Raw genomic sequence first — 68,476 nt, 5'->3', positions numbered from 1 at the left:
GAGACCGTGTTGTCACCGAAGCTGCAGACCAGGCGTGATCTGAAAATCAGGCGCAAAACTTCGCTGCCACGAATCCCCCTCGCGATCCCTACCTCACGCCCAGCACAGGGACCCCGAGGTTCCCCCCACTTCCTGCAGTGGCTCCTTCATGAGTGTCTTTTAGCTGCGCTGTCCTGGCTGCTTCAACGGCCTGGACGAATTTAAAACATTCACCTTCTCGGTCACTTTAATGTGGGCGAGACCCAGAAGTCGCATGGTACCAGGTGGGGGACCACCGTGGGGGAGGACGCCGGCCTGTGTCTCCTCCCCAGCTTTGACCCCCACTCAGGAAGCCACGCAGGAAAGAGCACCCCGACCTGTTGCAGAAGGAGGCGGGACCCCAGGTGAGCCTCGTGAGGACTGAGGCTTCGGGCCGACGCCCCCTTCACCGGGACACAGTGTTTAGTTTAACCAGCCACTGCCATGTCCGTCCGACCGCCAGCTCCGACACCCGCTCAGCTCTCCTTGGTGACACAGCGGCCTGGCTGGAGGCTCCAGGGAACCTGGCTGGATTTCTTCGGTGAATCTTAGAGCCTGGTTAATTACAGGGCTGCTTCCTGCCGTTCACGCTTGCATCCAGCTGAAGGTGGCACCTGGGCTCCGGGAGGCTGAGGCAGGAAGGTTCCAAGTTCAGGCCTGACCCGGGCAACTGTCGCAGAGACCGCGTCTTAAAGTAAAAACTAAAAAGGACTGCAGTATAGCTCTGTGTGAAGGCCTTGGGTTCAGTCCCCAGTACAGGAAAAAAAAAAAAAATCACGTACCTTGTAAATACAGCATTCAGAGGCATTGAAGGGTGGTGGGGACCACCGTGACTGGCTGGGAAGGGCTAGGGTCTGAGGACAGCTCGGGTGGCAAAAGCCCATGCCCCATCTGCGGGTCGGGGTACACTTCTGGTTTCCTAAGTCAGTACAGGCAGGTTCCTTTCTGGAATAGATTAATTCTCCTTATTTGCATTTTGTGCCCAGATGCATCTTGGGAATGGCACAGTTTGGGTGGAGGAGGGAATCTTGCACCCCGAGAGAGTAGGTGAAGAGGAATAGGCTTATCATGGGGTCAGAATGAGACAAGCTCAAGCCAGAGGGCAGAGAGTGGGCACAAGGCACTGATCGCCCTAACTGTGTTAGATCAGTCACACTTACATCTACGCAGAGCACGCTGGTTATGGCCCCAGTCAGTTTCCCTGTTCATATCATCCTGAGGGCTGAGCAGGGGGAATAGCCTGCTGTCACCCACTGTGTGTCAGTCTGCACGTCAATCAACAAACATCCCCACCAGCAGCTTTTAACTTGGCTTAGACTCACATAGTTCTTAGGGAAGTGCCAGGCATGTAGTGGGCCTTCCTAAGTACTTGACACATAGTAGGTGTGTTTCTTATATGCAAGTTCTCCAGAAGAACAGACCGGAGCCTAGGCAGAGGATGTGCTTGGCTAAGGACAGAGCCTCCCTCTGCAGGCAAGTTGGGTACTGAGGGCTGAGTACCCCAGCCAGTCAAGGCAGAGTGATGCTAGATAAGCCTGCGGTAACTCCAGGCAGGAAAAGGGACGCATTGGGGATGCAATTCTAGATAGCTGGTCAGGGATGCAGGTGGAGGGGCAGCCGTACAAAGGTCCTGGGGCAGCAGGGAGCCCTGGGAGGTGCAGAGCGCGAGGAGGCCATGTGACTGGAGCAGAGAGAGAAGGGGCGGAGAGGGAGCAGGGGAGGCAGAGAGGGGCCGTGGGAAGTGGCCAGGCGGGCCGTGCAGGGCCATGTGGGCTGCAGGCGGACCTGGGCTTTGGCCCAGGGAGGTGGGAGCCCTGGAGGGCTGAAGGTAGAGGGAGGTGCTGTGCTCCCTGGCGCCCCCTGGCGGCCATGGAGTGCACAAGGGGAGCCGGAGCAAAGCCGAGGGCCCTGGGGACACGGAGCCCCGGGACCTGGAGCTCCTGACCCAGTGCCTCACCCTGCTTCCCCGCAGCTGCAGGGTACTGGACCCGGTCCCCTGGCGCTCTCCCTCCTGCAACAGGCAAGGCCCAGAGAAGCCGAGGCCCTGCCCTGGCCACACAGCACAGCCCGGACGGGGGTGGGAGGGGAGGAGCCCGCGGGCCTGCGAGGCTCAGGGTGGAGCCCGGCCGGGTGCAGCCTGACCTTGCACACTTCCCGCGGCGGGCGCCCCACTGCCCACCTGGGAGGCCGCGTGCATTGCTGGCCTCCATCTCCTTTTGCACCTGGCACCCTGCTCAAAAAAGCCCCCAGCCCTCCTGCCTCAGCCTCCTGAATGCTGGGCTTCACACACGTGCCACTATGCCCGGCTTGGTGCTTCTTTCTGAGGCTGCAGCTGGCCAGTTTGCCTGAACTGCACACCCTCCTCTTAGTGAGGTGCCAAGCGGAGAAAGTGGCCCGTCACCTCCCCTCTTGTGCTCTCTCGACCCCTGTTGATTTGATCAAATCCCCTCCCCCTCCTCTTTCCGACTGTTCCCTTTGGGGAGAGGAAGGCGGTGAAATGTGTCGATGTAGTCAGAAATGCTTTGAGCCGAGAGAGAATCCAACTGGGGATCAAGTGATGGCAAAAGCGCTAAAAAAAAGAGAGAAAAAAATCTCATTTATTAGGAAGAGAAAAAAAAGTCACCATTTCAATAAGGCCCAGCGATGCAAAGATAGCGCCTTCCGGTCCCGAGATGCGGGCGTGGCCTGCAGCTGTGAGCAGGCCCCGGGCCGGCGACACAAAGCGCCCGTGATTGCACCCAAGTGGGGCTTTGCCCGGACTGCCGTGGAGGTCAGGCTGGCTCCGGAGGGCGGGCGCAGGGATCCAGGCTCCGGGGACTCTTCGGGGACTCAGCCACCAGCTCCTCGAGCCTGACCCTGGCCGAGTCCCCCAGCCCGGCCTCTGTACAGTTGTATTTTATTTCCAGCCACATCCTCGGGCCGTTTTATTTTTTATTCCAAGTCACCATGTGGTTCCGCAGGGTGGGCTTGACCATGGCGCGTTCCTGCCTCGGCCTCCCAGCGCGTGGGGATCGCAGGCTGGCCGCTGCCCGGCTGGGGCTGGAGCTCTCTGCAAAGGGTCCAGTTGCTAGTTCTGGAGGAGGAGGGAGGATTCTGGGCCTTGTTTCAGGTCTGCAGGGCAAAGGGAGCTGCACTCCATTAGTGATGGGCTCTTGCTGGAGTTGAGTCCTCTTACTGATTAGTGATGTCTGTCCGGGTGGCTGATGGAGGTTGGGGTGTGTGTGTTGCACATTTGCCTGCTATGGGTTTCGGGGCAGCTGCTGTGCCAAGAAAACCCTCTACCTCATCCTAGAGAGGCGGGAGGGAGGGACTGAGGGTTCCTGGACCCAGACAGACAGGGCCCTGAGGGCAGCTGCTCCGCATCTCCCTGTGTGACTTGGGGTGGTCACTGACCCTGTGGCTTGGGTGACACAGCTGTCCTGCAGGGCCTCTGCTGGGCTCCAGGCTCTGTAAAGCCGGATCCCAGCAGCCCAGTCTTGAAGCAGAGCCTTTGATTACCTCTGCGGCCTGTGCCTGTTTCTGTGCCCCCCCCAGCACAGACCTAAGCCAGCAGCATCAAGGCCCCCAGTCCCCAGTCCCCAGCCCCTGGGATGGATGGCCTGGCAGGAGCCTTGGGCCGCGGCAGGGCACCCCACACCTGGGCTCCCCCTGCAGCCGAGGGCTTCTGGCCAGCGCAGGGGATGGGCCTGGCTGTCCACGCTGTTCCCGATGGCCAGCGTCTGTGCCTGCAGGTGGCTGGGACCACGATGCCTTCTCCCTTCCTTGGCATAGGCGCCAGGACCCGGCAGCCAGGGGGACGGTGGAGCCTTGGTGCCCAGCGCGGCTCAGCGCCCTGCCGTCCTCCTTCCGTGTGCCCCGCCAGGCTCTCACGCTGCCTTCGCATGGGCTGTTGCCCACCCTGCTCCCAGGAGCCCCCCTCCAGCCTCGCCTGGCTCCTCCTGCGGCCACCTCCCGCCCTGGAGTTCCCGAGGTGGATAGCTGGGTGCTGAGATGTATGCCCGCCCTCCCGGCTATCTGGGAAGCTGAGGCGGGAGGATCACAGACCGGAGGCCAACCTGGGCAGCGTGGCGAGCCCGTGTCAAAATGCAAAAGAGGACGAGAAAGAGAGGGAGAGACAGAGGCAGAGAGAAGGGAAACGCGTCCATCTGGGGGGAGACGGGCGGCATTTAATCATCGCGTGCAAATTCTCGGGGGAACTCGGGCAGCCGCGCCATTCACAGTGACAGGGCTGCGAACGCCCGTGCCCAGGCCCGAGGCATGCACCGCACCCAGCTCAAATTGTGCATTTTAAAAAGTGTCCCAAATGATAAATTTTATAGCATGTGGATTTTATCATAATTTAAAACAATATCAGGTTTTCCGGGTGCGGTGCCGCACACCTGTGATCCGAGCACTCGGGAGGCTGAGACAGGAGGGTCGCTGTGAGTTCCAGAGCAGCCTGGGCTGCAAAGTGAGCTCAAGGCCGGCCTGGACTGCAAAGCACGACCCTGCCTCAAAAGGAGAAAAGAAGAATAAGAATAACAAGAATAACAAGGAGAGGAGGAGGACGAGGAGGAGGTGGAGGAAGCAGCAGCCCAGCTCTGCCAGGCTGTGTGACCCCGGGCCGGCCCTTGCCCTCTCTGTGCCCTGGCCGGCTCCTCTCTGAAGCAGGCACGGTGGTGCCCAGCTCGGGACGGTTACGAGGCTGCGATGACGAGGGAACGCGAATGCCCTGCAGGGGGAGAGGCCGGAGGCCCGGTGCCCGAAGCAGCCCCGGCCCCGCACCCGCCATCCCCAGGCTGGTGAGGTCACCCTGGCCCTGCCCCCCGGGACCCGGGCTCAGAGCAATGACGCAACCCGGGAAACCGAGTCCCGGGGGCCGCGGGCGCGCTACCAGGCTGCGCCGGAGGGTTTGGGGCGAGAGCGCCCCCTGGCGGCGGGTCCTCGGGGCGGGGCGGGGCTGCGGAGTCTGGCCGTTGCCCTAATTAGCATAGAGGCCGCGGTTGCCATGGCAGCGGGAGGGCGCCCCCTGCGGTGGGCGGAGCCTGCCCTTGCCCCGCCCCCTCCCTCGTCCCGAAGCCCCGGCCGCCAGCCCCGAGGGCGGCTTTACGGGTCACGGCGTCGGTCACGGTGACGCCCGGGCCCCCGCGGACAGGGATAATCCTGTGCAGCCGGGCAGCCCGCACTCCGGGAGGCTGAGGCAGGAGGATCGCTATCGAGGCCAGCCCAGGCAGCTTAGCGACCTAGCGAGACGCTGCCCAAGATAAGAAATGAAAACGGGTGTCATCTCTGCGCCTGGCCGTGGACCCCTCTGCGACCACTGCCCGCCCAGCTGCATGGACGCCAGGCCACCCGGCCTGGGCCTCACCCCGCAGCCTGTCCTTCCCGCATCGGCCACCAGGAGGCGCGGTGAGCACCGAGTCACGTCCTCCGTCCTCGGCCCTCCCCGGGCCAAACCCCGTTCCTCCTGCACCCCGCGAGGCCCTGCATGGCCCGCCCGCCCCCTCCCAGCCTCCCCTGCTCCCTCTCTCCCTCTGCTCCAGCTGCTTTTGCTCCTGCTCCGCAAGACTCCATGCTGCCCCAGGGCCTTTGCACAACTGTGCCCTCCTCCTCCCTTTCCCCAGCCCCTTTAGTGTCTCCCAGGACACCCGAACTGCTGGCCGCCCTGCTCCCGATCTCCTTGGCTGCTTGGCAGCTACCCGTGGTTCTCCTCTTTGTTAGGTCCAGAGGGCAGAGGAGCAGCATGGTCTAGAGGGTAGATTCTCCCGGAACCCAGAACAGCGCGGACACACAGTGACATTTCCAGGCCAGGCCCTTAAATCTCTGCGGGATTCCAGGCCATTCATGAACCCCAGTTCTGCGGAATTCTGGGAGATTTACCTAGAAGAAGAGAACCTGCAGACAGAGCCTGGCGGGCAGGCCGTGCAGAGGGCGCATGCGCAGCAGGCCCACTGGGCCTCCGGGCCGGGAAAGGCGGGCGTGGGACGGGACAGCTGCTCCGGAGGCCGAGGCAGGAGGGTCTCCGGATGGAACCCGGCCTCTGCAATTTGCCCGGACTCTGCCTCAAAATTAAAAATAAGATGCCAGGCGTGGTGGCGCATGTTCGTACTCCCAGCACTCGGGAGGCTGAGGCAGGAGGGTCACCGTGGGTTCCAGACCAGCCCGGGCCACGAAGTGAGCTCAGAGTAAGACCATGTGTAAAAAAACAAAAACCAACAGCAGAGCCCCGCCCCCGCCCCCTGGACTGGGGTGTGAGCCGGGCCCTCGGGGGCGCCGTCTGCAGGGCGCTCACCCCCTTTTCGCACCGCGCGCCTCACGTGAGCTGGTGGAGAAAAAACCTCCTTAAAGGTCAGTGTCTATAATTGAATTTTCCTCCAGATAAAAATAGCATCTTTGTAATCATTTAAATGGTGCCGAAGGCGGAGGAGGGCGGGAGGGGGAGGGGAGGGCTGGGTGTGGGAGGCGCGTGCACATGCGCGTGTTCCCGTGTGCCCGAGTGCCTGCGGGCGGCGGGAACGTGCGTGTGCACAGAGACGCTCGCGTGCGTGCGTGGACACACGTGTGTGCGCAAACGCTCACTGTGCGTCACGTGTCTGTGCGTGTGTTTATGTGCTCGCGTGCACGGGCCTGCGTCTGCACGTGCGTGTGCATGCGTGTGCCCGCCTGGTGTCCGTGCACCCGCCCGGAGCTGGTTGTGCAGGTGAAGTGCCAGCTCCGCCGCCCTCCCCGGCCACCGCGCTGCCCCCTCCCGGGGAAGCCAGGCTGCATCCCAGGCACAAGGCCTGCAGCGTGCACGGCGCCTGCGTGCGGCCCCCTGCAGGCCTCAGTCTCCCATCCGTCCAGTACTTCCGGAGACCCATATGGGTAGCCAGAGGCCTGAGACCTGTGCAGAGCCAGCACCCAGGCTCGGGGCTTGGTTATCTCTGCGGCCCCTTTGGGAGTTCGTGAGCTGCGGCACCCTCCACAGCTTCCTTCTAGCCACATCTTGCAAGAATCACTTCCAGTCTCAGGGCCTCAATTTTCCCCCTCTGTGAGATGGGCACAGTAATCATAGCCCCATGCACTTCTTTGAGAATGGTAGTTCAGGGCTGGGGATTTAGCTCAGCGGCATAAGCGCCTGCCTTGCAAGCAGGCAGTCGTGAGTTCGATCCCTGGTACCGGTAAAAAGGAAAAAGACAAAAAAAAAAAAAAAAAGAGAATGGCAGTTCAGATGTTTCCAGAGGGCCCTGGCCCTGAAAGCCTTGGTGATACTGTGCCTGCCCACCAGGCTATAGCCTGAAAGGAAGAGAGACTTTTATTTTGGTGGGGGTGTAGATCTTCCTTGGAGCCAGAGGCACATCACCTTTCTTTACAGGAGGGTCAGATCATCATGCTGCGTAGAAGTCTGCATATGTTGCTCAGGAGTTAATCATCACCCGCCCTCCATGCTCCTTCCGTGTCAATTTGTCCTCAGCACGAGACGCCATGATGGCTTCAGCAAATGCAAACCTTTGTCCTAACATCTGTGATTCACTGAACAAAAGATTCCAAGAAGGGCCAACTGAGCAGATTTAGAGGGCAGATGCTAAGACATGCAGAGAAAGAACCAGGAAGGGAACAGGCGAAACATGGTGGTGCTTCTACTTGCTGGCCCAGTGCCTGGGTGGTGCGTGGTGGTGTACACCTGCCCCAGCACCGGGGAGGCTGAGGCAGGAGGGTCGCTGTGCGTTCCAGGCCAGCCCGGGCTGCATAGTGAGACCCCGTCTCAAAAGAACCAAAACAAGAGAGGAGGAAGGAAAGCTTATGATTTTGAGGCGCCGTGGCCATGCCTGGAGACCGGGGTCCTTGGGAGGCTGAGGCAGGGGAGTCTCTCGAGCCTAAGAGTTGCAGCCCAGCCCGGGCAACACGGCAAGATGGTATCTTAAAAGCAAATAACAAAAGAGAAGGAAAATAAAGTGACAGAGCAGCCCAGGTACAAAGGACAACGTTGAAACTGACAGGACGTGAATGCTGCTTCCCCGAGCGCCGGCTTCCGTGGTTTTGGTTGCTCGTGGTCAGCCAAGGTCCAAAAATAGGAAGAGGAGAATTCCAGAAATAAATAATTCACGAGCTTGAAATGGAGCCCTGTCAGTGAGGAATGGAAGACTCTGGAGCCAAGAGTCTCAAGGGCACAGACCTGCACCTCGTCTGGAGTTTCCACCATGTATGCACTACCCTCCTGAGATTCACCCGGGATACAGTGCGGCCCCATCAGCTCCTGGGGTGTCACCACCTACTTCTGCTTGGGGGTCTTTTAGTATGCTGATAACCCAAGTGCACTAAGGAGCGCTCATCAATCACTTCCTTTAAGTGAACATCTCAGCTGGGTGTGGTGGGGCGCAGCTGTGATCCCAGCACACAGAGGCTGAGGCAGGAGGATCGCTGTGAGCTCAAGGCAGCCTGAATGTGTCGGGATAAACCTCAGCGGCACAGTGTCTACCTGGCAAGTACGAGGCTGTGAGTTCCATCCCCGGTGCCAAAAAAATCATATGTTGGGTGAAAATTCAATATTTTGATAGAGATAGTGAGAAATCACATTCATGTGAGGGTTCAGATGGCCGCAGCCCCTGGGCACTGCCTTCCGCTCAGTGGGGCAGGAAAAATCACTCAGGTCCAGGAAACAGGAACTCAAACCAGAACAAGGTCTCACATCTCCGTGATGAGATCAGAAAGTGTCAGGAGGGAAGGGGTGAAGTCAGGCATGGATGAAGGGATTCGAGCTCCTCTTGTTGAGCTTGTATACAGCCAGTGAAAGCCCCAGGGCAGGGTAGTGGCATTAAATATCACAATTCCTGCCTTCCATCCAAAGCCTAGAGATGGCATTGCACAAGGCTATGAGTTCATGAGCAGGCACTGCGGAGTTGTCCACTGTGACTTGTGACTTGTGCCCAGCTGGTGGGGACATGGCAGGTAACTGCAACATGCCCCCTTGGGAAACCTACACAGCTGTGAAAAAGGGAAGAGACCCGGCTGTGTGTCCTGGCACCTGGTGAGACCTCCAGGTGGAGGATACCTGTGTCTCCTGGTGTTAGCAGCTCACTTAGTGAGAGCTTGTTCCCTGTCACATGCTGTGTGTGCCACGCTACCTGGATTACCTCAGCTGAGTCTCTCACCTTACCTCGGGAGACAGAGGCACAGAGAACCTAAGTAACCAGGCAAACACCACACAGTCAGTGTGTGGCAGAGCTGGAGATGAAATGCTAGTTCCTTGGTGCCCCTATCTGCACTCATATTGTCTTGAACTCTATTTGTGCATTTATTCACTCAACAAACACCAATGGCTGTTATATGCCTGGGTGTGTTCCAGAATTGGAGACCCAGCAGAGAACCAAAGAGCCAATATCCCCTGCCCTTCCATGCTGATGGATGCTGGAGAGACAGCAAATCCACAAGCAAACAAAAATCATCATTTCAGATGGGGAGACGCAATAGGCAGAATTGAAACAGGGGGATGTAGGAAAACGGCATTCCGTGCAAAGGCCCAGGGGCAGGACAGAGCAGGTGTGTTGCCGCGGCATGAAGGAGGCCTCTTGGCTGGAGCAGAGAGAGAAGTGGGCAGGGAGGAGGAGAGGCGGAGAGGGCACAGCAGGCCGTGCAGGGCGCTGCGGGCTGCAGAACGCGGGCTTTGGCCCGGGAAGGGGGCGCTGTGGAGGGCGGAGGAGGGAGGAGCGGACTCGCGGCTCACAGCGCCCTCTGGTGGCCGCCGCGGGGAGGACAGGCCGGACTCTCTCTGAACCTCTGCCCGGGTTCAGAGCTGTGTCCCCCCATTGCTGCCTCAGGGGTGAAGATGAGCAGTTTGTTTGCTGATGTCATTTGCGTTGATGTTTTTAAACGAGGACTCGGCGGGCCGGCTGCTCTGTGAGAGCCCGAGTCCCGGTGAGCGCCTGGGCCTGGGGCGGAACGGCAGGGGGGCTCTTGGGGTGTTTATTCCCACTTATTACTTAGTCTTTATTCCTCTCACGGTGCCGATCGCGGCCCCAGGGCCTTGGCGCTGAGCTCCGCCATCAGCCTCTCGCTCATCTGGATCCCGAGGCAGGGTGACCCTCCTGCCTCAGCCTCCGGCAGTGCAGAGGGCAAGGCGGGCACGCGGGAAGCCCCGGGAGGCCACACTGGGGCGCATTCTAACTCCTGGGAACTCACGGGCCGGGGACAGAGAGAGACTTCATCCAGCAAATGCTGCCTCTGCTCCTGGGTGTGGGCAGCAGCTCGGGGTTTGGGGGTCACAGACATGGGAGCCACCCCTGAGTGCTGAAAGGGATCAGACAGACAGACAGACAGACAGACAGAGACAGAATCGGAGATCCTCAGCAAGAAGCCCACTCATGCCACGCTCAGCCAGTGAGATGGGGAAGCCACTTGTTATGCAGCATTATCACAGCCGGCGCTGACTGCTACACATCCCTGTAAAGGGACCACAGGTGCCTGGAGGTCAGGCTCCTCCTGAGACACAGAAACAGATGCCGGGGCCACACCCGCTTCTCTCTGTACGTCCCAGGAGCCTCTGATGAGGGCGAGAATCCAGCTCCCCGGTGCCACTTCCTGGGTGCTGAGGGATGTGTAGGAGTCTGTGAGACAGAAGAGCGTTTTAAGCAGAGGCAGCAGCTTACAGTGAAGACACTCGGGGGGCTTCCGAGGATTCCGCGGTGAAATTGCCCGTGAAAGTAGCCGAGCGCAGCTGCCGGCGGGAGATGATAGATCTCGGGGAGGAGCAGGGGATCGGGGCGCCGGCAGCCGCGCGAACCTTTTAAGAGCAGACGCGGGAGACGCGAGCAGTTTTAAAGTGACAGGCGATACAAGGGGCAGATAATATATTTAAAGCCCGTATCAGCTGTTAACAGACCATAAAAACGCGGCTCCATTAATCTGGGCTGTCCGTCAGCGCCCGCGGAGCTGCGGCTTTCTAGCCCGAGCTCTTGACACCTTCGCAAGTACGTCTCAATTTATTTGGACAATAGAAATACTGTCTTTCCCCCACTTCTCCTTTTTCTTCTCCCTCCCACCCCGAGCAGCTGAGATCTGACGACGGAGTCCCAGCCCGTGTGCCCTAAAATCTCTTCCCTCCCGGGAGAAGAGTTTGTGCTGCCACACGGCCTCCTCTCTGCTCCTTCCTGCACGCTGCCTGCCGGGATCCGTGCCGCCCCAGGACCTTTGCACGGCCGTGCCCACTGCCTCTGCCCATTGTTCCCATGGCCGCCTCTGATTCCAAGGTCCTCCTTCCCAGGGGTGCACCTTCTGTGCACCCCACCCTGCCCAGTTCTGACCACCATTTGCAAATAGTTCATTGACCTATTGCTTTTTTATTTGGTTTTGTTTTTTGAGATAGCGTCTCCCTGTGTAGCCCAGGCTGGCCTGGAACTCAGTGCAACCCTCCTGCCTCAGCCTCCTGGTGCTGGGATGACAGGTGTGCACCACCACACCCAGATGACTGCTGGCTAATTTACTGCCTGTCACACTGGACTGAGGCCAGGAGATCAGGAGTTTTGGGGGATCTATTTTGTTCAGGGCTATGGAGGGCTAGATCAGGGTCTGGTACACGCTAGGTGCTCGGTACGTGCTTGGGGAGGAAGGTGAACTGGGTACAGCGCTCCACCCCTGTCACCCCAGCACAGGAGGCTGAGGCAGGAGGGAGCTGGGCAGCCCGGGACAGAGCAGCGGGAGGCGTGAGCTTTTGGGGTGCAGCTTTGTGAACCCCACCTCCGCCCTCACTGGGGCTTCGGCTCTGGCCACGGCTGATCTGGGCGCAGCTGCTGGCACCCACATTCACCCCCCAGGAGTGTTGGGGCAGCCGCCAGGCCCCGCCCTGCACCCCAAGTCCCCGGCATCCCCCGAGCTGCAGCTCCAGCTGCAGGGACTCGGGCACAGATGCTGCCGGGTGCAACAGCTGGGCAGCAGCTGGCGAGGGCTGGGAAGCCGCGCAGGCCGCCTTCTCCGGGGCCGGGCCGTCCTGGGGTCCCTGAGCACACGGGCTCCCCGGTTTCCTGCCCCGCCCGGCACAGCCTGGGCTTCGGGGAGGCCGAGACAGGAGGGTCTCAGGCCCCAAACCAGCCAGGGCGACACAGCACGGCCCCAGCTAGATGGAAAAAGCCACAGGGCCGGGCTGGAGCCAGTGCAAAGGCCCTGGTGCATCTAGGCCCCGGGAGAAGAAAGGCTGCATGGCCAGTGCCGGGGTGACTGGCTCCCGGTGGCGCCCCGTCCCCTCTGGCCTCCTCCTGTCCGTCCCAGGCCTCCCTGGGCCTCAGCTTCCCCCTCCGTGAGATGGGATCAGGGTGCCACTTGCCCTGGCCCACGGCACTCTGCCTGCAGGGACTTACACCGGGCTTGGAGTCACCCACAAGCGTCAGCAGCCCTCAGCGCTGGGCCAGTTTGCAAAGTGAGTAATTTGTTTTTCCTCTGTCCTGTTGCACCGGGCTGCACACCGAGCTCCCATCCCGCCTCCTTTTTTATTTTGAGACAGGACTTGCTAAGTCACCTATCAGCCCAGGTTGCAGCTTAACTTTGAGATCCTCCTGCCTCAGCCTCCCAGAGTGCTGGGGTTGTAGGCATGCGTGCTCGCTGCTGTTATTTCGGTTTTTCCAGGCTCCAGGGCTCAGTCCTAGCCTTGCTGTTCTCTGTTTCTGGGGACAGGGTTCCAGCCCTCACAGGAACCCAGCACCTGCACAGTGATGGCGGTCAGAGGAGCTTCTAGAAGTTTCCAGAAGGTTCCAGAAGGTTCTAGAAGAAGGGATGGTGCTTCTCGGAGACCCATATTAAAGCCAGTGCATGTGGGTTAGAGTATCTGTTTCTGTGGAGGATTTGGGGTGGGGGTTGGGGGAGTGACTGAAGTCCCCCGTGACCAGCTCCAGGATTCTCAGGCTTCCCCAGGGGCAAACGAGTTAAGAATCCGGCTTGCCTCCCAGATATCCTCTTCACGGTGGCCGCGAGGCCCCGAAGAGCCCAGCTCTGGCCCCTACAGCTGACCCTGGGAGTGACCTTTGCCTGCTGCCGGCTCAGCCAATGAGGAAGTGCCCTGCGGGTGCCTGGAAACCATTTCCATGACGCCAGGAGCTGCTGGTCCCCGGAAGGCCTGGGCCCGGGGTGAGGGAGAGAGGGATGCTGGCTCGGTCACCATGGCAACCCAGCAGCTGCAGGAGGCGGCCCAGCTGGCGAGGAGCTGGTGTCCCCGCCCCCTTGGCACTGCCGCCACCGTGCCGGGTCCGTCCTGGTGCAGATGGAGATGGGGCCCTGGCATCTGCTGGGGGCACCGACCGTGGGGGTCCGGGGGGGGAGGCGAAGGGGGGGCAGCCCAGAATGCTGGCGACTCGGCCGGGCAATCTCGGAGGGCTTCCTGGTGGCGGGCAGCATTTCCTAAGCAGTGTCATGGAACCCCCCCCCCGCCTGTTCCTCCAGGTCTAATGTTTTCCTTTGGCAGACTCAGGGCTCCTCAAGGAAGCGGGTTTACAAGCAGAAGCCCTGGCCCCTGCTGCCCGGGGGACCGGAAGCCCCAGGCCAGGACCCCCAGGCGCCCTGTGCCTGCTTCAGAGCTGGCCGGCAGCTCAGCACCCAGTTGGGAGGCTGAGGCAGGACAGTCCCGCCGAATCCCCTGGGTCAGCCAACGGTCTGCATTCAAACTCAGGGCTCTCAGACACCTGATCCCCGTTGCTGGTCCACCTTTGATAGGCTTCTGAAACCCTGGCTCTGTGTGAATCGCTTCCCTCCTGGACACCCATGTCTGCACAGTAAAGGCTCTGACAAGTCCCGCAAGAGGAGCTGAATCCTTGTTTATCCTCAAGTTTCCCAGGCATGTTTGTTTGTTTGTTTGTTTGTTTGAAGGGGGTCTTGCTGTGGTTCAGCCTGGCCTTGAATTCCTGAGGCTGGCCTCACACCTGCTGGGATCCTCCTGCCTCTGCCTCCTGAGTACTAGATTACAGGCATGCCCCACTATACCCAGCATCGCAGACGTGTTTTTGGAGGAAACGCTTTGTACATCTGCTCTGTGTGTTTCCTTTTGGACCCAGAGAGAGAAAAAACGACTAACACAACCGACAATGGAATAAAAATTAACACTAATTATTACCGTCTCCCCAAAAGGACAGTAACAGTGGATGTATCTGAAAATTCCAGAGGAGAGGCTTTCAGGCATGGCTGGATTCAGAGGCTGGAACGGTGCTATTGATGCTGTTTTTAAAATATATCCATGTATCGAGGCGTAAGTGTCATAATAAACATGCAAACGGGCACACTTTGAAAGGCTTTGACATACGCATATTCCCGTGACAGCCTGAAACAGCGGCGATCTCCGTCACCTCCGAAAGTTTCATGCCCCGCTTGGAAAGCTTTTCCAGGCCATGAAGGAAGTCTGGAGCCGAGAGAGGACACAGGTGTTGAGGCAGGAAACTTGGGACCTCATAGAAGGCTCTGTTTTGATTGTGAAAAACTGGAACAGATTTAACATCCGCAAGAAAGATATACATGGATTTCAACAACCGCAAAGTCCAAGGAGCAGCTTCAGGCTCGGCTGGATCCGGGAGCTGAAAAGATGTTCCCGGAAGTCTGTCTCTGTTTCCCAGCTCCGCTCTCCTCAGGGTGGGGTTCAGTCATAGTCACGTGCCGCCCCATTTACCACACTCGTCCCATTCATAGTCAACAGACAGAGCCCTGGTGCCTATTGGTTCCAGTAAAGCTGCATGGGTGATTCTGATTGGCTTGACTCGAGTCACGTGGACAACTCTGAGCCAATCACTGCTGCAAAAGGATGTGCTGATACTAAGTGTGGCCTGAATGCACTTTTCCCTGTTGTAGGACCACCATGACTTCCAGGCCAGCTTAGCGCCCCTGCCCTGGTCTCCCCACCTCCTCTCTCTCTCTCTCTCTCTCTCTCTCTCTCTCTCTCTCTCTCTCTCTCTGCCTCTTGCTGTCTCTGCCGAGCCACTTGGTTTCCTTGCTGCTCCAGCGGACCGTGTGCTGCCCCAGGGCCTTTGCACGGCCTTACCCTCAGCCCCAGATGGCTCTTTTCCCACTCTCCCATGCCCAGCGTCACCTTGGTCACCCGGGCCCCCCACAGGACCCCTCTCAGAGCTCCTGTCTCCTCCCCCTCGTCCCCTCCGCTTCCCTGTGTTCTTTTCTGTGCCGCTTTTCTCTAACTCATTTCCTGGCTGCCTGACTCACTCCAGCCGCCCAGGGCCCGGGGATTTCCATCCTTTCCTCCACAACTGGCATCGGCACAGGCAACAGTCCCCCAGTAGATCGTTGTCCCCTGTACCTGCCTACGCACAGCATGGGTGCATGACCCCCGCACCCACTTTCTGGATGTGGAAACCGAGGCCCAGGCTGCTCCCAGCTTCTGGGCGACCTGGGCACGAGAGGGCTGGGGCAGCGCGGGCGGGGCGTCGCGGCCCCTCCTGACTCATCCGCCTGGCCAGGCTCCGCCGAGGCGGCTGCGTGAGGTTCTGGGGGAGGGAAGCATGCTCGTTTCCATAGCAACCCGTGATCTCTGCTGACTGGGCTGAGTGACAGCGGGGGCCACACAAGTCACCAGCCGCTGCTGGAGGGAGGGAGTCGGCCCAGCAGGTGACATCCGGCTCGCCAGGACTCTGCCATCCCCGCCAGCCCCCCGGACATCTTGGGGTTTGGGGAGGGGTTTGTTTTTTTCCAGAACCGAGGATGGAGCGCAGGCCCGTCTCCCTGAGCGGAACCCCAGCCCTTTGCATGATTTAGAATTTTAAGGCAGGGTCTCACGAAGTCACCCTGGCTGGGCTCGGGCTTGCTGGGACCCTCCTGCCTCGGCCTCCCGAGTAGCTGGTGACAAGCACAGGCCACCCTGGGCGGAGGACGCCTGGCCTGTTCTCGGAGCCCCTGCTCCCAGGGCTGGGCCTGCTGCACACAGTAGGTGGTCAATAAATGCTCGGGAAGGAAGAGGAGGCGGGAGGGGAGGGAGGCCGGGGAGGTGAGCTGGGCCTCATTCTCCCTGACTCCGTTATCGCCTGCACTGCTTATCAGCCAGATTTTCTTATCACCTGCCTTTTAGTTGTAGAGCAGGAATTATCAGCTGACACCTGTAGTTATCAGTCGGCGCCTCGTCCTCAGGGGGAGGCTGAGCCCAGACCGCGGATTCTCCCTTCCCAGCCTCCCGCCCCAGATCTTCCCAGAGGGGTGGAGAGAGCTGACCACGGCTCAGAGCCGCAGCAAACGGAGGAGGTTCTGGGGCCCCAGAGGGTCAGTTTAGGTGGTAGTGAGCTCCCCGTCACGGAGGTAACCAAGGCGGAGGAGACTGGGGAGAGTCGGTGTCTGGGCCTCAGCTGCGGACCCCAGCAGGACCGTCTTCTGGTCCACCGTGGACCCGAGCGGTGCCACCCGGAGCTGGGGACGTAGCGGGCAGGTGCTGGCACTCTAGACCATGGCGGTGGGCTGTCACCTGTCCAAAGTGGGGACAAACCGAGCTGGCGGTGCGGGGCTGTGGGTGACTGGCGAGAGGGAGCCCAGCCCATGCGGATGTACCCCGGATGGCCTTGAACTCCCGCAGTCCTCCTGCCTCGGCCTCCCGTGTGCTGGGGTTCCAGGTTGGGCCTCCATCCCTGTTTAGCGCAGCAGTGTCCGAGTCTCTGGTCTCGGACTGACTCTGCCTCCCGTGTGCGCCTCCTGCTGTCCCTCCAGCCCCCCAGGCTCTGCCATGGACCTAATCCTCTCCAGCCCCCAAGAGGGACCCCCCACACCCCCTGGCCCCTTATCACTGCCGTGCATAGCTCCTCCCCCCCGCCTCAGTTTCCCCAGGGAGGGGATGGATGGCAGATCTCAGCTCCCAAGGGCCCCTCCCAGATCCGCACCAAAAACAAAACTCATTAGCCCCGAACACCTGGGAGCTGGAACGCGAGGTGTGTGACTAATTTACTTTGTGAGTCATTTTAATATTTTATAATAATTGTGACTAGTGTTCGGCTTTGTGTGGCTGTCTGGATGTCATTAAGGCAGAACCGTGGACAGTTTCTGTCCCCAAAGCACCTTGGAACCAGCTGGTGGCCCATTCCCAAGAGGAACCTGGCCCGGGAGGTCACAGGGACCACTGAACGTTCCGGAGCCTAGGAATCAACCATAGATGTGGCCACATCTCAGCCCCATTAGAGTTTGCTTTTAATTCATTCATTCATTCGTTTCCTATTCATTCAAACTCTCCAAGGGTCCTCTATTGAATTGAATTAAGCCCCAAAATCTGTCCCAGGGCCTTTGCATGTCATCATCCTGAGCACCATTTCATTTATTCCTGTGGTCGGGTTTCCCCTCATATTCCCAGCTCATTCCCCAGTGTGTGTAGGGTTTTCTCAAACCCTGCCATGCCTCCAGCTCAAGCCTTCCCCGTGGAGACTCCTTCATGTGTCAAAGATCTGGCACCCACCAAACCCCCAGGCCTTGCCTCCCACAGAGTGCAGCCACCCTGAGACAGGGCAACTCTTCTGTGGACTACCTTTCCCAGACTCCCTAGTGACAGGTGGAATCATGTGATATGAATTGACTAATAGGAAGTGTGGGAAAGCAATACCATTTTTCCCATGGGGAATTTGTCTTAGACTCCTATGGCTTCTGTAGTCAATCGCCCCAAACACAGTGGCTTCCAATCACACATATTTATTACCGTAGACTTCTGGAGAATTCTGTAACGTGCTCTTTTTGAGGGCTCTAGGGTCGAAACATGCTTTGTATTCTCCAGCTTCTAGGGTCGCCCGCATCGCTGGGCTTGTGTGTTCCTCCCAGCTCTGCTTCTGACTGCCCTGGGATGCTGCTCCTGCCCCCTTCTTAGAAGGCCCCTGAGATGACACTGGGCCACCAGGAAACCCAGGACCATCCTAGCTTTGCCCGGTAAGCTAACATGGCCACGTATTCCAGGGAGTAGGGCGGGGACCTCTCCTCCTTGGGCCATCGTGGCCGTGGCAGCAGGGTCTTCAGGAAGCAGATATTTCTGCTCATCCTCTCTGTCCGCTGAAGAGGAGACCCTACGTCAGTCCTAGGAGGAGGAAGCCGTGGGACAGAGGGACCTGAGGTCCCCAAGTTCCCATGGGAAGGAGAGCACCTTCCGGCCCTGGACTTATCACATAATGTCTTTTGCATCTTGAATAGGAAATGCCACTGCCAAAGGCTCAGCCCCTGCAATGTGGTGCTGCAGAGGTAGAGGAGTCTTTAAGAGGTGGGGCCTCGGGCTGGGGATTTAGCTCAGTGGCTTAAGGGCCTGCCTGGTAAGCCCAAGGTCATTGAGGTGGAAAAATAAAAAGTGGTGGGGCCCTTGGGAGCAGGTGACATCATGGGGGCGTGGCCTCAAATAAAAAGAGGCGGAGCCCTTGGGAGCAGGTGACATCATGGGGGCATGGCCACAAATAAAAAGAAGCGGAGTCCTTGGGAGGAGGTGACATCATAGAGGCGTGGCCTCAAGTAGAAAGAGGCGGAGCCCTTGGGAGATGATGTCATGGGGGCGTGGTCTCAAGTAAAAAGAGGTGGGGCTTTGGGGAGGAAGTGGCATCATGGGGCGTGGCCTCGAAGGTCCTCTTGGCGTCCTGCCCTTCCTTCCTCTCTTTGGTGGCCAGCTGCCCCCTTACCCCATAGGATGACACCCAACAGTGCTGTCCCTGGTGTCATGCAGCTCTCAAGTGACCAGGCTGATATTCATGATGAAGACTCCTGTCTCATTAACTGAATTTTTTTGTTTTGTTTTGGTGTTTTGAGACAGGGTCCTACTATATAGGCAAATTGGCCGCAGACTTGTGGCGATTCTCCTGCCTCAGCCTCCCAGAGTGCTGGAAAAGACGCATGCCCCGCGATGCCCAGCTTCACCAGTGTCGTGTGTGTGTGTGTGTGTGTGTGTGTGTGTGTGTGTGTCTACAAGCTGGTTTTAGATGGCAGCTTCCCAGGAACCCTGTTACAGACAACATATTCTGTTCCAAGGATCTTTCCTGCTACACTTTTATGTTTTATTTCCTTTTAACACTAAGTACATTTATTAGAAAAGAAGAAAGTTATGAAATATCCCATCTTTTCCTAAGAAATTAGAAGTAAAAGACAGAAAAAAACCAAAAACAAACAAAATAAAGATCAGAAAACACAATCCTTTATCAAAATGCCAGCATCGTTTGTCATAAAAATTAACATTTTGATTCCTATATTTCTGTAGAAATACAGAAGACTCCGAACAGTCTAAATAACTTGGAAAAAGGAACAGAATCAGAGCTCCAGCCCTCCCCAATCCCACGACTTATCGCAAAGTTTCACCAATCATGACAAAACGGCTTTGATGTCAAACCCCCAAGGTACTGATATGAAGTCCCAAAATAGACACCCACAAGCAGACAATTGATTTCTGACAAAGAGGCACAAGCAATTAAGTGGAGAAAGGATTGTACCCTCAATAAATATCCTGGAACAATTGGATTTCCACATGCAAAACTCCCCAGCCTTATGGCACATTAGAAATTTCTTAAAACATCCAAAAGTCAACTCAGAATGGCTCACAGTGGGTTAAAGTAAGGCGGGTGGCCTGAGTCATTGCTTGGCTGAGGTCATTCTCTTGGGGAGAAAAACAAAATACAAGCTTTTTCTTTCAGCTTCTCACACAAATGAACCAATGTGATGTTTGCACGTGTCTGATTTATTTCGCTAATGAGTGTGTTCTCCAGGTGCACCCATTTACCTATAAAAGTGTCCTGTTTATCATTCTTTATGGCTGAGTAGTACTCCACTGTATAGAAATACCACATCTTTGTAACCCGTTCCACAGTCAATGGGCTTTTAAGAATTGTGCTTGTGCTTGCCAAGCAGGTGCTGAGCCCCTGAGCTATATTCCCAGCCCTGGTTATTTTAAATGAACCTATTCTGAACATTCACATCTAAGCCTTTATGGACAGATGTCTTTTTTTTCCTCTAGGGGTATAAATGCCCCAAGATGCTATTGCTGGATCACTGTATAAATACACACTATAGGGGCTGGGGATTTAGCTCAGTGGCATAAGCGCCTGCCTTGCAAGCAGGCCGTTGTGAGTTCCATCCCTGGTACCGATAAAAAGGAAAAAGACAAAAAAAAAATATATATATATGTATATAAATACACACTGTGTTTTGCAAATATACAGCAGACAAAGCCCTTTCCCCAGGGTGGCCGCCCCGTGGTCCCCCTTAGCAGCAACACATAAGTGGTCTGTTTTCCCTTCGACGTTGCCAGCACTGGGTGTTATTGTTATTTTTAAGTGACAGCTTTAGGTAGGAGCAGCCGGATGCCCCTCCCTGATCTGCACTTCCATAGGGGCCACCTGATGTGAGGCTCTCTGGGAACTTATGCAACAGCCGCATGTCCTCTCTGCCCCCGTGTCCACGCACCTCTCCTCCCTTTTGCTCCCTGGGCTGTTTGTTCCCTGAAACTGGCTCTTGGCACATTTTACATATGCGCGGGAATGACTTGAGTGGACAAATGACCTGATGAAATTCGATTTATTTCTTTTTGTCTCCTTGAATTACCTTTAGATGTCATCTCTCAGACCTTTTCATGAGGGAAAGGTCACAGAAATTTTCTCTTTTCTTCTTCTTCATTTTTTTTTGAACTCAGGCCTTGCACTTACCAAGCAGGCACTTGAACCACTGAGCTACATCCCCCACTCTTTCCTTCTAAATGCTTTATGGTTTTACACATTTCACACAGACCTGTGATCCAGCCCGAATTCTATTCAGTCTGGGGACCACAGGAGCAGAGAAGCTTCTGGATGAGGCAGGGAGAAGGGCCAGGGAGACTCGGTGCCTGGAGCGAGGAGACCCACGACAGCCTCACTCAGAGCTTCAGTTTCCCGGACGAGAAACCAGACGGAACAGACCGGAGGATGGAGCTGGCTATGAGGTGCCTGCCGGTGATCTCAGGACTCGGAGGCTGAGGCAGGAGGATCCTGTGATCAAGGCCAGTCAGGGCTCCATAGCGAGAGCTTGTCTCAAACAAAACAAGACGATTAAAAAGACGTGAAATGAGGTCACAACCCTGAATCTCTGTTCCCACACTCCTCAGAGTCAAACCCAGTGGCCCTGAGCCTGGTGGGGCTCAGATGCCAAGTGGCCCCCAGCGGGTCGATGTCCCCCCAGAGGGACCCCACAGAACTCCCCTGACCTGAAAACCCAGACTGTCTCTCGGACGGCAAAAATCAGGTCATTTTCCCGTTCCAGTCTTTCCTGCCCATATAAAGTGGACCAAGAGCCACTTTGGCGAAGACCTAATTTGAAAATAAATAGCAGGGGCCGAGTCGCCGGGATGGAGCCGCCGCGCCTGGGGTAACATTTATCCACCAGCCCGGCTGGCTGCCGCGTGGTTACTGGAGCGGGGCTCGGCCCCCCACAGCGGCTGCACCAGGGCTGACCACCCGGGCCAGTGAAGCCCCTGCCGTCCCCCTCCCCCGCTGCTGGACAATTCCGCCGGCAGGACCCACGGTTTGCAATTAATATAAATCACCACCGCATCGGCTGGATTCGTTTTTCTTTATTGAAAATGTTTAAACTTCATGCATTGCAAATATCACTGCCCCAGCTGGCTTTAGCTCTTTCTTTGGAGCCAGAGCAGTGATTCTGGAGAGCTCTGCAGAGGTCGGGGTACAGGGGTGCCACTAGGATTGTGCTGGTTTTGCCTTTTGTTTTTTTTTTGGGGGGGGGATTGGGGATGGAACCCAGCCCTTCTCACTGAGCTCTGTCTGCATCCCTTTTTATTTCTGATTTTGAGACCAGATCTTGCTGAAGTGTCCCACACTCGTTTGAATCTGAGATCCTCCTGCCTCAGCCTCCCAGAGTGCTGGGATCACAATGCGCACCATGAACTTCTTAAAGAGGATGTGCCGAGGCTTGCTTCAGGCTTGGGGTGAAAGAAAGAGAAGTGGGGAGGACCCAGGATTTTGGCTGAGTAACTGCAAGTACTGGAGGCCTGAGAGCTCTGTGAGGGGACGTCGGGGCAGCCGCACCCCGAGTGAGGCGCTGCAGGGAGCCAGGGCTGCAGAGGAGGCTGCCGTGTCTCAGTATGCAGGTGGATGTAAGGCACTGAGTCCTCTGAGGGGAGGAGGAGACCCCAGGGGGCTAAGGATGGGCAGAGGGAAACTGAGGAAGGGCCAGAGTGGCAGGGGAGGGGCAGAGGGGAGACCGAGGCGAGTGCAGTCTGGAGTTCAGGTTCCCGGTGCAGAGAGACCCGCCCTGCCCCACGCTGCCCAGGGAAGCCAGGAGCGTCTCGCTAAGCTGCTAGATTGCCTAGGCTGGAGACCACCCTGCCTCTGCCTCCCGAGTAGCTGGGAAGACAGGTGGGCGCCACCTCCCCCTGGTTAGAGCCTGTCTGCCAGTAGGGTCCCTGGCCCAGGCTGGGGCACGACAAGTCCCCTGCCCGTCAAGGAAACAGTCTCGAGGAAAAAGGAAGCGACAGATCCCGGTGAGAAAGGGGCTCGGGAGTCAAAGTGCCTCTTCAAAAATAAATAGCCTGATTAGCATAAAGTATGCAAATGTATGCTAATGTGACAACTATTAAAAGACTCCAAATGTCATCGAGGGAAAACACCGGCGCTGGCTGGCGGGAGGGGGGAGGGGAGGGTGCAGCGCAGACGCCCTCCGAAGGTCGGGCTCAGGCTGGACTCGGCTCAGGAGCGTGCACACTCACGCACACCCATTCACACGTTATTCCAGGGGTACTTGTGTCCCCAGGGCTCTCTCTGTAGGTCTCAGTACTGAGACCCTGAGACCGTGGGTACCCTTCCAAACTCTCCCCTCAAACCAGGCCAGGGCAAACCAGCCTGTGATCCCAGCACCGGGGAGGCTGAGGCAGGAGGATCACCGCGAGTTCAAGACCAGCCTCAGCTACAAAGTGAGACCCTGTCTCAGAAAAAGAAAGAAATGTTTCCTCCAACACTGCCACCCCTGACAACTTTGCCCAGTGCCCACTGGCACCTTTTCCCCATCCCCAAAACCTTTTTTTGTTTTTTTTTTTGTCTTTTTCCCTTTTTATCGGTACCAGGGATCGAACTCACGACTGCCTGCTTGCCAAGCAGGCACTTATGCCGCTGAGCTAAATCCCCAGGCCCTTCCCCAAAACCTTTTGATGAGAGAAAGGTAATTGGGAGCATTTTCAGGGGAGAAGACAGAGCACCGGCCAAGGTCCCTGACAACGGGGTGCAGGTCGCTTCAGCTGCCCTGGGCTCGCCCCCCAAACTCCAGTCCCAAATGACCTCCACTCGTATTTCCTGAATATTCGCCTCCCAGTGGATGCGCTTGGCACAATCTTAAATCAGTTTCAGGGGAAAACCGTTTATCACAACTTAAACCGAAAAGTCAGAGCATTCGCCGTAAGTAGAAAATAACCCAAGGGACCCAAAGGTGCTGTCACTCATCTGTGATCCAGTGCGGTGTCCCAAGGGCCTGAGCCGGAGCTTGCTGGCAGTCCCAAGGAGGCTCGGGGGTCAGAGCGGGTGGCAAAGGCAGATTAGCACCCAAGTAAGAGTTTCTTTAGAAAGGAGCTCAAAGGAAGCTCTCACTGGGGGATTCAGTTGAAAACCAGCTGCTGGCCACCAGGGCGATGTCCATGTACAGAAGGGCAGGACACTGACCCGAAGCCCAGGAATTACAGGGAAGCATCTGGCTGGAGGCTCACGCTGTCAGCGCTCACAACCACATTGGTGCAGCCAGAAATCAGAGGAGGAAGGGCTCTGGTTATAAATATACGCACCTGTTGTCCAACTAGCTGGTTATCCTCCCAACCACCACCATCCTCCCATTCACCTATCCATCCATCCATCCTCCCATCCATCCATTTATCTATCCATCCATCCTCCTGTCCATCCATCCATGCATCCATCCACTCATCCACTCATCAGTGCATCATCCATCTGGAATCCACTCACCATCCACCTACACATTTATCCATCCATCCATCCGTGCACCCACCCATGCATGCATCCGTCCATCCTCCTACCCCGTGATCTGTTCACCCACTCAGTAAACACATACCTAGAACCAACGGGGTCAGGAACCCCTTCAGCATATGGAGCCATAGTGTGACCTTCATACCCAGTCCCTGCCCCAAAAGATGTTTGAGTGACGACATTCTCCATGATGTCACAAGGTGGGCTGCAGCTTTCTCTCCTTTCTTCAGTGGTGGACATTAGTTCCCTGTATGTCCATCCATCCCCCACCTTCAGAGATGGCGGCACCCTGGCCTGTGTGGCTGCGGGACCTCCAGGCCCACTTCCTCTTTCCCCTGGGAAACATTGCTGTTGGGCCGCCTGGTGGCTGGCTTTGTAGCCAGAGGACGTGGGCGGGAATGATGTGACCCTCACTTCCGTTCTGATCCTGGCTCCTTCCGGGAGCCCCAATCTGAAGCTGAACTGGGGGCCGGCCCTTGAATTACCAGGGGGAAATGGAAACACCTGTTTGCACAGGGTCTAACTACAGGCTTCTTTGCGCAGAGACCCTGAGGCGTGCTGGGTAAAGCAGAGAGCATCACTTCCCCAGTCCCATACTTTCCCCACTTCCGCTTCCGGGCCCTCCCAATCCAGCCAATCCTGGAAGCCTATTCCTATCGGCCTCCTGATTGGTTCCGCTTGGTCACGTGGCCGGAGGATGCAGCTGGAGACTGTAGATAGGTTTCCAAGGACCATCACTTCGGGGATGCTGGGTCCACTGGGCCCAGTGCTCTGAGCTGCACAACTGGACTTCTACCGACCAGGCCTTCTTTTGTACTTATTTTACTGATTTTTTTGTAACGCGCTGCTACTCCAATGCGCCTCTTCCTTCCCGGATGGTCCACAGTCAGGAAGTTTTTCTGCAGATTTAATGACCCAGGAGATGCCCACCCCAACCCCATCTCCACCCAGATGTGGTTCGAGGGCTTTCTCCAGTTCCTCTTGAGCTCTCCATTTGGTGTCTGCCAGGTACAGGTGGCGAACTCCTCTGCATCCCTCGGGCCCCACGGCACGCTTTCTGTGCCCCTCTCTGCCACACTCTCTCTGGAAACCCGTAAAGAAGCCTCGCGGCCTCTGTCCCTATGTCCCCTACTGAGCACCCGGCTCCCTGTGGATCTCGTTAAGGTCCGGGACGCCTCTGCCCTGTCACTCCTGCCTTGCTCATACAAACACTGGCCCTGGAGGTGGCTCCCGGCATCCACACGGCAGCTGGAAGGATCGATGCGTGTTCTGTGTAAGTCTCCCTTTCTCCCCTCTTCCTCCGTAACACAGGACTGCTCCCCGGGCCCTCAGAGAACGCCCAAGCCCGTGTTCCAGATTCTTCACGATCTAGGCCTTCCACCCCCCCACACACACACACCTTTACGGAGCTGACGCCCATTCATCCTTTTGCTTTTCTGTCTGTCTGGCTGTCTGCCTGGCTGTCTTTCTTCTTATGAGGGTTGAACCCCAGGCCTTGGCACTGAACTACACCCCCAATCTTTTTTATTTTATATTTTGAGACAAGGTCTCATTAAGTGGCTGAGTTGCCCAGGCTGGGCTCCAACTTGCCACCCTCCTGCCTCAGCCTCCCGAGCGCTGAAATGCTTGCACGTGCCGCCTCCCCAGCTCCTGCTCATCCTTAGCTGTGTCTCCCTCCCGAAGCTTCTCTGGCCCTGCCACCCCACATGGAGAGCGGCATCACCCCGAGATGCCCAGGCCCAGCCCCTCATGTCCTGGCCACTGCTGTGCACCACCTCCCCAGTGCCTGTGGCTGAGTTCCGGGAGGACAAATCTGGGTCCCGCTGTTTCCCGCTGGCCCCAGCCCCCACCTCTGTTGAGGGTGTGGGGAGATCTCAGCGCATGCGCTTTGCAGCTGCCTGGTGCACAGTAGGACTGCACCCTGGTGGTCACACCAGTGCCCCCCACACACCCCTGGCGTCATCTCCCCACAATCTCCTCGCCCCTAAAGCCTCCTTTGGAGCCTGTTTCCAGGAGCTCAACTTAAGGCGACAAGTGACTGCGTAACTCGGGTGCCAGCAACTCGTGAGTACTGTGACACGTGGGGGCCTCCCGCGCTGCGGTCCCGTCATCTGCAGGCCGCGCTGCCCCCGCGCGCAGACTGCGACATTTGCAACTGTGTATTAATTGAGGGCTCTTTCCCCCCTGCAGAAGCCGAGATGCGCGCCGGCAGCCTGCGCGCGTGTGTGTGAGTGCATGTGCGTGTGTGTTTTTAATGACTTTCTCATTTTGAGATCGGGCCAGATAGCTTTGCTGAAAAGAGTCTGCCCAGCGCCTGGAACAGAGAATATTCCGCCGGTTTAATGGCTCACCCACCCCCATCCATCACGGGCGGGCGCGGCGCGGGATGAAACCCCAGCACTGATGGCATCTAATTGCAGGAGGTAGGCGGGGTCTGCCCGGAAGACCAAGCCCCGCGTGCATTGAGCACCTACTATGTGCTGCGTCCTGTGCTGGGCCACAGTGCTGACCAAATCAGAACAAACGTCAGCCTCCTAGCGGGGGAGTCACCTGCGGTCCCTAACCAGGCCTCGTGGAGGACACTTGGGCTACTTGGGACCCAAAGGAGCTCTCAGATTCATAACCCTTGATCCGGGAGGACATCCAAGAAGCAGCGATGCGTGGGAGTGGACAGTTGAGGAAGAGCCGGGCGTGGTGGTGCAGGCCTGGCCTCTGAGCAGTCTGGGAGGCTGAGGCAGGAGGATCCCAAGTTGGAGCCCAGCCTGGATGATTTGGCAAGACCCTGACCCAAAATTAAAAACTAAAATAGGTTGGGGATGTAGCTCATTGTGAAAGCCCCCGGTTCAACCCGTATTGCCACAAAAAGAAAAAAAAAAAAACACTCAAACCGAGAGCTGCCTGACCTCTAGAGGGAAGTAGCCGGGCGGGACCCAGGAAAGGCTGCTTGAGGAGGTCTTGTCAGTCACAGCGTTTGTATTTGGGGTAACGGAAGTTTTTGAAATAGATGGTGGCAGTGGCTGGCGACACTTGGAATAGGCTAAAGCCACTTCGGGGCACTGGCTGAGATAGCGAAGTTTAAATTAGATATTGTTTTTTGCCCTGATTAAAAAAAATAACTAGACCAGCATGGTGGCTCACGCCTGTTATCCCAGCCCTCGGGAGGCTGACGCAGGAGGGTCACTGTGCATTGGAGACCAGCCTGGGCTACACAGTGAGTGCAAGGCCAGCCTGAACTGCACAGCAAGACCCGGTCTCAAAAAAAAGACCAAAAAAACCAAAACCCAAAAAACTATAGTTTCATAGAAAAAGAAAATCCTTTTGGCTGCTATGGGAGCTCCAGGATGGAGCAAGGAGCCCGTGAAAGACACGATGGGGTTCAGGCTGGGTGGGGGCGGGGGAGAGGCAGATGAGCGGTCCGTGGGCGTGGCCTCCCGCGAGCGGGAGATCTTTGTGGGCGGGGTCTCTGAGTGGGCGGGGTCTCTTGTGGGCGTGGCCTGAGCATGGCTGTGGGTGCGCTGGTAGGGGCTAACCCGAAACTGGGACCAGGGACAGGGCGACAGGAGGAGATAACGGAGAAACGCAGAGCTGTCCGTGGCCGCGGTCTCCTGTTACTCACGCCCTCTGGGAGGCTGAAGCAGGAAGATCCCAAGTTCAAGTCCAGCCTGAGCAACTTAGCAAGACCTTTTCCCAAGATAAAAACTAAAAAGCCCCGAGGGTGTGGCTCAGTGTGGCCCACCCCCAGCACCGCGCGGCCCCCCGTCACCCCACGGCCCAGCCTTGCCGAGGCCCCATCCGTTAGGTCACAGCCCAGCGAGGCCCCAGCGAGAAGCAGGCGCCGCTCCATGTCCGCAGCTCCCCCTCGGCGTGCGCTCTTGCAAGGTGCAGCCGTAATACCTGCTTTTAAATTCAATTAAATCCGCCTCGGCTCGGCTTCTGGAATACATTACCCAGCCGGAGACAGCGGGGGAAAGGAGAGGGGAAGAAGAAAGGGGAAAAAAACAACGCGCCAAACACAACACAGGCCTATTTAGAGATTTCCCTCTAAATGGATTTTAATTCTCTCGATTTATCAGAGCCCAGAGGAGCCGCTGACAGCTGCTTGCCCGGCGCAGAGAGAGCATCAGCAAACCTCCTTCCAGCCGCAGGCAGGGGCCGTGCTGTGCGCCCACATCGCGTCCAGCGCGGGGAGCTCTGGGTCCGGGGTCTGGGTTCGAATGCTAGCATTGGCCCTGGAGAGCTGTGTGACCCCGGCCAAGTGCTGCACCCTCTCTGGGCTTCAGCCTTTTGCGTGTCAAATAGGGATAAAAGTGGGCTTAACTGAGAAGCCGCGAGTGGACAAAGGCCTGAGTGTGTGGGAGGACCCAGGTGAACCCCACATCCCTCGTCTGGGCACACAGTAAGCTTTCGGGACAACAGGTGACAATAACATGAAGCCATCATTATTTGGCGGTTTCTTTCGGTGTTTTGAAACAGTCCTGCCGTTGGCCAGGGTCCAGGCTGGCCTCAAACCCACAGCGGTCTTCCTGCCTCAGCCTCCTGAGTGCTGGGGTGACAGGCGTGCGCCACCCCGCCTGGCTGAAGCTCATCAATGTGGATCCTGCCTGCCTGCTAGAGGCCCAGGTTCATGCCAGGTCACTGTGAGGGACAGAAAGAAAGCAGTGTCTGGTGTGAGACCTGCCTCCGAGGCCTGCCAGGCAGGAATCTCAGGGCAGGTTCTGCAAGGTGGGTCGGGAAGTCTTCACTGATGGCTCAGGGGACAATGGTGGTGCATCCCCCTGAGGGACAGCCTTGTTTCTGGTCTTAGGGGTGATTATTCCGAGAGGCTCTGCTGTTCCTGGAATCTGAGTTGACAGGTGTCCTTTATTCCATTTGGTTTGGTTTTTTGAGGCGAGGGTCTTGCTCTGAGCCAAGCTGGCCTCAACTCTCAAGGATCCTCCTGCCTCAGCCTCCCAAGTGCTGGGCACCCAGCCAGGCCACCACACCTAGCAGCTGGGGCTTAGCACAAGGACGGGGGACTTTCAGGAGTCAGTGCACGGAGCCTGGGACAGAGCACAGCAAAAGCTGGCAGCTAAGTGTCCCCTGCAAATCCTGAAAATACCTCGTGACTCTTATCCGAGGCTCAGCCCGGGCAGAATGAGGGTAATAAATGTGACATTAGCAGACTGGAGACAGACAGACGCCTCCTGTGTGATTAACGGCCCCAGGCAGGGCTGAAATGCCAGGGGTGGTGCACAGGGCTGGCATCCTGGCACTCAGGAGGCTGAGGCAGGAGCGTGGCTTCGAGGTTGGAGGCCAGGCTGGGCTACACTGTGAGTTCAAGGCCGGCCTGGACTACCTGCGAGACCCTGTTTCAAAACTAAATAAGTAAAAAAATGAAAATCAAAAACAAGATGAAAGCGAGGACCCAGCTTTACCCTGACTTTAGCTCCCCTTGGGCATCTGCAGACCCCGCCTCGAGGTCCCTGTTATGATGTCAACTGGGCAGGTGAGTATGGGGGTCACAGGGAGGCTCTGTAAAAAATCGAAAGGTGGGGGGTTACTCAGAGACAGAGATTTGATGGCAGAAAAGAAGGGAGACCGGAAGTGGCCAGGAAGAGTGGGGGAGAGAGAGCGGAGGAGGAGGAGCCGGGCAAATGTCCCCACAGAGGGGGCGAGGGCGGTCAGGCTTCGGAGGCCGGGACGGAGCCGTCACACACGACGTGTCCTTAATTGCAATGACACGGGGACACTGTGTTTGTAGATGCAGCAGCCTGCGCCCTGCCCATTAATCAAGGGCTGTTAGTTCCTCTCCAAAGGGGGCTCGGCTGGCAGCGTGGTGTGGGGCTGGGCGGGGGGCCACCACTCAGGCGGTGGGGGGCCCCTCAGGCCTTGTAGCAAATCAGCCAGACGCCGGGACAGATGGATTTCTCTACAACCTCGGTCCCAGCCAGGAGGCCGAGCAGCTGCGAGGTTTGCACAGAGTGGGCCCCTTGGTCCTCCTGAGGCTGGCGCAGGGGTGCGGCCGGGGCTCTGGGCCCGGAGCACCGCGCCCCTCCCTCTGTCCTCAGTTCTGCATGGCTCCCTCCTGACCCGACCAAAGCCCAAGACCTCCTGCAGCCCACTTTGGGGTGCAGGACCCTGGGTCGAGCCCCCCATCTTCCTGCTTCCTGCAACCCCTTCCCCTGCACACAGCAGGCACCCAATAGATGCCCAGAGGCTGCCCGGGACACCTACGGTCCTGTGCGTTGTGGGACGCTGGGGGTGGACGCTGAGGTCTCAGGACAGCTGGAGAAAGTGTTTTCACCAGGAGTGGGGACGCGTCTGCCGCTTGGGGACCCGTGGGGGGGGCGACACCCCCTCGTAGCCGGTGGACCCTGCAGAGTCCAAGGTGCGCGCTCCGCCCTGCCCCCTCCCCCACAAGACCCGCCCTGCGGTTGCCAGGAGCCGGCGTCCAGCGCCCGCCCACCGGGAGCTCGCAGCCAATGGCCGTGCTGCCTGATGAGGTAATGCGCAGCTCTTCGCTCCCATTGGCCGGCCGCGTGCTCCGCTGCCCCCTCCCGGCTCTGGAAAGGCCAGGAGCCGGTTCCACGCTGGCCTGGGTCCAGCACCCCCAGAGCGCCGCGGGCTGACCCGGGCACAGCCCCAAGGCGGCACCTGCGTCTGCTCCATCGCGCTCCCCACCTGCTTAAGCGACTTTCTGGGGCCCAAGTCCCAACATAGGGGCCGGGGGCTGCCCCCCACCCCCGCCTGGAGGAGCCAGGGCCCCCCCCCCAGCAATGGGGAGCCCCAGCGGCTTCCCGCACTGCACTGTGCATTTATTGAGCGCCCACTGTGTACAGCTGCCCCGGAGCCACAGTAATGGCCAGATGAGGCCCGGGTCCCCGCCTTCCTGGGAGTCCCGAGTAACAGCACAGGGGCCCCCCGTGTCTCCCCACGCTGCCTCCGCCGACAGCTATCCCCCCGCCAGCCGCTGCCGACCGCCCTTGTTTTGCAGAATCCTGCCTTCCCCTCCCTGCCCACCGCAGCCCTGCCTGATGGAATTCTTTCTAACTGTGGGCGGTTTTAATTTATTTATTATTTTTTTTTTTTTGGAGACGAGCTGGTGGTTTTGTTTGCCTGCGGTTCTTCCTTTCCTCAGCGAAGTGTGATGTGCACCCCCCGCCCCCCAAAAGGCACACCTCCCAGCGGGGCTGCCCCGGCAAGCTGCCCCCACGCGGGGTCCTTGGGCCGAGCAGACGAGGGCGGGGGCGGGGAGGTGGCGGCCTTTCCCTCGTCATCTGAAATTTTGATACTGCGTTCATCTTGGAAAATTGTTTTGGCATTAATTTTGATTTTTTGAAAAAAATATTGCAGTCAGACGTTATTTAGCTTTGTGCTGAGGTGCTGGGTGCTTTTCTGAAGCGTTGCATGGCGGAGAAAAGCTCTCTCATTGCGTCTCAGCCCTGACCTGCAGGAGAACGTTCCTTTATCTAAAAAAGTAATTTGGAGGTGGTGTGCGCCTGTCATCCAGCACTCAGGAGGCTGAGGCAGGAGGATCGCGGCAAGTTTGAGTCCAGCCTGGGCTACATAGTAAGATCCCGTGTCCAGAAGAACATTGTTTTAGTGCAGGGGACTGAACCTAGGAGCTCTGCACAAAGCTACATCTCCAGCCCCTGTTTACTTTTTTATTTCGAGGCAGTCTCTCCAAGCCATTAAATTGCCAGGACTGGTTGCACATTTGTGATTCTCCTGCCTCAGCCTCCTGAGTGCTGGGATGTCAGGCGAGCACCACCACGGCTGGCTGGGACATCGCCTTCTGGGTCTGCCCGCTGGTTTTGTGGTTCCCCCAAGCCCTATGCATCTCAGTCCTGCCTTTATCCTCGCTGTGTCGTATTCCGCTGTAGCTGGCTTGCCATGCGCGTTCCCTGCCACCGGCTGACAGGCGTCTAGGTCCCTCCTTGTGTTTGCTTTTCAGGAAGGAAGCTGCAAGGCGCCGGCTCCCGCCGCTCCAGGTGGAGTCCGCCTCGGCTCGGCGGGAGACACCGAGGCGGCCGGCAGCTGCTCGCCTCAGAGGCTGCCAAATGGCTGCAGCTTCGCACCACCTCGGTCCCCACCGCGTTCCTGGCACCCGGCTTCTCCCCGCTGGATCGGCCTCGCGGGGCGCAGGATGGAGGGTGCACTTGGGTGCGTTTTGACAAATGCGTGCGGACAGGCACCACCACCCGCGTTGAGCACGACAGAGTTTCTGGCACCCAGAAAACTCCCTCGGGACACGTGTTGTAATCTGCAGGGGGGGAGGGGAGGGGAGGGGGAGAGAAGAAGGGGGAGGGGAGGGGGAGGTTAAAAGGGGGAGGGGGCAAGGGAGGGGAGGGGGAGGGGAGGCTGCCGGGCGCTTCCTTCCTGGTTTCCCGCGCCCCTCCCCTCCCCCGTGTCCCCAGACCTCTGCACCCCGCCCCTTGGCGACCCCAGGGGTGACCGGGAGGCCTTGCTACTATGATTATTTCAGTTCTGGGGGTGTAAGGGGTGCTGTACTGCCGAGCAGCACCCCCCTCCAGCCCTTGGGGTGTTTTGTTTTGAAGCAGTTGCTAAGCGGCCCGGGTTGGATTCGAACTCGCGGCCTCCTGGCCCAGCTTCCCCGACGGCTGCGATGGCAGGCGGCCTGTCTGGCTCGGGATGTGCTCTGCACGGTCCTGACCGCAGGACATTCTGCCCTCTGAAACGCGCCTCGCTCCGGGTCTCAGGTGAGGTCTGTCCCCATCTGGGAGGGGAGCCCCGGGCTTCCCAGGGGCAGGGCTGCCCCCCACGCCCCGGGCTGGCCGGAAGCGGAGATGGGCTTCTTTTCTCTCCCAAGATGCCTTGCGGCCTCAGGGAGATGACGTCAGAGGCAGCCTGCTTCACACTGCAGCCCCTGGGTGGGGGTTAGGGAGACCCCGGAGGCAGTGATGCAAAGAACAGGAGGTGATGGAAAGGTAGCAAGGAGGAAGGACAGACAGCATGTGCAAAGGCCCGGGGCTCTGCAAGCTCTGAAGCCTGCTCCACCGAGCTAAAAAATGGCCCAGGTGCTCCTTCACCTCCATCCTCCATGTTGGTGGGACCCCAGGGACAGGATAGACAGGCCGGGCCACCAGAGAGCGCCATGAGCACTCTGTCTGCTCCTCCCTTCACTGCCCTCAGCCCTTCAGGGCTCCCACCTCCCTGGCCAATGCCCAGGTCCTCCTGCAGCCCGCAGGGCCCGACATGACCCTCCTCTCCCTCCCCACCTCCTAGCTCCCTTTCCACCCCTCCTCGCTCTGCTGCAGCCACTTGGTCTCCTCCTCGATTCTCCTGCATCTCGGGGCTCTGTGCTGCCCCAGGACCTTTGCATGGCCCACACTTGTTGCTCTGCATAATTTTACTTTTTTTGGCCTTTACGTTTCCATGTCAAGAACATTAAGTTCCAGGAAGCCACCAACCACCTCTCCGTCAGCCTTCACCGGGTTCCCACGCCGTGGCCGCACGCAGTAGGTAGTCAGCAAGGAAATCATGAATCCGTGTGGCCCGGGTGGGTGGCCCTTGCGTGTGTGGGTCCTGGCCGGCAGGGTCCAGCCCTGGACAGCGAATAGAGATATTAGGAGGAGGAGGACAACTCCGGCTCCCGTCTCCTCCCCTCTGCCTTTAATTATTTTGTCGACAAGGCCCACACTTCACCCAGTCAAGGTGGCATTTGAGAGGGACGGGTCCCTTTAGCGTAGCTGACAGCTAATTTGTGGGAAGTTTAATTACAGGCGGCGTTAATTAACTGGCAGATCGCTGGGCACGGAAGGCGGCCATCTGTTCCCGAGAACGTCCTCCCTTCTGGGCCTGGCTGTGAGGGGCCGGCAGGCGGGGACAGGCCTGCTGCGGGCGAGGCCGGGACAGGGAGGAGGACCCGAGGGCGGTCGCGGCCTGGCACCCTCCTCCTGCGGAAATCCCAGCCTCGTCCTTCTGAGCTGTGCGCCCCAGAGCAGATGACCTGACCTCTCTGGGTTTCCAGTTTCTTGTCCAAAAAAAAAGAATGTTGATTCGAGCAGGGTCTTGTACTCTGCTTTCTAGAATTGTGGGCGCGGGCACCCTCAGGCCAGGAGGAGAGCTGCGTCAGCTCAGTGCAAGCAGACGTCACAGATGTTTGTCACCACAGCTTGGTTCCTGGTTCCCCCAGACGGCAACACCCAGCAGGCGGGTGACACGGCAACTGGGGTCCACCCACAGCAGGCTGTGACTCCCTCCGGGAGGCTGAGGCAGGATGATTGAGGGTCCTGGGAACTAGGGAACTCAGTATTCAGTGAGATCCTGTCTCAGAACGGGAGACCCAGAGGCAGAGGCTGCACCCCGTGTGGTTTCCATGGCTACCGGAATCTGTGGCCATGCTTTTGTCCAAAACTCGAAGTAGTATAAACAAGATTTTTATTGTGTGAATAGTGCTCCAGGGGGCAAGTTTTAATTTAAAAAAATATCATGGCTCCCTGTTGGTCCCAGAAGTGGATTTAAACTCATCTCCATGGCTTAAAGACCTTGCTGCGTTTTCCTCAATGGTTTCCTTGCAACCTCCTACCAGCTCCTGCCCCGGGACCTTTGCACATGCTCGGGCTGCTGTTGCTATAACACACACACCCCAGAACGTCCTGCAGTAGAGGCTGGGCCATGCCTCAAGCCTGCCACCTCCCCCAGGATGCCCACCCTGGTCACCTCAGCCTGAATCTACCACCTCTAACCCATACTTATCTACCCCGGTGAATCTGCTGATGCTTCGATTTCCAGTACTAGGTAAGGAACCCCAGGGCCTTTGCAGTGCGCCCCATCCCTGGCCCTTTTTATTCGGAGACAGGGTCTCACTAAGTCCCTCAGCTGCCCAGGCTGGGCTGGAACTTGTGATCCTCCTGCCTCAGCCTCCCAGAGTGCCGGGATGACACCGTGGCCAGTACAGTGCCAAGCACACAGTAGGGGCATCTTCCACATAGACCGAGAGGCTGCTGAGTGGAAGAGGAGAGGACAGAGGGGCCAGCACCCTGGCTGGGCCGTGGCGTGCTGAGCGACCTCAGGCAACCTGCTTAACCTCTCTGGCCTTCCTGCACAAGGTGGGGCAGGGCACCTCCTCTGTAGGGCTGAGGTGTCTGGAGCAGCCAAACCCACAGGATGCCGTGAATCCTGGAGGAGAAGACCCCAGAGAGGAAAAGGAGCGCCCGAGTCCTGAGACGCTTTCACCTCAGCCTTACTGCTGTCCTGCACATGCCACAGGGCCTTTGCACATGCCAGGCGCCTGCATCTTTCCTCCCAACTCTGCTGGCTTTGCAAGTTCCCGTTTATCCTCTCAGCCTGCTCTCCCGTCCCTTCCCTTTGTGCCCTGTTCAGCACACACACAGTGGTGGCAGGCAGGGCAGGGTTTCCCCGGGGCAGCTGGAGGGGGCCAAGAGGAGGTGGGAAGCTCAGTGTGCACTTCTTAACCCCTCCCGGACCTTTGCACTGCCTCTCCTCCCACCACATTTATGCTTCCTGGCTGTGGCCACAAATCCCCATCCCCTTCTGGAATAAAGGGCTTTCTGGAGTCTTCCTGACCCGATTCTCTGGAATATATCAGACTGCTCCCCTAAACCCTCTCACCCCACACCTCTGACCAATGTTAAAACCAGCCTATGGGCAGGTCATGGAGTCAATCAACAAACCCCATTCGGTGCGAAGTCCAGTGTGAAAACCGCATACGCTTGGAAAACCTGAGGGGCCAGGCATGGTGGCCCCTGGACCCTCCCAGCTACCCACGAGGGCGAGGCGGGAGGTGGAAAGGTCCAGGCAGCCTGGACCACTTCACAAGATCCTGCCCTCAAAATAAAATTAAATTAAAAGGCTAGAGGTGCGGCTGGGAGGACAGAGGCGGGCAGAGCCCCGGGCTGGTGCTGTGAAGTCCCCGGCGTTGGTTCCTTCTGGTGGCAACCACCCGAAGCTACGGAAGAGGGAGTTCCGGAGCTGACAGTCTGCGGTACATTCCTGACTTACCCGGAACCTAAAAGCTCCCCGCGCGGGCTATTTCTGTTCCCGCTTCTCCCTCCTTTGTATTGATTCATTCTGTTCTTTCTTTTGAGGCGGGTCTTGCTGTGTCGCCCAAACTGGCCTCGAGCTCTGAGAGACCCTCCTGGCTCAGCCTCCTGACTGCCAGGAGGCGGCGAGCACACCGCGCCCTGCTTCTAAAAGACAAAGAGTCGGCCGTGGCCGTGACGGCTGGCCGGCCCGGACCCCTCGCGGCCCTGCGTCCTCCTCCCGGAGGTGGGGTGGGGTGGGGGTGGGGGCCGAGCCCCTCAGACTGTGCCAGGGCCACAATCCAGGGTGAAACCCACTTTATTCTAGAAGCTTTCCTCAGGTCCGCACCCCCCCACCCCGGGGTCCGTCAGGAGGCTCCGGGGGTGCCGGACGGGACCCCGAGGGCCGTGGCGCTGCAGCGGGGGCGCAGGGGGGCCCCGGTCAGCAGCCTGGGCGCTCGGGGCCTCAGCCGGGATTGGACGGCCCAGACCGGGGTCCGCGGGCCGTCGTCGCCCAGGCTCTCGGCGGCGGAGTCGGAGCCGTCCTCGGAGGTGGCCACAGGACGTTTGCACAGCGGGCAGGAGCGGCCGAGCGCCCGGGCCAGCCAGGGGTCGATGCAGCCGCAGTGGTAGGCGTGCGCGCAGGGCAGGATCTTCAGCTCGTCGCCCTCCTCGAACTGCTCCAGGCAGATGGCGCACAGCTCGCGGCGCCGCGTGTACACCCGGACCCGCGCCTTCCGCCGAGTCTGCGTGCGGGCCGAGGAGGCGGCCGCCGCCCGGCGCCACCACCCGCGCGCCCGCAGCCCCAGATGGCGCAGCAGCAGCGCGGCCAGCGCCAGCGAGGCCAGGCCGTGGCCCAGCGTCCAGGCGGCGGCCAGCAGCGCGGGCCCGCAGGGGGCCGCGGGGCAGGCGGGCGCCCCGGGCAGCAGCGCCACGGTGGGCGCGCGCTGGCAGCGTAGGAGTTCGCGCAGGTCCCGCGAGGCAGCCTCGCCCACGAAGACTGCGGGGATGGCGATGCGGCGGCGGCGGCGCGGGGAGGCGGGCGCCATGCGCACCAGCTGCTCGGAGCCCACGTTGTGCACCACGGCGGCCCCGAAGCCCGCGCGCTGCGCGTGCAGCACCTTGAGGTCGAAGGCGCAGCCGTAGCGGCGGATGAGGGCGATGGCGCCCAGAGAGCCGTTGGCGCGGGGCCGCGGGCCGCGGATGGGCTGGCAGGCGCTGGCCGGCCGCGCCTCGCTCAGGTAGCCGCGCAGGCCGCGGGGGGACACGGGCGCCCCGAAGAGCGCGGGCAGGTCGGCGAAGTCCACCACCGAGTCCAGCACCGAGTCCGCCACCACCGAGTCCAGCACCGAGCTGCTGCAGTTCCCGCCCAGCACGGCGCGCACCAGGGCCCGCGAGGGCGCCGCCAGCAGCAGGGCCAGCGCCAGGCAGGCCCGCAGCGCCCCGGGGACCCCGCTCGGGCGGCCTCTGGGCATCTCGGGGTGTGCCAAGGCCCCGCGGCCAGGGCGGGTGTGGGCGAGGGCTCTGGGGCTCAGAGGCGGCGAGGCACGGACGATGGCACCCGCATGGCACCTCGGAAGCCCGGCCTCGGGGCTGGCATCGTCCCGGCTGGCGGTGTCACTGCCGGAAGGCCCCGGGGTTCCAGAGGCCCGGCCTCTGTGACATCACCGCTGTTCCAGGCCCCGAGGCTGGAACAGCATTCCTGGGTGCCTGAGGCGGGAGCCCGAGAGGAGGCTGGCGGGGGAGGCCGAGGCAGGAGGGTCGCTGTGGGGTCCAGGCCGCCCGGGCTGCAGGATGAAGGCCTCCCTGTCCATGTCACAAAACAGAGCCATTGAACAAAAGAAAGAAAGAGGCCCAGGACACACAGACCCTCTGGCCTGGGAGGCCCGGCATCTCTCAGAGGCCTCGAGGCAGGCTTCCGATGGCACCGTGCTGAGAGCCTGCTCTATGGCTCACCTCCCAAGGCCGCCAGCCCCCGCCAAGGAAGGGCCCAGGGCCTGTCACGTGAGGTGCCCAGGTTGTTTGGGGACCTTCCCCACCACACAGTAAGTGTTTTGAGGTTTTATTCCAGTACTGGGGATCGAACCCGGGGCCCTCTTTTATATTTAGTTTTCATTTTCAGAGAAGGCCTCTGTGAGCCGTTGAGTGGCCCGGAGATCCTCCTGCCTCAGCCTCGTCTCCTCCCTTCCTCTCCCTCTCCATGCACAATGCCTCCTGGCGATTCCCCCCACACTCTTTCCCCTGACAGCTTGAAGGTGCCCCGACTCGCCAGGCTCGGTGGTGGGGCGCCCCTGTGATCCCAGCACCCGTATCTCAAATTTCAGCCCAACCTGGGCCACATAGTAACTTAGTGAGACCTGTCTCAAGGGAAAAAATAAAAAGGGGCTCGGGTAGAGCTCGGGGGAAGCCCTGGTCCACCCTCAGGGGCACAGAAAGGCACACTGGGGAGCCCATGTCCCGTTGGACCGATAAAATAAACGTCAGCACACAGCCTCTGGGTCTGTGGACCGTCCGTCTCCTCGGGGAGACGCCCCTCGTCTGTCCTGTGCCGTGTGCGTGGCCGTCCTGGCCCCGGGTCCCCTCTAACATTCGGTCGCATGCAGGCGTGTTAGGTCAGCGCCCGGCAGGGCCGCCGTGTGCAGCAGGCACCTGATGAACGCTGCGGCCACAGGCTGAGCCCAGAGGGCTGGCGGCCAGGTCAGGCTGTGGCCCTGTGCCCACCGAGGATCCAGGCCTCCGCCCGCTGCTGGCTCTAGGTTTTCCCTCTGCAGGTGTCCTTTGCTGCCGGAACTTTGACTTTTTTCTTTTCCTTTTCTTTTGTTGAGACGGAGCCTCCCTCGGCAGCCCAGGCTGGCCTCAGATTCCCAGCGATCCACCTGCCTCAGCCTCCCAAGTGCTGGGATCACAGGCGTGCGCCACCTCGCCCGGCTGAAGTCATGGGCTGCTTGCAGAGTCTCAAAGCAGCTCCCCCCAGATGTGTATTTGCTTGGAAAACACACACGTTTTTGTGGGGTGCAGGGGTGCACCCCTATAACCTCAGCACTCTGGGAGGCTGAGGCAGGAGGATCCCTGTGAGTTTGAGGCCGGCCTGGGCAACTGGCTGGATTTCTTGAGACACCTTCTCAAAATAAAGAAGGCTGAGGATGGAGCTCAGTGCAAAGGCCCTGGGTTCATTGCCCAGTCCTGAAACACAGGAAGAGGGGGAGGGGAAGGGGAAGGGCAGGAAAGGTGCCCAAGACCACGCTCTGACCGTCCACCTGGGCTCCGTGGTGAGCTGTCACACTACACCCCAGAAGTACGTGCGGTAACCAGGCATCAATGAAAACTCAAAAAGCATCATTTAAAAAGCTAACAGAACTCCAAGCGCGTGGCTCTGTGCGTACCAGGTCTGCTACCAGTGTCCCTGTTTGAGCGCTGTGCAGCGGTTATGTAAGATGTTCACTTCAGGGGACGTGGGGAGGAGGGTATTCAGAAACTCGGTGCTATTTTTGCCATTTTTCTGTAAGTTTAAAATCATTTCAAAACAAAACATTTTTTTTTTTTTAAAAATCAGAAATCCTTAAGATACTAAAAAAATCTTTAAGCAATAAGGAAAAAATAAGTCTCAGAGAGAGGCAGTGGGTGATCCAGGGGGACAGGGAGGGACATCCTCTCTGCGTGGGGGACATTTAAACAGACAGCTGAAGGATGAGGGAGGTTTGTGAAGAACAGATGGACTGGAGTGAGAGCAGGGCTCTCTGGGGCAAGAACAGCATGTGCAAAGGTCCTGGGGCCACCAGCGTGGCTGCATCTAAGGGAGAGAGGAGGTGTAGGTGGCAGGGAATGCAGGGGATGCGGGCTGCTGAAGGAGAGGTGGAGGGGCTCGGTGACAGTGTGTGTGTTATTGCCTGTGTCACATGGAGCCCAGGGAGCCCCGGGTAGCATCTGGACACCCCTGGTAGAGGCTGTGTGGGATCTTGGTCCCCAGGCAGCTTGGCCCCAGGCAACCACTGGGCTGCGATGTCACTGTCAGGTGGAAACTGAGCCCCCGTCCCTCTGCTTGGAGCTAATGAGTTTTGCCTCCGAAGTGTGTGTGTGTGTGTGTGTCTGTGTGTGTGTGTGTGTGTGTCTGTGTGTAATTTGGGAATGAATTCAATTCTGATTCCACCAGCTTCGGGACCGGGAACAGCTGTCTAACGAGTTAGTGCTGGGTTTTAAATAGCCGGCATCTGTTTGCCGTCTGCAGCAGCACCCGCCTGCCGAGGCCAGCCCGGGGCTCTCGGAACCGCGCGGTGTGGGGGGCCCTGGTTGCGGCTCTGGAGACCGCGCAGAGCATGAGGCTGGGGCAGGAGGGTCCTGAGACCCCCACCGGCCGGCAGCTTCCCCGGGAGCCGACTTTGACCCTGCGTGGTGCTTCCCTGAGGGCCTGGGGTCCGGGAGGCACTCAACAAATGCTTGCAGGAGCCCAGTGGAAGCCACAAATGGAGGCGCGTGCCTGCCATCCCAGCAGCGGGAGGCTGAGGCAGGAGGATCGCTGCACGTCTGAGGCCGGTCTGGGCTGCAGAGCTAGATGCCGTCTTAAAATGAAATAGATTTTAAACAGGAGAGAACCGGACAGTTCCCAGGATCAGCAGAGGTCCTGGGGAGGACTGCGAAGGAGCGCGGAGTCCGTGGAGCAGCAGGCGCGGGGGGGAAAGTTTTCAACCACCTGTCGCATGCGTCACGCAGGTGACCTTTAACCCCAGGGAGCCCTTGCAGTTTTGGGGCGAGTGGGATTCCACCTGCAGGTGCTCTGTGGCCTCCTGCCCGGGTTTCTGTGTGCATTTATTGAGCTCCCACTGCATACCACGCCCTCGGAGCCCTGAGCCTAGGGAGAGGCCGAAGGTGCCCCCACCCTGCCCGGTTCTGTGCAGCGCGGCCTGGGGGGTGACGCTCTGAAGTCGGAGGCACTTGGGCTCAGGTCCTCTGCGTCCCCTTCTGTAAGTGACCCGTGCATAGGCACTGGGTCATCGAGAGGATGGGGGGAGATGACCCGGCCCAGCCCCTGGGATGTACAGACCATCATCTGATTAAAATGGACCTGGAGACCCCAAGGTCTGTGCATGGAGCTGTGGGGAAGCAGTGGGGCCTTTAAGGGGCGGGGTCTGATGAGAGTAAGAGGTTATTGGGGGCGTGGCCTTTGGGAAGGTTGGGCGTGGTAACGCCTGGAGGGCGTGGCCCTGTCGTTTGGGGCGTGGCCTTTGAGGGTTGGGCGTGGCTTGGGAGGCACAGTGATCGGTGCAGCCCAATTCAGGGTGCAGCAAGCGGAAAGCACCCTGGTCTCGCAGCCTGCATATCTGGGAATTGTGAGGCAGAGTGAAAGGAGCCGCGCACCTGAGAGCTTACGCGCATGCAAGGCCTGCAAAGTGCAACGCAGCCGGGCTGCTCGGGAGGCCCAGGCGCCTGACACCAGCCCCAGGCCACTTGGTGACACCCTGTCTCGAAGGGAAAAAATGGACAGGAAAACAAAAGAAAGAAAGAAAAAGTGTAAACTAATTTATAGTGACCCAAAGCAGACTGGTTGCTTGGAAAAGGGAGATTGGGGAAGCGAGCTGCAAGGCATTCTGGGGCCTTTGGGGGTCCGGCTGGCGGCCAGACAGATGCAAGGAGGCCTGTGCAGGGTGCACCCAGGAGCCCACCCGTATGCGCATGCGTGTGTGAGCAGGCGCGCATGCGCACGTATGCGCACACGTGCTGACGTCATCGCTTAGCAACCCGAAACGCGTCCTCCGCAGCATCACCCTGCAGATGCGGTGGCGCGGGGCGGCCACGGCTCCCAGGGAGGAGACCCCAGGACCTGGTCCCCTGAGAGGCTGTGGTTGACGGAGACGCGGTTAAATGGCTCCTAGACACACAGAGCTACACATTTCCACAAGAAACACAATTTTATTTTGAGACAGGCTCGTGTCATGCACTTCAGGTTGCCCTGGAACTCACTGTGTGGCTGAGCTTGAAATTGTAAAGACCCTCCTGCCTCAGCCTCAGCCTCCCAGCGTGCCGGGACGCCAGATGCCTGTTATGGCCCCAGCAAACCTTGTGTCTTAAATATTTGCTTTGAATGACAAGCCATTTGCACTTCAGTTTAAGCTGTAAACACAAAATAAACCAACACCAGCGCCAGAGTGAAGCAGTCAGAGGCTGTCACGGTGAGAGGGACACGCTGGCCCTGGTCCCCTCCCCGGCCCTGCGCACACCCCAGTCTCCCAGGCAAGGAGCCCGGCAGCGTCAGCCTTGGCCTCCCCCGGGCCACATTTCTTAAAGCTCTGCTCTCTGCCAGCGCCAACGAGGCCCGAGATTAATTACAGCCATAAACGCGTGGGGCGCCACGTAAATATTTCATAGGCGCGAGCGTGTGCTTGCACACTCACACACACACGGCCTGGGGCTGCTCCTTCCCTTTGAGTGTCTCGTTTTCTTGAAAGGGAGCGGGGCGCGCGCCTGTCATCCCAGCACGCAGGAGGCTGAGGCAGGAGGATCACCACAAATTCCAGGCCAGCGTGACTGACTAGTGACCCTATCTCAGTAAAATGAAATAAACCTGCGGGGTTAGAGCAGCGAGGCCCCTGCCTGCCTGCCCCTCCTGCACCTTCTCTTCCCTGGCTCTGGTTTCGAGGAAGCCATCGGTGTTGTCCTCTGAGGCAGGAGAGGGTGCGGGGACCGACTGTGTCCCCAGGGAGGCCCGTGACCCTGCGTCCTTACAGGAGTGACCGTCTCCTTGGAGAAAGGAGCCCCTTGGGTTTCAAAGTCGGATCTAGGATGGAGCAGAGAGGCCTGAATGTGCCTCTGCCTCTGCCCTCCCTGGCTGTGTGACCTCAGGTGATTGGCTCGACCTCTCTGGGCTTTGGGCCATCACAAAATGAGGGTAACAGTGTCAGCTGGGACCAGGGAGCACCGTGTGGCCTAATGGAGACCTGAAACCCTTCCAGAGGAGACTGAACCCGGGGCCTTCACACTGAGTTCCATCCCCAGGCCTGTTTCTATTTTTATTTGGAGACAGGCTCTCGCCAAGTTGCTAAATGGCTCAAGATGGGCTCAAATTTGAGATCCTCCTGCCTCAGCTTCCCAGAGTGCTGGGGTGACGGGCAGATGCCACCACGCCCGGCCAGAAGGCTCATTTCCTATTGTCTCATCTTTGCACTTTGCATACGGAGGCTCCACATGTGTGAGGTTTCCCTGAGGGGCCGGCAGACGGAGCTGAAGGGACCCAGAGACATTTCCCTAATCCGAGGGGAAACTGAGGCTCAGAGACGCAGCAGGCAGGCCGAGCAGGTCTCAGAGGCTCTCAGACAAGCCGGGCACGTCCCTCCCTGCCGTCCTGGCCGCCACCAGAGCCACCTGTCTGCGGCTCAGCAGATGTGACAGCGTCTCGGCGGTGGTGCTGGCACTGTGGGGCTGTCGCCTCCCAGGCTGGCAGTGATGGATGGTCAGCGGGAGCGAGAGTCGGTGTCCAGCTGGCCACGTCCTCCTGTAGCTTTGGGGGACAGCTGGGGACAATCAGTGACCCCAGAGGACAAAGAGACTCTGACCCCAGGCCCTAGTCCAGGAAGGAGCAGGAGGCGGGGCGGGGGCAGGGAGGTGGGGGGACAGGCGGGAGGGCGGGCCCTGCGGGCTGCCAGAGGGCTCGGCTTTGGCCCCAGAGAGGTGGGAGCCACGGAGGGCAAGGGAGGGGGAGGGAGGAGCGCACTCGGTGCTCACAGCGCCCCCTGGTGCCACCGTGGGCGCAGCCTGGGCAGGGACAGGAGGGTGGAGCAGAGGCGGTGGCCCAGTGGGCTGCGAAGGCTTCCCAGAGAGCCCAGCTCAGAGCTGCAGGCCAGCAGGGGCGGCCTGAGGTCTCGGGTTGGAAGGGGGCCTGCCTGCCGAGGGCATGCAGCCAGTGCAAGGGCCCTGGGGCAGGAGGATGCTGCTTCTGGACCACTTGGGTGGGCCTCTGTGAGAACTTCGCATGTTGGTCTGAGCGGGGACTGGGGCGCATGGGCGGTGGTGGACCAGGAGAGGCGCAGTGGGAGGCATGAAGCAACACAGCCTCCCCCGTGGGGGGAATAGATTTGCTTCCCCGAGACTGTAGCCGAACAGCGGCCCCTCTGCCACGCTCAGGTCCATCCGGAAGCTCAGCAGTCTGGGGTCCCGGGCGGGCTCCTGCACTGTGCTGGGCTCCGTGCTGCCCCAGGGCCTTTGCACGGCCACGTTCTCCTACTGCTTTCTCCATCTCAGCAAACTCCTCGTTTCTCAGATGGCAGCTCTGACATCATTGATTCACTCAGCACGCACACGGAAAGAGGAACCAAGAGGGCGAGAGTTGGGTCCAAGAGCGGACGTGGGCCGGGCTGTCACAGGGAGGAGCGAGGCGGGGCCAGCGGGCCGTGGGGAGCCCGGGGCTGGGCACTGGCCCTGGGGGTGCCTGGTGTCCTCTCCCCGCAGCTTCCCAGTCCCGCTCATCAACACTCTCCAGAGATCGGGGAAATATTTTCTCTCGGGCTGACACTTTTGGCAAAATACAATTCCTCCAGCTTTTTTTCCCTGCAAAAAACATGTCCATCAAAACGGTCCCTGGGGCGCCTGCGGACGGGGAGAAGGAGGTGGCGGCCACCGGCCTGGCTCGCTCGCTCTCTCTGCAGTGAGCTCCCAGAGCTCCGTGAGGACACAGAGCTCAGAGAGGGCGAGACACTGCCCGCAGGCCACACAGCAGAGCTAAGGTTCCGGACCAGACCAGACGGGGGCGGAGGGAGGGAGGAGCAGCCAGGCCCGGGTGCCCCGGTCAGATCAGCCCCGAGGGTGTGGCAGCAAAGGTGCCAGGCAGACAAAGCATCCCCGGAGCTGGCCTGGTGACCGCGCCTGCCGCCCAGCACTCTGGGAGGCTGAGGCAGGAAGATCTCAACTTCAAACGCAGCCGGGGCCACTTCGCAAGACCCTGCCTCAGATAAAAAATAAAATCAGGGCCTGGCACCCAGCAGGTGCCGGCGAAGTGGAGCACAGTTAGCTCCGAGATGCCTGGCCCAAGTGGGGAAACCAAGGCACGCCCCGCCCCCCACCCGGAGGACCCGGATGAAGGGCGCGGGGGGGGGGGCTCGGGCCGGGAGCCCGGAGCTGGATGCCGCAGAGCGAGCGCCGCACCAGCCAGCAGCCGCATAAATCCCGCTTTACGGCCTCAGTGACGGCGGGGGGGGGGGGGGGCGGCCTGGCGGGGCCCGATTAATTTTCCCGTCTGGCATCTGTGTGCTGAGTGGCTTTCTGAGCTCCTGGGGGGAGGGGCAGAGCCAGCCGAGGACAAGCCAGGCCGGGGACAAGGTCGAGGGAGAGGCTGGGGGTTCCAGGGGCTGTTTGGGGGGAGTCTCCACCTCAGCCGCTGTCCAGAGTGTGGAGCCAGGGAGGTCTCTGAACTCCGCGCAGGGAATGAGGCTTCGGGTTGGCTGAGAATGAAAACGACCTTTGCCAAGGACGCATCTGAGCCAAAACCCAAAGCTAGTGTGGCTTGGGGCAGGGAGACTAAGCCGGCAGCCTGCACCGCCGTGCAAAGGCCCTGGGGCAGGACAGAGCCTTGCAGAGCAAGCCTTGCAGAGCAGCGAGGAGCTGTGCTGTGCGGCTGGAGCAGAAGGAACCAGGGGGGCGGGGAGGGGACGGTCGGGCCTTGCGGGGCCGCGGGCTGCAGGAGGACTTGGGCTTTGGCCCAGGGAAGTGGAGCCAAGGAGGGCCGAGGCGGAGGAGGGGGAACCGGACTCTGTGCTCCTCGCGCCCTCTGGCGGCGGTCTGGAGAACAGCTGTGAACAGAGGAGGCCTCCTCATGCTTTGAAAGAAACATCCGGGGCCTCAGGGAGGAGGAGCGGGAGGCCGCAGGGGCGCCCCGTGAGCGCCCCGCACTCTGCAGCCCGAGGTCCCCGCACCGCGACGACGGCGTCCAGGCAGAGCGCGCAGCTGACCCGTTTGCCTTGTTTCAGTTTATTATTTTTTCCAAATGCATCATCAGCGTAGCGTTCCATCTGTCGCCTTGGCCGGCCGGTGTGGTGGTGCACACCGGTCAGCCCAGCTAGCTCGGGAGGCCGAGGCAGGAGGATGGACCGTCCAGGGTCAGCCTGGGGCATGCACAGACCCGTCTCAGTCACAATGGCGGTGGGAAGAGTGCGCCATCCTGCCTGTGTGTGCCGTGCTAGAGACGGAGTCCAGACCAGCGTGCAGAGCCAGGAGCGAGCCTCGGGAGTCCGAGGAAGCTGGCGGGACCTCACAGGCCCGGGACCAGGATGACCGTCGCCGTGGCTGTCACCAGTGGTGGGTGCTGGGAGCTCTCCCTGCAGGAGACCCAGGACACCCATATCCCACCCCCGGGCCTGAGCCAATGGGGTGGTGTCCGCAGGCCAGGGGGTGGGTCTGGAGCTCCTTGATGTTATCCGGGTTAAAACTAGTCCAGAAGGAATCATGGCCTTGAGAGAGTATCAGCTAGCTTTTGCTGAGTAACAAAAGTCCCCCAAACTCAGCAGCTTCAAACATTATCACACAGTGTGTGTGAGTGTGTGTGTATGTGTGTGTGTGTGTGTGTGTGTGTGTGTGCTAGGAATCTGGACACAGCTTGCTTGGGTCCCTGGATCTGAGGTCTTCCCCAAGGAAACAGTTTTGGTCTCAGGCTGGGACCCTCAGCCATTCAGAGTCCAACTGAGGAAGAGGTTGCTTATAAACTCCCTCGGGTGTTAGCATAAAAAATTTTTATGCTAAGGATAAAAAACATGTTTTTTCTGTGGCTGTAAATCTGAGGCCTCAACTTCTGGCTGAGCATCAGCTGGGTTCTGCTTCTCGAGTCCTCTTCTGGCCTCCATCACATTACAGGCTTCACCGAGAGGAGAGGAGCAGTGGCCACTCTGCCAGCCAGATGGCTTCCTATAGGAGGTCACATACCCACGGAAGTAACTTGCTTCCCTTCTGCCATGCTCTGTTGGTGACCGGAGAGTTGCAGTTGCTTCTCACACTCGAGGGGAGGAGAGCACACGAGGAGGCAGGAGCCACGGTTAGCCACCTGAGGGTCTAGAGGCCAAGAAGAGAGAGCTTCCAATGGCTCACGGCCCTGACAGGTTTCTGCAAGGGAACAAAGAAATAAAAAGAAGGGAGGAAGAGGTGCCGTGCGCCAGGGAGGCTGCACACTGGAAAGGAAGGAACTAGAAAGGTACTAAGCCAGGCGTGGTGGCTCAGGCCCCTAATCCCAGCACTTGGGAGGCTGAGGCAGGAGGATTGCTGTGAGTTCGAGACCAGCCTGGGCTACAGAGTGAGCTCAAGACCAGCCTGAGCTGCATAGAGAGACCCTGCTTCAAAAACAATAAAAAAGATATTAAATTCCACATATATTTTTGTGTCCTCCTGCTTTTGCTCAGTCATGTACCCCCAAAAGACCAACCCTAGATTCCCTGTGTGTAGCCCAATCCTCTCTCCCTGGTGTGATTTCTCGAGTGATAGAGGAGTCCAGACCAGGTCCCTGATTCAACTTGGGAGTCAGGACAGATTTCCTAGGTGGGGGATAGCATCTGAACCCCAAGGGTGTGGGGGACCTGGTGACTTCTGGTGGGGCACCCTGCAAGGGCAGGATGCAGGGCAGCAGCCCTGCTCCCGACAGGACAGTGTGGTGATGTGAGGGAAGGAAGGGACCGGTTTTCACTCTGCCTTTGTGGGAGGGGAGATTGTGCCCATTGTATAGATGGGAACACTGAGGCTCAGAGGCCAGAAGCCGATTTCCCGATAGAGAAGCAACCTCATTAGGTCACTAGACACCTGGGGCCCCTGTCAGCGCTCAGCCTAGTGCCGAAGCCCCCGCCATGAGCTCTGGGTGAGAAGCAACAGCAGCCTGGGCCAAGCATGCTCTGTTCCTCTGTGCTGTAAATCAGGGGTCTTGGGGACCACGTACGCCCCAACACCTGCTTTATATTTTTTGCACACTGAGCTACGATCCCTAGCCAGTTTTTATTATTTGTATTTGGAGACCGAAGCTCACTACATCACTGAGTTGGCCAGGCTGGGCTTGAACCCAAGAGGTAGCCTGCCTGTCTCAGCCTCCCGGAGTGCTGGGTGACAAGCATGCAGCCTACAGCCGGCTCATGCCTTTAAATAGTCGCAAGACAAATCGAAGAAGAAGATGAAAATGTCATGAAACGCACCCTTCTGTGCTCACCAATAAAGTTTTATTGGTACACAGGTAGCTTGTGGATGCCCAGAGCTGCTGCCACCCTGCCATGGAGAACCGGGCCACCAAGCCCTCCTGGCCCCCAGCAAAAGTGTCAGCCAGCTCCTGCTGCCCGCATAGGTGTGGGCTGACTCCAGCACCCCTCGTGACAGGCTGTCGTCTTCCTGGGTTTATGCATTTTGGGAAACTGAGGCACACGGTTCTAAGCAGCTTGGCCGAGGTTGCAATGGACGAGCGGTTGAGTGAATCCACGCTGGGCCTCGGTTCTTGTCCTGATCTCTGCTGCCCAGCTGGGTCGACTCCTCCGGCCCAGGCTCCGTGTTCAGGGCCGGGGCTTCTCCCGGAGGAGCCGAAGCCTGGAGGGCAGGGTCAGCCCCCCGCACGCACCCCGCACCCAGGAGGTGCACAAAGCCGGCTGCTCCCGGACACCCCGCAGCCCCTCAGCGAGCTCCGGAGTCTACTCCAGGAAACCTGCCAATTAAGAGCAAATCAATTAAACAAACCCTGGGCCGCAGCTGCCCTGTGGGCGCCCTTGGCCAGCACCAGAGGAGCTCGGGTCCAGCCCAGCCAGGCGGGGCTCAGACGAGTAAATGTGCCTCTCGGGCAGGGAGCGCTGCCCCGGCCCTTGGGAGCCTGCAAGATTTGGATCCCGAATCCAGCTCCCCTGCGGGGTGGGGAGGCCGAGGCGGGAAGGTGCAGCGTGGGCCCATAAAAAAAAGAAAAGAAAAAGCCGGTCTTTTCGGTGGAGGGCACGCGGCTCCTTGCGACCCAGAATCTGAGCAGAGCTCCGGGAAGGCAAGCTATAATTTGTTCATTTTAGCTGTCAGTCAAGGGGCGGAAGTGGCAGTTTTTTTAGTCTCTTTCTATTGCAGCAATTTGATACCTGAAAAGGAACAGTGAAAACAAGCTCTCCCCCAGGGACTCGAGCCCCGCAGCCATCTCGGGGCCTTTACATGGAGCCCAGAGACAGCAGAGACCTCAGACGGTCCCCCAGCTCCTGGATCCAGCCAGTCCTGAGCCCCTACACCCTGGACTCTGGAATTCCAACCCGGGCATTTATGTGTACGGTTTCTCCGTGGTCACTAAAATCCCACTTCTCACCTCCCAAAGCTGTAGGAAGAATGTACTTCTCTCCCTCAAGGACATAAGCCCGAGTGGGCAGAAGGGACAGCGTGCCAGTTCCCAAGACCCGCCGCATGCCTTCTGCATATTTTCTGTGTCTGTGACTCTGTGCAAGAGACGAATGAGCTGCTGGCAACTGCTCAGCCGAGGTTGATGAGAATCATGTGCTGGACACAGTTCTCAGGTTAGACGGAGCCCAGCTGCTCTGAAAATGCGAGGGAGATTGGTAAACACCATGCCTGCAATGCCGAAGAGATCTATGGGATGTTTGTCACGCAGCTGTAGCTGACTGCCACATGGCTGCTATTACCCTCTTGCTTCTGTGATTGGTTGGATCGGGTAGGACTGTATGGCTGGCTCTGGCCAATAGGAAATGACCTTGATCACTCACAGCCCAAAGCATTTACAGCTAGTGAGAGAGGTCTTTATGTCCCGGAAAATTCCACAATATTCCTGTGCTTTGAGCCAGAGCTCTGGGGTGAGACCACACAGAGCCAGGCCCTAAGCTAAAAGAGCACAAGGAATTTGCAGTGGACGGAAAAATACAGGGTCGATGTCATGTGCTTCTGAGAGGTGGGGCCGCTTGTTACCGCAGCAGTGTCACACAGGTCCTGACTGATACAACCAGAACGGGGATTTGGACAGTTGAGACAGGGAGGTGACAGGAAATGGTGCAGATCCTGGGTGACAGAAAGGACTCCGGCCCTGATCACCCCATCTGCTCAGCCTCTCTTGGAGGAATTTAATTGAATTTAATTTAATCTGCTCCCTGCAAGCGCCTCCCCAGCTGCCTGCTCATCTCATCCACCAGTGCGAGGAGACCTCAGCTGAAGCCGCCTGTCTCGGCCCCCAAATCTGCTCCAATCTGCTGTCGGATGGAACCCAGCACAGCCAGGCGCCTCCCGGGCCGGTCCTCGGGGCCACCGAGCTCTGCCCGCTGGGCCTTCTGTGATCTCTGGCTGGCTTCCTCCCAAGCCGTCTCCCTTTGGTTTTTGGTCCAACCCCGGCCTCCGGCAGGCGCTGTACCCCGCTGTACCCCGCTACCTCCCCGGCCCCCTCCTGTGCATTTTGTCACTGAATCCATCCGGTGTGACCGTGACCCCCACTCTGGGTTTACATTTTTAAAACCCCACCTTTCCCCGTGCAAGACATCGGGTCCCATTTCCCAGCACCCGGCGCTCAGGAGGCTGAGACAGGACGGTCTCTGCAAGCTCCAGGTCAGCCTGTCTCGAAGAGAGTCCGGGCGCGGTGGCCAGCGTCCCCCAGCTCCCCGAGCTCCGGCCCTCGGCTCCTGGAAGGAACTTGTTTGGTACAAACCCAATCACGCCCGCCCGGCGACATGCCGATGACGGCCGAGCCCTTGACTCGGCTAATTAAGAGCAGTTTGGGCCGTCGTCGCGGCTTGATTAAGAGCAGATCAGCCGCTCGGAATGGAAATTCGCAGGCAAATTGCTTTTGTTGCCACTGAGATGCTATTTTAGAGCCGCGGGCTCCAGTGCTAATAAAGCGACACTGTCACTCGGGCTGCCAGGGCGCAGGACGCTGCGCATCTGCTGGGCTGTTTACGGGCAGCGGGCTGTGTGCCTCAGTGTCCCCAGGCGGGGCCCGGACCCTCCCTGGCCGGAGCCAGAAGTCGCCACCTCCCTGGGCTCCCCGGCCACCGCCTGTCCCCTGACCCAGCGTGGCTGTCCCTCCCGACCCCGAGTGAGGCACACAGGGAGCGCGTGTGCCAGCCACCGATGTGTCCCCAAGCCCAGGGCAGGGCAGCCACATACGGGGTGGCCGGTGGCCGGGGGTCAGCGCGGGGTCCTCGGGGACTGGAGACCTCACAGCCCTCAGCCCAGTGCTGTGATCCGCAGGCCCCGCCATGCTGTCCCCCCAGATGGTGACAGGAGCGGAGGACCAGGCCCTGGCTGGGCTGGCACCCGACGCCCCGGTGGCCGTGGGGGGACCTGGAGGTTGCTCGACTGACCGCAGTCCCCGGCCTTTTCCAACACGGACTGAGCTTTGACCTGGAGGCCCGGCCAGGAGTCACAGCGACACAAGGCAGGACTCGGGGTGATGTTGGGGGCTGCTGCATGGAGTGGGGGGAGGCCAGGGACGCCACTCAGCACCGGGGAGACCCCACAGTGCGCCCAGCCCTGGTCCCCAGTCCCCAGGGGGGCAACGTCCCCTGACGGCCAGCGCCCCTGTGCCCCGGGGCTCCTGTGTCCACCCCGACTTCCTCTGAGTGACCCATTTTCCAGATGTTGACCATGGAGGCCCCCACTCCCAGGTCACAGGGCCCCGTGGGCTGCGGCCCCAGGCCGGTGGCTGCCTGGCGCTTAGTAGGTGCTGCGGGCTGCAGGCCGTGGCTGGGGGCGGCACTGTGGGGTGCAGCAGCCATTCTGCACAACCCGGCCCCTCAGCGCCTCTGCACCGTGCCGGCTGCAAATCCCCACTCGGCAGGCGGGCGGGCGGGCGGACGCTGGCGGCTCTTTGTTCCTCTCTGTCCTCCCGCGCTAACCTAATCGCTTCCCCGGCAGGAGGCGGAGGCCGGAGAATAGAGAAGGCGCACAGGGAGAGGAAAGAGCTGCCCGCCGCCCGCCCGCTCGGCTCGGGAAGGGGATGTTCTGCGTCCAGAGGCGGCCGGGCTCCGGGAGGGGCGGCCGGGCAGGCGCTGGGCGGCGGCTCGCTGAGACACTGGCAGAAACAAACCCATCGCTGGCTTTGCCAAGCCAGCGGGCCGCACAGTCTGCCTTCAGGTCTGCAGCCTCGCTGGCTGTGTGACCTTGAGGGACCTGCGTGGTGTCTCTGGGCCTTGTTGCTGATAATCAGGAAACAGAAAGAGGAGCCGGAGGGAAGAGGGTGGGGGCCAATGTCCCCCGAATGCTGGAGTCCCGGGCTGATTCATTTATTCTCTTGCTGAGTCACTAAATTACCCAGGCTGGGCTCCCATTTGTCACCCTCCCGCCTCAGCCTCCTGCGGTGCTGGGACGATACTCACATACAAATACGTCCAGCTTTCTAGGGGCAATTTTTGTGCAATAATGCTTCCACCTGTGCTGCCCAATTCAGTGTCCGGGTCAAAAGAGTTACGGCCGTCAGCAGCTGGGGACCAGGTCATCTGGGACCCTGGGGATACAGCAGGGATTGGGGGGCCCTGGGCTGCCACCCTGTGGGAGGAACCTCATGGAGGTGATATCTGAGCTGCCAGCCTGAGAGTTAAAAGCTGGGGAGTTGGCCATGCCTGGAGAAGGGCATTTGGGCAGCAGGGCAGCCTGTGCAAAGGCCCTCGGGCGGGGCAGAGGCTGGGGTATTGGGGAAGCAGGGAGGAGGCCTGTATGGCTGGAGCTGAGGCAGTGACGTCCCCCCTTGAGCCCCAACGGCCACATTGGTGGGCCGACTTGCTGGAGTCCTGCCCCTTGCCCCACAGCCATCTCCACCACCTCTCACCCCACAGAGCAAGATCACCTAGGCTGTCCCTTATTCATTCAACAAACATCGACCGGACATGGTGGGGCATGCCTGTCATCCTAGCACTCTGGGAGGCTGAGGCAGGAGGAAGATCCCATATTGGAGCCCAGCCTGGGCAATTTAGTGACTTAGTGAGACTCTGTTTCCGAAAAGTAGAAAAGGCTGGAATGCAGTTCAGTGCAAACATCCTGGTTCCAGGTACTAGCTAGCAAAACAGAAATGGAGCCGCTTGGAGCTTAGCTCACGGCACGGGGATGCAGCCCAGCCAGTCCCGACCTGGACCCCACACTGCACCCCAGCCCTGGGCTAAGCTGACCGAGCCCCCAACCCCCCCCACAGCCCTGCCTCAGATGACCCCTGCCCGGCCCTTCCCGGGCCTCAGTTTCCCCCTCCTCCCCGGCCCCAGCTCGCGGCCATTCTGGGTGACCCGTGAGCTTTCCCAGGGCGGGAGAGTGAGCAGTTAGCACAGCCCGGAGGCCCCGCCGGGCGCTCCATCTCCGGCCCAGCGGGGGCCGCATTAGCCGCTCAAAACCCATTCTGGCAAATTAGAGCAGAGGCCTCTGCGACAATCACGGGTCATTCTCCTCTGGATTCCCGGCTCTCCTGCAGGGATGACAGCCCAGCAGCGGGTCTGGGGGGGACGCAGGGGAATTGGGGGTTCTCAGCCGGCCGGCTCGGGCCGATGCCTCCTCCAAGGCAGCCAGCCAAAGGAGGATGCCACCCCTGGGACTCTCAAGGGGCCATTTCTGTGCTCAGGCACCTTGCGTGGCACCCAGCAGTTCCCAGAACTCGGCCGTGATGTCAGCGGAGGACGATGGGGAGAAGCCACCCCGGCCAGCTCTCAGAGCGCAAGGCCACACCCAGGTTTGGGAGGCGGATTGGATGGTTCCTAAAACACCAGGCCTCGATCTGGTGCGGTCAAGCCCTTTTATGAGGTATGCAAGCCAGACGCACGGAGGCAGGGTGGCTTGTCAGCTGGGGACTGGTTTACACAGTGTGCGTCAGAACTATTAGCTGGGCAGCCGAGAGACGGGAGCATACTGGCTGGGGAGGCCATTTCTGGGTACAGGGGAGTCTCTCCACAGAGTCTGTGGGGTTTCCAGACACCCTCCAGCCTCGGCCATCCCTCACATAAGGCAGAACTGGGCTTGCAGTCAGTTCTGAGGGAGGATGGATTTCAGGAACGGTTTGATCCAGCACTTTGAGCTGACCCTCAGGAGTCAAAGTCCATTTTAATCCCAGCCTCTTCCCCGCAAGGCTGCCTCTGTCTCTACCTCTACATTTCCACGCACACGGGGACCACACCACCCTTCTAAGCCCTCCTCCGAGTCTCAGCCCACATGTCAGGCCAACTGGTCACACAGCAACTTGGCTGTAATCCAAGCTGAGACTCTCTGGGCCTCAGTTTCCCCAGCCTGAAAAATGAGAGGATTTGAATCCAAGATCTTTAGACTTCCTGCTCTGTGGTTCTGTTGTGGTGCCCACAGGGGTGCCCTTTGCAGGCCAGTCCTCTTGTGGCCATTTTAGTCAATGACCAGACCTTCTTTACCTGCCATGAGCCATGCTGGGCCCTGGGGAGGACAGCTCCAGGCCTTCCTCTCCATGGAGCACAAATAGCTCTGTTGCACAAAGAAAACCTGAGGCCCAGAGAGGCCCGGCTTCTTGCTGTGGGTCACACAGTCTGCTCAGTTACAGCGGGGCCTTGATTCTTAGTCCTATGCCATGCAATACCTAGGGCTCCTGGCCAGGATTTCTGGGTCCAGATCTTCAATTCTGGCTATCAGAAAGGAAGACACAAGAAAATCTTTCCTCCCGTGTACATGCTTTAGGTGTAAGATAAAATCAGGGGGGTGGGCCGCTCAGGCACGAGTGCCTGCCTGGCATGTGCAAGGCCCTGGGGTCACCTCCTCAACTGCAAAGAAAAAAAATGAGGTCAGTGGACTCAGTTTACCCTAAGAACCCTCTCTCCTCTTCAGGGCTGTCCATAGTGCTGATAGATTCTCCTCCTCCTCTTACAGATTAGGAAACAGGCTAAGAGAGGAGATGTGGGTCTCCGGAGATCTCACAGCAGGGTGCTGATATGGTATCTTGTAATGGCCCAGACAGGCTGGTCACACTGCAGTGGGCCACACTTCCTGGCACTCAGGACTTTGGGGAGTGCCATGTGGGCAATAGAATAGGGTATAAAGTGACACTAAGTTACTTCTGAGGCTGATCCATATTGCTGGGGCCTGCTGCCAGCCATGTTGGGAAAATGGTGGAGCATTGTGGGAAAGTGTTTAGGGGCATTGTGGGAAAGTTTTCAGGGGGATTCTGGGAAAGTGGTCAGGGGCATTGTGGGAAAATGTTCAAGGGGCATTATGGGAAGTAGCCAGGGACACTGTGGGAAAACCTGCCTGTGAGGAACTGAGTCTTCCCACCCCCTACCCTGCTATGCAAGTGAGCTGGGCAGGGGCCTCTCAAGCCCTGGTCCAGCACTCAGATGATGTGCTGCCAGCCGACATCTTACTTGTGACCTTCTGAGAGATCCTGAGTCAGACTGGCCCAGTTAACCCATTTTCAAATTCCTCAATCATAAAACCATGAGATGTGGTAAATTTTCGAGTTATCAGCAAGATGCATGATACATGCCTGCCATCCCAGCACTCTGGGAGAATTGTAAGTTCAGTCCCATCTTGAGACTCTGTTTCAAATTAAAATATAAAGTTGGGCATGGTGGGGCACACCCGTAATCCCAGCTCTCTGGAGGCTGAGGCAGGACAACTTCCATGAATTCAAGGACATCCTGAACTATATAGCAAGACCCTGTCTCAATCAATAAATAAATTTGAAAGATAAAATATAAAATTTAAAAATAGAGGATGTAGCTTAGTACAAAAGGTTCAGCCCTCAATATAAAAACATTTTGTCAGGTAATTTATACAATGTAACTTAAAGGAACCTCCAAATCTCAGTGGCTTTGAAACAAGTGAGACTTATTTGTTACTTGTCCTATCTGCCCGATACACATTGCCAGGATGGCTGTGTGCAGCTGCCCTGCTGTATCGGCAGGGGCTCTGTGAGGCAGGGGAAGACGTGAACCGTAGCCACTAGCTTTAAAAAGCTTCTGCTTGAAAGCTGGGTGTGGTTCAAGGCCGGCCTGGGTGAACGGACTTACGGAGACGCTGTCTCAGGAAATAGCTGTAAATAAACACCCGTCGGATCCCACATCGCTGAGGCTCACGCTCTACGGCCCACGGCAGGTCAGGAGACCACGTCCCCTGCAGGGTGTTTGTGCGCTATGTAGCAAAGTGTCTCCAACAGCGTAGGTCAAACGACAGAAACGTCTTCTGCATTTCTGGAGACCAGAAGGCCAAGGCAAGCTGTCTGGGAAGCATCCATATTCTGGGTCTTTTGCCGAATGAATTCTTGCCTTTTTTGGTTTATGGCAGAAATATCCAGCCTCTCTCTGTCTCTGTCTCTCCGTCTCTCTCTGCCTCTCTCCGCAGGTGACTGACCCCAGGGCCTTTGCACTGAGCTGTGACCCAGCCCTTTTTTATTTTTTGTGACAGGGTCTTGCTAAGCCACTAACTTGCCCAGGGTAGGCTAAACTTGGGACCCTCCTGCCTCAGCCTCCCAGGAGCTGCAAAGACAGGCGTGCGCCAGCTAAAGCCCGGCCCCAACACTGTGCCTTCCTTGGGAATGCGACCGTGCGTGGCTCCCTCAACCCCTGCACCCCGCTATCGGCTCCCTGACTAATTCACGAGGCTCATGGAGCTGGGGTGCAGCGCCACCTTCGTCCAGCAGAGGCCGCCCACCTTCAGTCCCGCCCGCAATGGTTCACAGCAGCGCCCCAGGGGAACTCCGCAGCGCAGCCCTGGTTGTTGATTGAAATCCATGAAATTCCATGTTGGCCTCCTTTTATATATCACCAGACTGAGAGCCCAGGAGACACCCAGCGGGACCTGCTGGTTTCCCCATGCGCTGTCCCTAAATCCTCAACCTGTTTTGTTCTCACCTGCAAAACCTGGCCACACCCCGAAATCCCAGCACTCAGGAGGCTGAGGCAGGAGGATCTTATGCTCCTGCCTCAGAACAAGCAAAAACCAGTAAAAGAAAAGAAAAAAGCGTCTGGCTCACCTCCCTGTCCTTTCTGTCCTAATCCGCCTGAGCCCCAGCACTGGGAGGGGACAGGAAGGCCCAGTGGGCCCTGGTTCCAGGCTGGGCCGGCCGGAGGGGCATGCGGGTGGCCCTGCCCCGCCCGGCTCGTCCCCGCCAGGCCCAGGAAAATTGCATTAACCGGGAGAATCTGGCCAGGACGATCCGTCAGGCCTCCTGAAGGACGGCGTATTGATTTCCACATTGCGAAAAAATTAAATGATCCCCTCCGTGTGATTTAAAATGCTGCCTCAGCAATCCCGTAATGGAACAGCCCAGCAGGCCCAGGAGGGGGACGCCACCCCACGCCCGGAACTGATGGCCCCGAGAAGGGCTCCATTTGCCGACAACACACACAGCCTTGATTTATTAAAGACATAACAATTATGAAAATAGCTGATTTATAATCATCCAGCCTGAGCCTAATTGATTTCCGGGGTGAGATTCGGGGGGAGCTTCTGGCACCTGGGGGTGCTGCCTGCAGGAGAGGGGGCCCCCCACCCCGGCAGGCAGCCTGGGACCTCGCCTGTCACCTCGGGAGGCGCTGGGCTCCCGGCCAGCTGTGCCCGCAGGGCCAGGCGGCCATCATTCCCCGGTGGCCGACTGTCGCTGGCTCCGTCTCAGGGACAATAGTCTGCTTTGCTCTCGGACCTCAGGGAGAGAGGCCAGCACTGGAAATGTGCCCGTCCTGTGACATCGGACGCTCCCGTCCCTCCACAGCCCTGGCCACCCTTGCCAGACCTGGTCAGCACTCTGGGAGGCCGAGGCAGGAGGGTCCCTGCCTCAGGGAGCCTCGGCCGACGGAGGCCAGAGTGACCTCCGCAGGGAACCGATCACAAGGGAGGAATGGGAGATGGCAAAGCCTTGGGCTGGGCTGAGAGAGACAGAGACACGCCACTGAGAGGCCCTGACTGCGGGAAAACAGTTGGGGCTTTGCTGCGGGTCACGGGAAGACAAGAGCCTGGGAGCTGCGGTGGGCCCAGGCCCCTGATCCCGGAGCCCCTTGGCTCCAAAGCTCGGCTTTGTGTCACCAGGAACCGGGGCACAGAGAAGCGGAGGGAGAGCGAGGAGGGAGGAGAGGAGGCAGAGAAAAGACCGCCCTTTACAGACAGGATCACAGACCTGGAAAAAACCCTCTCAGCCAGGCGCCAAGGCCAGCAGCCTGGACACACCCATGTGGACCCCTCAGAATACCTTACCAGCTCAGCACTTCAGGACTCAGGACCCTGAAAAGCACAAAAACAACATAAAATACCTGATTCTGATTGGCTTAGGGAAAAGAGAGATGGATTGGAACAGACAGTCACGGCTTCAGGTATGGCTGGATCCAGGTGCGCCAACCACACCCACCTGCTCCTGCTTGGTGATGCCTCTGCTCCGGGGAGCCCCAGGCTCCCGTGGCCTCAGCAACCCCGGAGGAACACAGTGTCTCCCTTATAATGCCACTCCAGCAGAGCACCTCCCACCAGCCCCCCAACTGTCCAGGTGCTCTTTCTAATGGGGCCATTTGGGTCCCAGGCCACTGAGACGGAAGTGGAGCCAGGCCAGGCCTGGCGTCTCTGAGCACCTCCAGGGCACGTTTACCAGCTAGTAACCAACAGGCAAGAGAGCCTGGTGAGGGGGGCAGTGGGCAGGGCAGCCGTACAGGATCCGCCACGGGGTTGTCCCAGCAGCGAGGAGCAGGGGCTGAGGTGCTGCCTGGCCGCCCTCTCCCCACCCCTACAGGTGAGAAGCCTGTGGATTCTGCCTGCTGCCCTGCCCTGAGTGAAGCACGCTCAGGTAGGGAGGGGTTTTGAGCCTGCAGACACGAGCTCAGGGGTAATATGGGTAGGACAGCCCCACAGGATAGGAGTTCTCTCCCTCTCTCTTTCTCATGCCCACACTGCAGCCAATTTGATTGAACCTTGTGAGTCAGAAGCAAGACAGAGGAGCCACCCCACCCACCACACAGATGCACCACCATCCTGGAAGTTTGAGCCCAGCCGAGGCAACTTAGTGACTTACCAAGACCTTGTCTCAAAATTAAAAATTAAAAGGATTTAGGTAGAGCACTTGCCTGCCATGCAGGAGGCTCTGGGTTCCATCCTCATCCTGAGGCTGTGAAAGGGAGTCTGGGTAAAATTTCTATGCTTTTAAAGAGACATGAAAGTCGAGATGGCCTGGATGGTGTTCATGTTTGATGTCTGGAACTCTGGCAGCCGTTCTGTGACCAACCACAAGAAAACAGGCCGAGATGTTGGAGCAGGAGAAAGGAAGCACCAAAGGCCATGACCAAGTCTCCAGGTGCCAAACGCAGACAAGGGCCCAAACTGCGAGCTACAGAGACCTCTTCTCTTCATAAGCAATCTGTCCTGGGTATTTTGTTACAGTGATGACACACTGCCCATTGCACCGTTGGTGTGTTAGACTCCACGGTGAGTCCTCCTGTGCTCTCTGCCGTGGTCCATGCCAGGACCTCATGGCCCACAGGGGCAAAGTCCCAGCCCTTGACGCTGAGCCCTATAACTTGTTTTGTAAATGGCTGTAAAGAATTGCCCCAATTCCGAAGCTGGAACATTCCCTGGAGTTTTGGTTCCTTCCCGTCTCCTTGTACCCTCCGACACCTGCAGCCCCCTCAGACCGAGCCACACAAGGAAGGCAGCTTGGAACTGACCGGAGTCAGCCAGAGCCACGATACGACCCTCAAGGTCCTTGACCAAGGTCATCCCACTTTGGCCAAACCCCAGCCAAACTGCAGGTGTGAGAAAAATAACACACGATCGCCCCCCAAGCCACCACAAAGTTGGGGTTTGCAGTGGTTTGGAGCTGGAAACTCCCCAAACCTTGTATGTTGAAGGTGCAGCCCTCCCAGGGTGGTGGGGCCTTTAAGAGGCGGGGCCTGTTGGAGGAAGTGATGTCATTGGGGGGTGTGGCCTTGGAGCCACCCCTTCCTGTTTCTCTCTGCTACTTGGCTTCCATAGCTGAGGAGCTCTGACCCACTGTGGACTCACAGCAACGGGGGACTGACGGCTGAAACCTCCAAACTCTGAGCCAAAAGAAACCTTGAGTATCTGGTGCATTTTGTTATAGTCACAGAAAGCTGCCTATTGTAGGGTTGCTTTGTTACACAGCCATTGCTAACTGTTACACTTGCAAAGACAATGCTGCTGTGCCAAACCCAATGCCCAGGGCGGTGATGGGAGTCAGTGTCTCATGGAGACAGAGGTTGTTTGGGGAGATGAGAAAGTTCTGGAAGTGGATGCATGAAAATGATAACTCACGGGTATTTTATCCCCCCCCCCCCAGTACTGGGGAAGGAGCCCGGAGGCTTCCCAAACACTCAGCAACCTCGAGCCACTGTGCTCCGCCTCTGGCCTTTTTCATTTTATACAAGGTCTGACAGTTGCCCAGGCTGGGCTCAAATTTGGGATCCTCCTGCCTCAGCCTCCCACAGTAGCTGGGTGGGCCGGTGTGTGCCACCAGACGCGGCTCCGTTTCACCATCGTCTTTAGAGGAGGAAGATTGGAGGAAGGAAGGTTTTCTTGGCCCTGCGATCAGTCCCCATGGCTTTAGGGGCCAGTGTAGGACCCCGAGGGCCGGAGAGGAGGGGACTGTCCAGAGGTGCAGGGTGAGTCGGGGCTGCAGCCCCGGCCCTCACAAACCCCATCTGGTCATGGAGCCACAGGCCTGTGATCCCAGCACTCGGGAGGCTGAGGCAGGAGGATCGCCATGGGCTCAAGGCCAGCCTGGGCTACAGGGTGAGACCTCTGTCACACAAAAAAAGCAAAAAAATTCAAAATCGAAGAATTCAGTCCGGAATAAATGCAGATACTGGGCATACTTGGGGCTTGCGTGGGCTGCTCTCTGGGTGAGGAGTGCGCAGCGCTGTTCTCCTCTGTGGGGTGCGAGTGTGTGCTCGTGCTGTCCTGAGGTGCAGGGCCACGGTGGGCCGCGGGAAGGCTTCGCCGCTGGGGAGAGACCGCCCTGCCTCTGCCTCCTGGCCGTCCCCTGCTCCTCCCCGACCTGGCTCTGCTCTCCAGTGACAAAGGCCCCGTCTCTGTCTCCGTCTCTGTCTCCGTCTCCGTCTCCGTCTCCGTCTCCGTCTGGTCCTGGCTGCTCTGCTCAAAGTCACACCGACAAGCCTCCTCTCGGCCCTGAAAGGCAATTTCGGCCCCCTCAAGCATCGGGTAATTGGATCCTTGAATCCGCGGGCAGCGGCCGTGGCTGGGCGGTGCAGCTCCGCTGCGCTGGGGCCCCGGCAGGGGGATGCGCTGGGCTCCGGCAGGACACGGATCTGGAGGTGCAGGGCAGCCCCGGCTCTGCCCCAGCCTCAGGGCGAGTGGGAGGTCCAGGCCCCCAGCTGCCGGGGACCCCCCACCCCTGGGCAGCATCCACCCAGGGCCTCTGGGCCCAGGGACCACCACCCTGCCGTCCTCACCCCCATCCGATGCACCCCGCCCCACACTCTGCACCCTCTGTCCCCTCGTGCACCCCCCGACTCGGTGACTGCGCCCCCCAGCTGCCCTTCCTTTCCCGGGTGCCGAAGACATGGGATTCAAAAAGAAAAACCAAACCGCCAGCCTTATCCTGGTCCGCTGATCCACGCCTGTCCTGCCTGCTACACAGGAGGCTGAGGCAGGACAACCTCGAGCTCAAGGTCAGGCTGGGTCATGTAGCCAGAACTCTGGCTCACAGTGTGTTTTATTTTATTTCTTAGTATGTTTTGTCCTTTTGAGTCAGGGTCTCGCTATGCAGCTCAGGCTGGCCTTGAGCTCACTCTGTAGTCCAGGCTGGTCTCAAACTTGCAAGGATCCTCCTGCCTCGGCCTCCCGAGAGCTGGGATGACATCCCACAAGACAGACACCGCTTCCCTTCTGGCCTGTTCTTTTCCATCTCTGTTTTCAGAAATGACAGCAGGATCGGAAATGGCGCTCAGGAGGGGTGACCAGCCTGCACCCCAGAAGGCCAGGCCAGGCTGGCACCGCCCCGCCCCCAGCAGGAGAGGCCCTGGGCAGGTCGGAGGGAAGAGCGCGGGTCGGTGCCTCCCTTGATTACTGCGGTTCTAATTAACTGGGGTGAGAGGGCGGCGGAGTCGCAGGGCCTAAAAGACCGGGCACCCTCCCCGGAGGCCTGGCCAGCTGGCCAGGAGGAGGCCGCGCAGGGCGTCATCTGCATAGCAGGTAATTGGTTTTACAAATAAACCTGGTTCTTGAAATTTGTAGATTAGCAATAATATGTCTCCAGATGAGAGGGAAAGGTCACGGATGAATAAAACCACAATTAGACTTTCAGGAGATTAGGAAGCCACACAGAGGCCTCAGCTTGGGGCCGGCAGGAGCCGGGCGCGGGCCTGCAGCCTCCCGGGAGCCGCTGGCCGTCCTGTGTCTCAGCAGAGGAGGCTGAGGCAGGAGAGGCGGGTGCCTGGGTGGCAGCTCGGCAAGGCCAAGGTGAGCAGCTCTGCCCCACCAGGGTGAGAGGAGGCCGTGGCTTGGAAGTGACAGGCTGGTATGGCCAGCGCTCTGCGAGGCTGAGGCAGGAGATTCCAAGGCTGAGCCCAGCCTGGGCAACTTAGCACCTGAGTGAGACTCTGTCAAGATTGAAAAACAGAAGTCAAAAGAACCATCGCGCCCATTTTGTTTGCTCAGCTTTGCACAGGGTGTTCAGGGGGCGCTGGGGAGAAGGTGTCACCAGAGCAGAGATCCAGAGGATGGAGCCATGGAGGAATGGGGGGGGGGGACGGACAACATTCCAGGCAGAGGGCTTGGCTCTGCAAAGGCCCTGGGGCAGAACGGCTGTCTCCCTTTTGCTCACAGCTTTCCCTCATCAGAAAGGTGGCTGTGATGGCAGGAGCTGTGCAGCCATTATGGACCACAAGATGGAAGCCAGGTGACTGAGGAGGCGAAGCCAGAAGACGGAAGAAGTGTGGTTCTCCCACGACAGTGGAGCCTCCATTGCACCTGGACGGTGCTAGAATGCGAGGCGTGGGAGCAATGAGCTTTGAGCCTTGATTGACAGTTTCTTGTATCTCAAATAAACCGGTTTAGGGGCTGGGGATTTAGCTCAGCGGCGTAACCACCTGCCTTGCAAGCAGGCGGTCGTGAGTTCGATCCCCGGTACCGATAAAAATAAGTAAATAAACGGGTTTGACTTCTGTCAGGCCCGCATTGCAAATTCCCACGCACTCTTCTGGGCCTTGGACCCAGCCAGGACGCCCCGCCCACCGGCTCTGAGCCCCGCCCACTCCTCCTGCAACCCAGCTGCACCTGCCCACACGCGCCCCTTGTGGCCGGCCCGGGAACTGCGCTCCTTGGCTCTGGCGAATCCCGCAGTCCAGGCCTGCCCGGGCTGCAGAGCAGTTGGATCCCAGGACGTGGCAGGGGCCGCCGGGGTCGCCCACACCCTCCATCCCTGCCTCGCCTTTCAACCAGCAATGAGCTGGGTTTTTCCAGCCCGTGAGTCCTGCGTGCCCGGGGGTTGTCTAAGGCGGTGAGGGGATTGCAGGGCTGGCACAGCTATCGCCCCAGCACTGGGCAGGCTGTGGGGTCCCAGGTTCGAGACCAGCCGAGGCAACTCAGTAAGACCCTGTCTCGGAATGAAGAGAAAGTGCTGGGGCTGGAGCTCCGTGCAAAGGCCCTGGGTGCATTCCCAGGACTGGGGGGAACCCAGAGAGGGCGATGCCCACAGCCAGGGCCCCCCATCGCCTGCGACCTGGAGGCAGAGGACTGAGCGCGGTGGTGACCTGCTGTGCGAGGCCAGGGCACAGAGGCCCTCTGCCCACCCGTGACCCCCTCGCTGGTTTGCTGCTGTTTGCAGGGCCTGGTGGGACGCAGCCCAGGTCGGCCGGGAGCACGCAGCGACCCTCCTGCCTCGGCCTCCCGAGTGCTAGGATGACAGGCGCGGGCCACCGTGCCCGAGGACCCCCAGGAGCCCAAGGGGTGCACCCACCCCTCCTGCCCCTTTTATGGAGCCGCAGCGGGGCAGGGAGCCTGAGGCGCCCAGAGCAGAGGGGCCGCGGTGGGCGGAGGCCGGAGGCGGGCACCTGGCGGCCGAGCCCAGCTAAGGAGCTCCCTGCGGCAGCTATTTTTAGCTCGGCTCCTCGGGAGGCCTAATCGCTCCGGCCGCTCCTGCAGGGCTGCCATGGAAACGCGAGCCCTCCCCGTCCCCGTGCCCGGCCGGCTGGCCGTGTGGCCCAGTGGTGAGCGCTCGCTGCGTGCACAAGGAGCCCTGAGCGCCGCCTCCAGCAGGAGCACGGCTGGCAGCCACAGCCCCGGGAGGCTGAGGCAGGACAGTCTCGGGTTTAAGGCCCTGAGGGCAGGATGCTGGGAGGAAGCCACACAGCTGCCCCCAGCTGGGGGACCCCAGCGGACCCCACCTCGGCTCCCGCTCTTCCCCAGGCTCACCCTGGCTTCAGGGAAGGGAGGGAGCCAAGGTCAACGCGCCCACCCGGGTATAATTCGCCCGGGATGAAGTAAACACGAGCGGCCTGTCTGCAGCCGCCGAGGGTCACCGTCCGGGCTCCAGGCAGAAGTTGGGCTCCGCGCGTGGGAGAGGGGACCTGGGACAGCCCGGCGGTGCTGGGGCCTGGTGTTCCCGTGTGCCCCAGCGCTGCCCAGCAGGGCCTCCTGGAAGAGCCTGGTTATCCAAGGCCGCCTGTGTATGCACCGAGCCAGGAGCCGGGCTCCAGCACGGCCACCTGGTCCAGGGCCGGGGGCCTGGGCACCGGCATGGGGCCCGCTGGGCGCAGGGCATGTCCCTGGCACTGGCCTGTGGGACGCGGGGCGTATGGCGGGAGGCTGAGGCAGGAGGTGCCCGGTGCCAGTTAGGCTGTACCCCGGCAGGCGGAGGAAGGTGGTGCCCGTGTGATCCAGCACACGTGAGGCTGAGGCAGGACAGTCTCCAGTGCCAGCCCAGCCTGGGCTGTTTCATGACTTGCTGAGACCCTGTCTCAAAAGTGAAAAGAGCCGGAGATGTGCCAAGGCCCTGGGCTTCACCCTCAGCAGGAAAACAGAAAAGCCCAGGAATTCAAGGGAGGGGAGGGAGGGGTGCGCCCCCTCCCAGGCTCAGGGCGGTCGCGGTTACCATGGCACCCTCAGCAGCTCTATATGCATTCCAGGGCCCGGTCCCCCGATTTATACACACAGCCACTCTGCTCAAAAAACCACAAAAATACATATACATCCGACTTCGGTGATGCCGTACAGAGCCGCATTTTTAAAAATAAATCTGTCCGGTTGCAAAGGCCGCAGAGGAGGGCCCGGCTGGGCAGCCGCGGCGGCTGGCACTCGGGTGAGCTGCAGGGACAGATTTCTCAACCCGGTGACTAATCCTGGGGGCGGACTGAGGGAGGCCCCTGGGAGGCCACAGCTCAGGTCGCATGGGCCCAGGCTGGGGGAGGGGCAGAGGACAGAGCCCGCTCCTGGGTCACCATCAGTCAGTCTGCAATCAGTGTGACTTTTTTTTGGCATGGAGAATGGAGCTCATGACCTCATGCTTGCCAGGCAGGGGCTGTGCTGTGAGCTGCGTCCCATCCCCAGGCCCCCATTTTTTTGTGTTTTTTTTGTCCTTTTGAGACAGGGTCTCTCTATGCAGTCCAGGCCGGCCTTGAGCTCTCTTTGCAGCCCAGGCTGGTCTCAAACTTGCAAGGATCCTCCTGCCTCAGCCTCCCGAGGGCTGGGATGACAGGCGTGCGCCACCACGCCCGGCTATTTTTTCTTTTTCTTTCCTTTTTTTTTGTCTAATATTTTTAAAGGAAAAAAGAATTTCAAAACAAGATAAGGGAGGGTAACAGTGGTTAACATTTTGCGTGTTGTTATCTGTAAATTAGTTAGTCAGAGTACAAGATGTCAGCATTTAATTGTCCAAACAATATTAGCACAAACATTTCTTTTCAATGAACTAAGAAAAAGTAGTGTAACCATCTTAACTCTGATACAGACAGACAGACAGACAGACGTGTGTACACCTCCATTCACACCTTCCCCTCCCTTCTCTCCTCCATCCCGGCTTCTCCCCATTTTACAGTGTGCAGAGTACACTTTGGATCTCATTTACTCTTTCAGCGTCTCACACTAGGGAGGCAAACATGCATGTCACAACATTTCTCAGTATTTAATTAACATGGTATGGGACGTGGGATCAAACTCACACCTCACCCTTGCCAGGCAGGCGCTGTGCCACCGAGCTGTATCCCCGGCCCAGTATCCGGCAGTGTGCTGAGGGTTCCGGCCACATGGGCCTCCCTGCTAGGCTTTATGTGCCGGGCTCTGTCCTGCCCCAGGGCCTTTGCACATGCTGTGCCTTCAGCAAGTAGTGCTCTTTTCCTAGTTTCCCTTGGCTGCCTCCTTCTCTCAAGGCCTCTCAACTATTAGAAAGTATTTTGTTTGTTGCCTTGTTTTCTGCTTGCCTTGCTAGGCCACGTGTGGGTCCCACACAGCTGGGATGACTGTCGTACCCTCAGCTCTGTCCCTGCTACTTGCAGAGCTACCTGGGGTGCAGTAGGTGCTCAGTAAATCTCTGCTGAATGAACAGTGTGAGGCGTGGAGGTATCACCCAGCGCTTCCCCTTCCCTGCAGCTGTTCAGGCTACAGGTTAAGTCCAGGCCCCCACCTCTCTGTCCACCCTGCCTCCCTCTCCTCTCACAGCCGGCCTGTCACCAGGCAAGGAGCGAATGACAGCACACGGGAGGCTGAGGCAGGAAGATCGCTGCAAGTTTGAGGCCAGCCTGAGTTACCCAGGGAGACCCTGTTTCCATCAACCAAAACGTGGTGTGTGAGGGGAGGCTTCAGAAACGGTTTTCTGGTGGGCGGACCTTGTGGGCAAAACCTGGCTCTTTGAAGGACAAGGTGACTTCACGGGGGACTGTTTGCCTTTTTTTTTTTTTTTTTAGCGTTGGGGCTGAAACTCAGCGCCTGTCCATACTCAGCAAGCGCTCACCACAGAGCTACACTCCCAGCCCCCCCGCCCCTTTTTTTTCTGGTATCGGGAATGAAGTCACAACCTCACGCTTGCCAGGCAGGCACTTACGCCGCTGAGCTAAACCCCCGGTCTCTCACAGCCCTTTTTTGCTTCTTTAAAAACAGCATCTCACTAAGCTGCCCAGGTTAGCATGGAACTTGCGATCCTCCTGCCTCAGCCTCCAGAGCGGCTGGACAACCGGAGTGCACCCCTCCATCAGGCTCACTTGTCTCTTTGGAGGAGAGGCTTCCAAAGGCAGGCTAGGAGTCCACACTTCACCCCGTTTACAGTCAGCCACTTCAGAAACCCTTTGGAACCCTTCCCTGCTGCAGGACAGAGCGGGATGCCCCAGCCAGGGCTGCGCGGATCGAATAGGAGTTCACCTGACACGGGTGGTGGTGAAAAGTCCCAGCTTCACCTGCGGGAGCGAGGAGCCCCAGAGGGAGGCGGCGGACTCTGTGCTCGCGGGCGTCCTCTGGTGGCCGTTGCGGGGTAGAACAGCTCACAGCGACTCCGTTCTGTTGCCTACAAGACGCCGCAGTATGGATCCAGAGCGGCCCTAAAGCCGGTTGTGTTAAAGGCTCGGCCTCCCACTCGGCGCTATTGAGAGGTGGTGGCACCTTTAAGAGGCGGGCCCAGTGGGAGGAAGTGACGTCACGGGGCGTGGCCTGAGTCTTCAACTGGCCAGCAGAGGGCGCTGTGTCCCAGGCGCCCTGCAATGGTGGTCCTTTAGCCGCTCAGATCCGCGCTGTCAGCATCCGAAGGGGCGGGCCTGCCTCCGGGAGGGCTCAGAGCCCCACCGGGACCGCTTTGTCCGGCACATGGGGGACACAGGGTCCCCGCTGTGGGCTCTGCGCTTCTCAGCCAGGTCGTCCTGCAGCTCCCGCGCCTCCTGCCTCAGCCTCCTGCACAGCGGCACGTCGCCGCGCTGTCCTCCGGCGCCTCCAGGAGGAGCGAAGCCAGGCTCGGGAGCGAGCATCGGCCCGGACTGGCCTCCCCCACCGCACCCCCGGCCTCCTGGGCCCCCAGAGCTGTCACCAAGGGGGACCCGGGGGCCTGGACTCGCTAAGCCAGCCCGCGTGTCCGGGCCACTGGGCGGGGACAGGGACGGGGTGACAGTAGGGGAGAGGGGGTCCCCGGGAGCCGGGCAGGGACTCGGCAGTGACCGTGCGGCCCCGCCCGCACAGTGCCCGCAGGTGAGTGGGGAAACATACGCTGCAGAGATAATAATGTACATAATGAATGCCGCAAAGGAACAGAAGATACGGTGTGAATACGAACCAAGCTCCGCGGCCCTGCAGATGAGGACTGAAGGGGGATGGGCACCTGGAGGCAGCCCCCCCCCTCCGTGCAAAGGCCCTGGGGCCAAACCCAGGCCAGCTGCCCTGGGAGGGAAGACGCAGGCCTCCCAGAGTGCTTATTTCTTTTAATTTTTATTTTATTTTACTTTGTCTTTTGAGACAGGGTCTTGCTATGCAGCTCAGGTTGGCCTTGAGCTCACTTTGTAGCCCAGGCTGGTCTCGCACTCCCACTGACCCTCCTGCCTCAGCCTCCCAGAGTGCTGGGATGACAGGTGTGGGAGACAGGGGCCTGGAGAGAGGCACAAACAGCCAGAGATGTGGAGACAGAGACCCAGGGGGAGACCCTGGGAAGAGAGACGCTCAGAGACCGTACAGAGACAGAAACAGGGCGAGAGGGCTGGTTTAAACAAGAGGTCGGGGTTCCCTGGCTTCGGGTGAACCAAAGGTGCCCCCTTAGGACCTGGGGTGCCTGGCTTCCTC

General features: G+C 59.1%; 1 protein-coding gene and 3 long non-coding RNA genes across 10 annotated transcripts; 3 read left to right on the top strand and 1 right to left on the bottom strand.

The window, feature by feature from the left end:
• The first annotated feature begins 5,046 nt into the window (after positions 1 to 5,046).
• Positions 5,047 to 13,273, top strand: LOC111755251 (uncharacterized). 3 transcript variants are annotated; one of them, XR_010040404.1, is made up of 4 exons: positions 5,047 to 5,406; positions 5,719 to 6,345; positions 7,352 to 12,776; positions 12,912 to 13,273. It is a non-coding gene; the product is annotated as an uncharacterized LOC111755251 (long non-coding RNA). The 3 variants fall into 3 exon arrangements; XR_002789825.2 differs by having other exon boundaries at positions 7,352 to 13,273; XR_010040403.1 differs by having other exon boundaries at positions 12,640 to 13,259.
• Positions 13,274 to 24,533: 11,260 nt separating this feature from the next.
• Positions 24,534 to 35,415, top strand: LOC106026312 (uncharacterized). 5 transcript variants are annotated; one of them, XR_010040406.1, is made up of 5 exons: positions 24,534 to 24,899; positions 25,056 to 26,314; positions 27,965 to 29,840; positions 31,825 to 32,033; positions 32,432 to 35,415. It is a non-coding gene; the product is annotated as an uncharacterized LOC106026312 (long non-coding RNA). The 5 variants fall into 5 exon arrangements; XR_010040409.1 differs by having other exon boundaries at positions 27,965 to 32,033; positions 32,432 to 33,353; positions 33,614 to 35,415; XR_010040407.1 differs by having other exon boundaries at positions 24,542 to 24,899; positions 27,965 to 32,033; positions 32,432 to 34,631; positions 34,754 to 35,415.
• Positions 35,416 to 36,178: 763 nt separating this feature from the next.
• Positions 36,179 to 37,557, bottom strand: Znrf4 (zinc and ring finger 4). The gene has a single exon (XM_063229320.1). It carries the CDS (start codon positions 37,348 to 37,350, stop codon positions 36,244 to 36,246), a length of 1,107 nt encoding a protein of 368 aa, XP_063085390.1. The 5' UTR covers positions 37,351 to 37,557; the 3' UTR covers positions 36,179 to 36,243.
• Positions 37,558 to 61,404: 23,847 nt separating this feature from the next.
• On the top strand, positions 61,405 to 62,912 carry LOC134471247 (uncharacterized). Its single transcript, XR_010040535.1, has 2 exons — positions 61,405 to 61,775; positions 62,555 to 62,912. It is a non-coding gene; the product is annotated as an uncharacterized LOC134471247 (long non-coding RNA).
• The last annotated feature ends 5,564 nt before the right edge of the window (positions 62,913 to 68,476 follow it).

The sequence above is a fragment of the Cavia porcellus genome, unplaced genomic scaffold (assembly GCF_034190915.1).
Source record: "Cavia porcellus strain 051 isolate PalLab524CR breed Dunkin Hartley unplaced genomic scaffold, mCavPor4.1 scaffold_17, whole genome shotgun sequence".
In the NCBI taxonomy this organism is placed as follows: domain Eukaryota; kingdom Metazoa; phylum Chordata; class Mammalia; order Rodentia; family Caviidae; genus Cavia; species Cavia porcellus.
The sequence above is the reverse complement of the archived record's forward strand: the minus strand, read 5'-3'. Positions and strand labels throughout refer to the sequence as shown.

What these genes read in the sequence shown, in the direction of transcription:
- Znrf4 (XM_063229320.1), bottom strand. Translation starts at nt 37,350, where the DNA reads ATGCCCAGAGGCCGCCCGAGCGGGGTCCCCGGGGCGCTGCGGGCCTGC.